The sequence below is a fragment of the Schistocerca serialis genome, chromosome 7 (assembly GCF_023864345.2).
Source record: "Schistocerca serialis cubense isolate TAMUIC-IGC-003099 chromosome 7, iqSchSeri2.2, whole genome shotgun sequence".
Taxonomy (NCBI): domain Eukaryota; kingdom Metazoa; phylum Arthropoda; class Insecta; order Orthoptera; family Acrididae; genus Schistocerca; species Schistocerca serialis.
Window position 1 is genome coordinate 184,907,814 of NC_064644.1, and position 72,089 is coordinate 184,979,902.

The following is a 72,089-nucleotide window of genomic DNA, read 5'->3' on the forward strand; positions in this document are numbered from 1 at the left end:
ACAAATATTCCACAATTAGATCAATAACAGCTGCCGACATGAGTAATATAGAAGCAGATATACTCGTTGTAGCGAAGCAGTTTAAAACACTTACTAAAGGTAAGTCTTCCTGTCCAGATAGCATAAAAATTATCTTCCTTTTAGAGTACGCTGATACAATAGCCGCATCATAGCAATCGTGTACAACCGCTTCCTCGACGAAAGACTAGTGCCTAAAGACTGGAAAGTTATGCAAGTCACACCGATATTCCCGAATGGAAATAGGAGTAATCCACAGAATTACAGACCCATATCACTGACGTCGATGTGGAGTGGGATCTTGGAACATATGCTGTGTTCGAGCATTGTGAATTATCTCAAAGGTAGCGGTTGACAGACACAGTCAGCACGAATTCAGAAAATGTGCTTCTTGTGAGACACAACTAGGTCGTTATTCGCAAGTAGTAATGAGTCCTACGGACAAGGGATGTCAAACTGATTCTATATTTTTAGATTTCTAGAAGGCTTTTGATACCGTTCCTCACAGAAGCTTCAAATTGCTTGCCTATGGAGCGTCGTTTAGTTACGCAGCTGGATTTCCTGACAGATAATGGTAGTCGCCGACGGAAAATCGCCGAGTGAAATGGATCTGGTGTTCTCCAAGGAAGTGTTATAGGTACTTTGTTGTCCCTTATCTTTATAAAAAAATATTAGGAGACGACCTCAGCAGCTCCTCTGAGAGCGTTTACAGATAATGCCGTCATTTGCCGTCAGGTAAAGTCATCAGAAAATCAAAACCAACATAATAATGACTTAGACTCGATATTTCCATGTAGTGAAACGTGGGAGTCACCTCCGAATAAGGAAGGGCGTAAGGTCATCCACAAGATGATAAAAAGATAACAGATAAATTTCGGTTACTCGATAAATCACACAAATTCAACTAAATAACTAGGAATTACAATTACGAACAACTTAAATTGAAACTATCTAACAGATATTGTTGTGGGGAAGGCAAACCAAAGATTGTGTTTTATTTGCGGAACACGCCACAGGTCTGATAAATTGTCTGCACTACGCTATTCTATCCTCTGCTAGAGAATTGCGGTATGTGTTCCTTACCACATAAATTTGTCGGAGGACATCGCAAAAGTCCAAAGAAGGGCAGCTCATTTTGTATTATCGCGAAATAAGCGGGAAACTGTCACGGATATGATGCCCGTGTTCGGGTGGCAATCATTAAAGCAAAACCGTTTCTCGTTGCGGCGAGATGCTTTCATGAAATTCCAGTCACCGTCTTTCTCATCTGAATGTGAACATATTTTATGGTCGCCAAACTACACTGAGAGAAATGATCGTCGTAATAAAATAAGAGAAATCAGAGCTAATACGGTAAGCCTTTAGTTAACGGTTGAGAAATAGCCGCAATGTGGTTCGATGAAACTTCTGCTAAGCACTTAAGTGTGAATTGCAGATTAGTGAAAAAAATGTAGATGTAGAATATTTTGAGGTAGATTGTTCCAATGTCAGGCTCCTGATACAGAAAATTATGTAGGGAACATTACGGTTTGTGCAGCGGTGCAGAAGAATTACGCAGTTGAATAAAGCTGTTAACGTTCACCTGCCCCAACACCATCCACCAATACTGCAAACTGAAATAAGTCTCATCGCCAGCCTCGATATAAGACGCTCACCCCAAAAGACATGGGCAACTTCCTAAGAGCTCCCCCTCCGACAGCTCAGGACCCGGCGTCTGTTAATGTAACCATCGTACTGCAAAACTACCACCGAGAGCATTCGGACAACGTCAGATGCACTTAAGCTGGCACAGTTAATAACCAACAATGATTGGTGAGCTAGATCTACCCAGAAACACATAAACATTCCTATCCACACTGGACACAGCAACAGCAAAAGAAATGTTCTGAAAACAGGAAATAAAGGAAAGAGTAAAGACTAAGAAGGACAGGTTAGTATAAACTAAATGAGACTCTATTTTATTAATGTCCAGTAATTGCTCACATTGAAATGTAAGGTTTATCTAAGATCAATAGCACCCGTAGAAAGTCAAGCCTCTTCTCGAAAGAAGTCACAGTACAATAAAACTATGGATCCTCCCATCTTCTACCGACAGAATTCCTTCCCCAACTTCCCTCTCCCCACCCTGCCTTCCTGTCTTTCCTGCCGGAAATTATATAGAGCGAGTGCCATTGGCCCTTTACCTTATAATTACGTCTATCAGGTTTTCTGGCGCTCCAGGTGGAACTGCCACCCCATCCTTCTTAGTGTTTACGCGCTGCCTCCACCTACTATAATTTGACAAAGAGTCCCTTTGCAACTGAACTAAATGGAGGTACCTTGTATTGATTACTGATATGGCAACAAGGGGTGCGGGGGCGGGGGGGGGGGGGGGGAGGGGTGGTCTTCACGTGAATCGCAACGTTACTGCTGCGTAAAATAAAGTCTGTGTATTGACCAGTTCATTGTTCATCATCCCACAATTGGTGAAGAACAGTGGCAGATACTATCCTTGATTAAAAAAACTTGACAGTGGCCGCTTGTCACTTTCTAATACGATGTTGCCACCTAGCTAACAGGGCGTGTCACTTCACAAATGTAATGTGGGACAGTTGGAAGCCGCCACCGCGAGGTACGAGGAAATGCGAGATGCTTTGTCCACATCCGATTTTAAGTGATCGATGACTGACCTGCGGCAGACGACGTGTATGGTAGCTCTGAATTTCAACTCCTGTCCCAGTCTAATCACAACATCGTGATGTCCAGCGTATACATGAAAACTAAAACCACAATTGGTTATTTCACGGAAATAAAGCTAAACTCTGTAAGTAAACTCAAGAAATAAAAATTTCAGTTCCAGCGCTGAAATCAAAGCCTAATTTCTCGCTATCATTGCCTACCTGAAACTATTCTCACACGGGTTACACTTGCTGCCACGTTACAAACAGACGAGCAGTTCTGATTGGCATTTGGTTGCACGTTATAGGCAACGCAGACCGATATTAAACGACAAAAGAATGATAGGAAAAGAAATAAGAGCAAGCAAAGAAGCTAACAGAATGATGAAAATGACGCGGCGAAATATTACAGATAAAAAGAAATACATTTAAACTTCATCATTGGGTGAAAATAATAATCAAAGTATTTTGATTAGATTTAAAAATAAAAATAAATTCATTTCATGTAATGAAATGGGATCCTACGACCTCCTACCTGTCAGGTTAATACGTTAGTGACTGCGCTTCTTCGCCAGTATACTACGTCGTTATTTTTATGACTCTGGTAACTGTAACACCCCAAATATGGAACGCCTAATGAAAGCCCTTTGGTAGCAAAATAAATAGCAAAATTAGTTATCCTGACACTGGCGGGAACTACTGACAACAAAATTAGCACTATTGCAAGTTTGACTAACAGGAATACTATGTAACTAATAACAGTTATTATAAAGAAAGGACTAAATGAAAGACTAGCAGATGATACGAAGCCTAAACCTTTAAATAAATAATTCAAAATATATTCTTTACAAAGGTTAACGCTTAGACCATAAATAGATCAGAGATAGTATTTATCCAAGAAGAGAGTTACAGCCGCATCGAGCTGAAGGTTCGCTGCGACTGCAATGTAACACTGCAATGGAGATGTTAATTCAGTTTCTTTTGTAGACGTCGCAGTAGTAGTACGTCTATTGAAAGCTACTAGATTGTTTCAACCGATTTGAAGTTTTAAAAAAAATTCCAGTATCGACTTGACGTACTAGTCAGAATTTCGAAATGAAGTAAAATAACATTTACGGTTTAGGCAGACAACGGAGCAGTTATTATATATGAAAGAAAAGTAAATCGTGTCATATCTGATTAACGCCTGGACTTAGCCTTCGTGATCTGTGATTGTCACGAACATCAAAGTATACAGCAACATACCAACCGCCGACATAAACTCTATTATTAGCCTTGAATAGGAAACAGATACACGCGATCACTGTGAACTTACAGTTACGTCGTGTAGTAGGAAGCTGTACTCAATGTCAGAATCGCTCATGCAAATAGATTCAAGACCCAGAATGACAGATCGGTGTGTTTTCAGTTCAGGTTTAAATAATTGCGAAGTTCAACAAACTCCAATATAACCTTAATGCTTCGTGTCGGCTACGTCATTCAATGGATATTTACTGTGTACTTGTGAAATCAACTATTTCTTGAGAGAACGCAGAAATTATAGGTGATTTAGTGATTTTGTTATCAGTGAACAGCAAGTTTACACCGATATACGACGCTTTCTGTACGTTGTCAGAAGAGTATTTTATTTCGAGAAGTACGTCGTATTAGTTGTTGAATTAAAACAAACGTAGCGACCCCTTGACGACGCTGTATTAATTAATAAATCAATATCCTCGCAAAACTATGATGTGGCATCGGCTTGAGTGATGGAATTTACAATTCAAAATATCCTATTATCTGAGTTTGAACACTCATTCCCAAACCGAGCATAAGAATTACAACTATCAAGTTCGCGTAAGCTTATCAGCCTGTCGCGAACATGCGAAGCAAATTTGGTTAATTGTTTCAGATCAAGGGAGTTGTAGCGGTACCGAGTGTTGCAGTCGCTGTGGTTCGAAGTAAAGAAGACCGGCAGACTTACTCCGGCCTGCAGCTACATCGATACACTGATATCAGTCTAAGTTAGATAGTGTCTGAAACTAATCAACCAAGCGAGGAGTTTGTTTTTAACAGTTACCTGTTCCAGGTCAACAAGATTGAGACAACGATCACCATCGAGCCGACACAAATAAAACGCCACTCAGTCCCAACAGTGCCCTGCAGCCTTCAAAAATTCGGCATCACGCAGTTTACTGAAAGCCGATCTCTGTGATTATAATAGCTGTATACGTGACATCGAATCGTATCTTGTTCGGAAGGATCCAGTAGTACTTGGTTTTCGCTGTCTCTGAGACTGTGTATTTCGTTAGCATCGTTGTGTCTGTGTGTGTGTGTGTGTGTGTGTGTGTGTGTGTGTGTGTGTGCGTGTCGGTTTTCATGGGCTTATCACAAGTGATGAAATCCGAAATAAAAGGACCAGACCGAGTATTCTGGATCCAAACATATCAAGGAGTAAAGCCAGGTAAGGATTGCGAAGTGAAATGACCAATTGTTTTGGCAGTTTGTTGGGGCGAACGGTTCAAGAGTAACAAAGAGGACTCTGATTGGGGGAAACCTGCTCCAGTCTGTCAAATGACAACTGTCAAGTGATTTTAATTGGATTACAGCCACTTCACTTTTTACGAGCGCTTAGTGACAAGTGTGTGACTCCATAAACGGAAACACAACAGAGAAAGTATTACACGGGTGATGGATAGGTTTCTTGAATGGTGCGGTAATATAAGGAACCAATAAGTCATCAGACTGACAGCGTGAGAGAAGAAGGTTTTTCACCTGGGAAGTGTTTTGGATAAACTCTCCCCCCTCCCCCCCTCCCCCACTCCCTTCGCCCCTTCTGCTGTGGTCGTCCATCAACCCGAAGGGAAACATATGCTAAAGTTAGTGCGTCAGTGATGCGTTGCCCCTCTAAGTCGATAAGATAACGTGCTGCAGACTAAAAGGGGCACAATGCAACTCCACAAGAAAATGGGCTCAGATCTGCAAGTATTTCTGCCAGTGTCCACCGATGAAGTAGCGGGCGATGAATTAAACCACCAGAGGCGTATCAGGCTGTGCAGGGATTACTGTGATGCACATACTGAGTTTTTTGACGATTAACTTGTTTGGTTGGTTGGTTTGTGGGATTAAAGGGACCAAACTGCTACGGTCATCGGTCCCTGACGGTTAACTATATGTTTTATTAATGTTACAATGAAATAATTACACATGTAAGGGGACTTTCTGGCCACCCTACGTATACCGCACTCAGCACTCGGGCCACCCACACTAGCCTAGCACACAAGGCCCTATTGTTCTGCTTGACTAGAAGAAGGGTTTTGTGTTGTCCTGTGTCCCAGCGTGTACTGTTATCTGTGTGCTATAGGTAAGAGGTGTGGCTGTAAAATAATGGAACAATTCCTGTAAAACACTTCAAAACCATACATATTTAGCCACCCTCAGACCTCTGACCCTACAACATTCCACTCGAATTCACCATTCGTGGAAACAGTGCTGAAAGTCTTCCTCCGTGAAATCCTTGACGAAATTTGCCGCTTTGTCTCTCACTGGTTCAAAATACTGAAATACTGTTCCTTTTAATACAGATTTGACCTTGAGGAATAGTTAAAAGTTGCATGGTGTTAGGTCAGGTAAATAAGATGGGTGGTCTAAGACATGGTTGCTGTATTTCACCAGAAGCCTCTTAATAGACAATGGAGTTTGAGCCGGTGCAGAGTCTTGATGCACTACTCATGACGTGTTCTTACTCTATTGCTGTAATGTTGATTAATAGCCTGCCCAGAAAGTCAGTGAAGATACACAATTCTAAGAATATCGAAAAAAAACCCACTCATCATCGCTTTGAATCTTGGTATGATCATTGGAGCTTCTTCCAGCCTCGATGAAGTGGGGCCCTTCCAGTGCGGATTGGCATTTAGTTTCTGAATCATAGGTAGAAATTCAAGATTCATAACATGTTATCACCTTTTCAAGATATTCGGATGATTTTCAATGTTATCAAAGCATCCGAACAGGCATTTTTAGAGTATCTTCCTGTTCGATGGTGAGAATTATGTAAAATTTTCCTTGCACATTCTGTGTCATTTCCTACAGTTTCAGAAATCGATAGAATACTCAGCCGACGGTCAGATCGATATTTCCATCCGTTTTTGAAGCTAAAGGGCATCTCTGGCGTGAGCCATCTTCAGCCTCTTTTCGGCCATCTTGGAAAGGCTGGAACCACTCATAAACTTGCGTACCTGAAAAACAGTTTTTACCCTACACTTGTTTTAGTAAAAGATTGGTTTCAGCAGCAGTTTTTTCCAATTTTTATGTGAAGCTTCATGACAATTCGTTCCACTGTTACTATACTTACAATTTTTCCAATAAAGCAAAACAACAGCTCTTACACAAACGAAGGCCACAGCGACACTGTTTCGTCTGCAGATAGCAGAGATGCAGCATTCGACTGAGACGGCTTAACGGTTCACAGCCATTGATCGTTCATCTTTGGTGTATGCCCATTCTCTCAGTAACATCATCAGTCCCGTGGTTTTATAGCCACACCTCGTATAAGTGAAAGGAAAAGGTCAGACATAACTAGAGGCGTAGCTCTTGGGCGGAGTAGAGTGGTTAAAAATGTATCTCTTTAAAGCAGCATCAAGGCGTAGTTTTTGTAACTTATAAATTACTCGACAAACTTATTAATTATTCGATTGAATTAGAAATCTCTCATGTCGAAATTTTTTGAAAAATGAGATAATGGCGTATTATGTATCGTTGAAGGTAGCGACTTTGGTTGTGATAGAAGTACCTTATATTTACTTAATGGTTTGCGTGTTTGCGTGTTACGAGATAGTAAATTTTAATGTTTTGTTCAGAAGCGCCTCATGTCGTTTCTACACTTAATGAGTGGAAATAACATTTTCATTGATTTCCCGTTGGTTTCCTTGGTAGTTTGTTTTCAAAGAGTCTTGTACCTGACTGCTAAAAAGCTGACAGTCAATAATATACATGAACGTTATGTGACTGTCGTACAACTAAATTGTACTCAGTTATCATTACATTATTACATTGTTTAAGTATTAGTTGTGCATTGTTAAAGCATATCTAATATGAATGATGTAGAACTCTCAAGAAATAGGAGGAAAGACGTTCACAGCAAACATAAATGTGATATTACAAAGGAAGCCAGGATGAAAAACAGAAAATACACAAACTACAAGAGGAAAGACGTTTTGCCCAAAACTAATAATTCACAGTGCAGCATATATTGTACACTGTTTTGTTACTGATACATTAATAAATTGCGCTAAAACGCCGTTTGTTGCAATGATTTCATCAATTCATATAGTGCTGTATGTGTGATAATAAATGGAGTCCACATTTTTGTGTGGTTTTTAAATAAATATAATATCCTAATAAATTTAATGAACACTAGTGACGGATTTGCTGATCAGCCTAACTTCAGCCATGGTAGTACCCACATCCTAGTGATGAATAAGCTAGGCCCATTTCTGTCTGTCAGGATATCTTAATTACAGACTGTCTTTAAGCAAATATTGAGTTAATGAAGGACATCAATACTTAAAACATAAAAATAAGAATAGTATCGGTTGCTAAATAGGAAGCTGAAGCAATATATGCAGGTAAGTTTAATGAAATTTTATATTTTCCACCTAGCACATATATCTAATTTTTTATTTCACTTTGAGATAGTAATAATTAATATGTTACACAACAATTTTACCAAAGAGCTTCTAGCAAAAGCTTTTAGTGGCCGATATATGAAGCATAATAAAAGAAAACATTTCAACATACTGATACCAAATGAAGGACATAATTCATAATTTCACTGGTCATTTTCACTGGTCAAAATAATTCTGTCCTCTGTCACCTCTCTCATCAGCTCATAAGCATGCCAATGACCATCATAAACACAGACTAATCATAAGCACTTCTTTAGACATACGTCAATAGAAGCTATAGTTTTTCTTATATTGAGGAAAGAACTTCAATGATTGTGTGTACATATGTGTTACAATATGTTTCCTGTTACTCGTCGAATTTGTATAGTCGATTTTTGCTACTCTATAAATTTGTTTACAATTTTTCACAACAAGCAACAGTTCTCAGTGTCGAACCTGTCCAAGATAATGCAAAACGTGCACTAGCATTTTTAGGTATTAAAGTGACAATAGGTGATGATTAAAGCGGCAAATGTGTTGTTTTTTCCAAACCTGTAGAATACGGTGGAAATCGTTGGTCTGAGACGTAAGGTCAGTTTTTGATGCCAGTATAGCCAACTGGGACATTATTTGTTACTTTGTAGCCCGTAAAGCATGTTGAACATCGCATATGATCCATTTAACACCTGCGAAAAATATTCACACAAAAATATTTTTAAATGTTTGGAATTTCTAACAAAGTTAATGCCAAGGTATGGAATAACAATAACTGAAGGAAGAAATCGTTAATTAAAAACACTGAACCAGAAAGACAAATAAATAACTGAAGCATATATTTCACGTAACTCTTTATTGTTGTTGATGAATATTTGATATACACCAGTAGTTACCAGCAGCTGCCCACTGATCTAAAGATGCATGCAGTTATTAGTTAGAAGCGCTCTATCTCATTGTTTGGGATGTCAAATAATGTGTTTCTTTGCAGGTGTGTAAAATCTCTTCAGCCGTGTCTCGCGAGGGCGTGCTGGAAAGTAGTGTTTCCGATTTTTTGTTCTGTTCTCAATGTCGTTTGAGGTATTACAGAATGCTTAGCCGATCTTCCCTCTTGGTTGACGCAAGTTGCATCCCTCTGCTGTTAGAGGGCTTCAAATTGTAACGTGTAACATGGTGGCGTGTAAGTTAACTATTTCGCTGTTTGAGAGACAGCTCAGACAACTGAAAGAACGATCTTGGAGTTCATCCATGCATGGAACACCCTCCCCTTCACCGTGAGACACTAGTGCTGTGACTTCTGCAACAATTCGAGTGCGGCAACATTCTCCACTTGGTCCTACCCGATTTTCATCTGTCTCAAAAATTTGAACAACATCTTCGGGGACTTCACTTTGATAATGATGAATCGGTACAAGCAGAGGTGAAGTTGTGGCTCCGTCAATAAAGTCAATCATTCCACAGTGACTATATCAACAAACCGGTCTCTCGTTGGCAGAAATGTGTTCTTCACCTTGTTGGCTATGTCGAGAAATAAATATGTACACATGAAGAATAAAGATGTGAAATGTTAATAAATATCTTTCTATTTAAAAACCTGTAAGAGCTTTCACATCAATACTAAGGAGGCTCTACTTTTCAGCATGCCCTCTTGTAGCCAGGAATCTCTTGTAGCCCGAAATTTGCTAATCTATACAATGTCACCATTTAATCTTTCTTACCTGTATGGTCTGCACTTGGATGCTTTGGCTTGTCTCGAGTCAGAGGCTTGCAATTATTACTGCTAAGACACGTAAGGAGAATTCACAGTGGGTTCAGATAACTAAATGGGATGCAGCCGGGTCACGTCATCGACATCCGCCGATATTTCGACAGGTATACACCGAATATCGCCCGACTGCTGTCGACGAAATCAACCGACTGCATTCCCGTAAGTTATTTGAACGTTGTGTAAGCCGGGAGAAACTCAGGTCTCATAAGCACAGTTTGTGTTCCACAAAGTTCAATCATGAATCATCTACTGATCTTAACAGTATGTGTGCCTCTTAGTAGACACCCGATCGATGTGCATTTTATTTAAAATTCGGGAAGAGATTTTTTTTTTTCAAACTGTGCCTTTTGATAATGGTACTAATATTCTTGTATTCAGCTAACTGCAGAAGTCTCAGCAATATAGAAGAAGGATATAAAATGTTTCTACTTTGCTTATTTTATTAAAATCCCCGAAGCTATTTGAACTCATTACGAATTCTGCTTATCGGTTTATCACTAATAACTGCAAGCCTCTGACTTAATACATGCCAAATCATCCCAGAAAGACACTGGATTCAAAATACAGACATTTCAGCCTTAAAGAGGGACATTTCTACCGATAGTGACCGTAGCAACCGTAAACTTCCGATTTAACACACGCCAAAGTATCCGAGAAAGAAACTGGATTCAAAGTGACAGGCATGTCACCCTTAAAGAGGATCATTCCCACCGGTAGTGACTCTCTCCCTTCGTGTCTGACAGGTAGATCCAATCTTAGTTCTGTTGTTCGTGGTTTAATTGCTGGAGCTAGCCCTTTAACTGCTCAAGATCATAGTGGATGGCCTATGCTGACAGTACCGATTCCTGCCATGTAAAATATTACATCTCGTGGCCAACTATGTCTTCCTACGCCTGAAGAAGTCAGGCCATTTGAGAAATCGTAACCAAGAAAAAAGAAAGCGAACAAAGGAGAAAGACCTTCAGCAATACTGCCAGACACTTCAGTCATGGCGTGTCACAACGTGGAAAACAGTCTACTAAGACAGAAAAGAATATACCATAAAGAAAAATGTGGGTTTTCTGTGCAAAAATCTATTTCCTTAAAGAAAGTAGCTGAGATTTTTCGAAACCACATGAAAAATTCCTCAAAAAAGTTCAGAAAGTTAAAATACTTCAAAAGGAAATCTTGCTCTGAAAAAATTATGAACTGGTAAAAGTTATAGAAAAATCATTTTCTGCTTAATAATGATAGTCTCATGTTCTAATGTTAGCCGTGGCACTAATTAATACTTAATGTTCACGAAAGATCCACTGCAAGGTTTGAGGTTCTTTAAGCATTGCATGCAGTAACTTCATTATTTTTGATAACAGAAATAATTTCAGAACATTTTTACGGTAGTTTTAGCACAGATGGATATGATGTGCATTCCACTGAGTTACAGTAACAAAATTATTCATTTGATAAGAAGCCAGTTCCAGTATAGTAATAATTAATCTCACTTGTTTGCAACATACAATTAACCAAAGTAAACCAGTGTACAGAAAAAATATTGAAGCGCGAAAAAGCGCTGCTCGATGTGACGATCGTGTGCATCCACGATAGCCTGGAACCACACTAGAGATTGCTCTGGTGCGGCCCGTAATTTCTAAGGTGGGATGTTAGCTACTACAGGTCTGCAAATAAGGAATTTCGCTTGCTCGTATTTGCTCGTGCCCACGGCACACGTGCATTCCTTGGGTGAATGGGAATGCTCGAAGCGGGCAGGCTGTGGCCGAACAGGCGCCATGATGAGGGCAGCACACGCCACGTTGTTGATACGACCGTTTTACTAATAGCTCTGTGTGTCTGCAGACTGCTGTCGCTCCTGACATACTCCCACCAGCTGATGGAACTACACTCACATCGTCCGCAGATCGTGGTCGTCCGGTAGTGTTCTCGCTTCCCGCGCCCGGGTTACCGCGTTCGATTCTCGGCGGTGTCAGGGATTTTCTCTGCCTCGTGATGACTGGGTGTTGCGTGATGTCCTTAGGTTAGTTAGTTTTAAGTAGTTCTAAGTTCTAGAGGAATGATGACCTTAGATGTTAAGTCCCATAGTGCTCAGAGCCATTTGAACCATTTTTACACTCACTTTAGTTAAGAGAAAATAGATCGCTTTATGCAATAATGATTATTAGGAAACTGGAGTTTCGCAGGGAAACAATGTTGCTACCAAGTTAAACTGTCCTGAAATTACCAAATTATTCCCTGGTATCGTAATTGCAATGAATCGACTCGTTTAAAATAGATTCTGTTTCGTCTGTCCCAAATAAGGTTCAATGGCGCTCTGAAACTTCTTTCTCTGCCCACATTAAAGGCTGGAACACAAAACATTCTTCTCGGTAAATTACACGGCATGGGAAAGAGTGCTGCTACGCTTCCACCTCTGAAGCGGATCACCGTCACTACTATACCGGGTGAACATTAATGAAACCGACAAACTGCAGGGAAGAATTCCTGTCTGGAAATGGAAAAAAAGGTCCTATGGACATGTGTTCGGGAATGGACGGTATGCTTGCGCCAACAACAAATCATTCCGGAACACCGTACAGAGCTGCATAGCATCCATGTCGCAATAGATGTTCAAAGTGGCCCCCATATGATGCGGCTGCAATGCAGGATACACATAATCGAACTTTGGGCTTCGCCATGTTGGCGGACCGCTTGCCTGGAGCTTGTACCACGGTTCACCTTGATATCCTGTAGAACCCTGTCCTCCATATCTGCTGTACACACAGTCCGCCATATCCCCGGAAGTTCGTCTGTCTGAAAGGACCCATGATCACACAAATGCCCAAAATGGGCTTGAAACGTTGTTTGATGTTGTTGGTGTCGGTGAGGATACATTTTTTGGTATAGACGCGCTGCCACTCGACCGTTTCAAACTTCTCGTTCGCACAAAAACACCATCTCGGCTTGGTCGCGACAAGCATACCGGACCATTCTACTGCTCACAGTACGCTGCGTCAGTCACACAGCCTGCAAGACACAAGGAACAAGCGACACGTTGTCAGAGGAACTTTCATTCGTCAGCGCCGTCTACCGTCCCAAGGATACATTTCCGGACACATGTTCCTAGGACCTTTTTCCTTCATTTCCAGTCAGGAATAAGTCCCTGCAGTTTGCCGGTTTTGTTAATGTTCCACAGTGTATTCGGGTTAAATACATACCAATCTCGTCTGCAGAAGGAGTATGGTATGGTATGGTATGGTCGCTCCGAAAACAGGTATTTTGGCTGCTGTGAGGCTGAAATTAGCTCCACAGCCATAAATGAATATTTACACGTATCACAAAAATAGGCGCGGTATTAGCCGAGCGGTCTGAGGCGCTGCAGTCATGGACTGTGCGGCTGGTCCCGGCGGAGGTTCGAGTCCTCCCTCGGGCATGGATGTGTGTGTTTGTCCTTTGGATAATTTAGGTGAAGTAGTGTGTAAGCTTAGGGACTGATTACTTTAGCAGTTAAGTCCCATCAGATTTCACATACATTTGAACATTTTTGAACAAAATTAGACTGAGATATTACTGCCACGTTATAGTTTTGTTCTAGCTTATCAGGCGCTGCCATTTCATCACACACTTGACAAGCAGTATTTAACGACTTGTCCCCATTAATGAACTAGTACAAAATAAGTGCCCAGTCTTTGGAAGCGGTAACATCCGTCAAGTATCTGTGTGTCACTATTCGAAGTGATCTCAAATGGAATGATCAGATTACACAAGTAACGGGCAAGGTGAACGTTAGATCGCGGTTTTTTGGTAGAATCCTGAAGCGATGCTTCCTTCAACAAAGGAAATTGCTTACAATACATTATTTCAACAAAATAAATTGCTTACAATACGTTAGTTCAACAAAGGAAATTGCTTGCAATACGTTAATTCAACAAAGGAAATTGCTTACAACACGTTAGTTCGTCCAGTCTTAGAATGTAGTTTGTCTGTATGGGATCCTTAACAGTTGGGTCTGATTCAAGAGATTGAGAGGATCCATAGAAGTGCGGCAAGATTCGTGACAGGTACATTTAGCCATCGCGATGGGTTACAAATCTCATAGAATGTTTGAAGTGGGACACACTTGCATATAGACGACGCGCTAAACAGAAGGGGCTGCTCACTAAATTCCGTGATCCGATATTCGATCTACACTCCTGGAAATTGAAATAAGAACACCGTGAATTCATTGTCCCAGGAAGGGGAAACTTTATTGACACATTCCTGGGGTCAGATACATCACATGATCACACTGACAGAACCACAGGCACATAGACACAGGCAACAGAGCATGCACAATGTCGGCACTAGTACAGTGTATATCCACCTTTCGCAGCAATGCAGGCTGCTATTCTCCCATGGAGACGATCGTAGAGATGCTGGATGTAGTCCTGTGGAACGGCTTGCCATGCCATTTCCACCTGGCGCCTCAGTTGGACCAGCGTTCGTGCTGGACGTGCAGACCGCGTGAGACGACGCTTCATCCAGTCCCAAACATGCTCAATGGGGGACAGATCCGGAGATCTTGCTGGCCAGGGTAGTTGACTTACACCTTCTAGAGCACGTTGGGTGGCACGGGATACATGCGGACGTGCATTGTCCTGTTGGAACAGCAAGTTCCCTTGCCGGTCTAGGAATGGTAGAACGATGGGTTCGATGACGGTTTGGATGTACCGTGCACTATTCAGTGTCCCCTCGACGATCACCAGTAGTGTACGGCCAGTGTAGGAGATCGCTCCCCACACCATGATGCCGGGTGTTGGCCCTGTGTGCCTCGGTCGTATGCAGTCCTGATTGTGGCGCTCACCTGCACGGCGCCAAACACGCATACGACCATAATTGGCACCAAGGCAGAAGCGACTCTCATCGCTGAAGACGACACGTCTCCATTCGTCCCTCCATTCACGCCTGTCGCGACACCACTGGAGGCGGGCTGCACGATGTTGGGGCGTGAGCGGAAGACGGCCTAACGGTGTGCGGGACCGTAGCCCAGCTTCATGGAGACGGTTGCGAATGGTCCTCGCCGATACCCCAGGAGCAACAGTGTCCCTAATTTGCTGGGAAGTGGCGGTGCGGTCCCCTACGGCACTGCGTAGGATCCTACGGTCTTGGCGTGCATCCGTGCGTCGCTGCGGTCCGGTCCCAGGTCGACGGGCACGTGCACCTTCCGCCGACCACTGGCGACAACATCGATGTACTGTGGAGACCTCACGCCCCACGTGTTGAGCAATTCGGCGGTACGTCCACCCGGCCTCCCGCATGCCCACTATACGCCCTCGCTCAAAGTCCGTCAACTGCACATACGGTTCACGTCCACGCTGTCGCGGCATACTACCAGTGATAAAGACTGCGATGGAGCTCCGTATGCCACGGCAAACTGGCTGACACTGACGGCGGCGGTGCACAAATGCTGCGCAGCTAGCGCCATTCGACGGCCAACACCGCGGTTCCTGGTGTGTCCGCTGTGCCGTGCGTGTGATCATTGCTTGTACAGCCCTCTCGCAGTGTCCGGAGCAAGTATGGTGGGTCTGACACACCGGTGTCAATGTGTTCTTTTTTCCATTTTGAGGAGTGTATATTATTACCACCAACTTTCAAATCGCGCAAAGATCACCATTCAAAGATAAGAGAAATTGGAGCTTGTACTGAGGCATTCAGACGGTCGTTTCTCTCTCGCGCGATCCACGAGTGGAACACCGGGGGGGAGGAAATGACTTTGTTGGCGCGAATTGTGCCCTCCGCCACATACCGATTGGTGGCTAGCTGAGTATATATGTAGATGAAGATGTAGCTCTGTATCAGGCACAAACAATTTTATTAATCGGAAGGGCGATCACAGAAATGTGACTGTTCTGGTGCAACGGCCGAATTTCGACTTTCTCCTCTATGAGATGGAGAGAGCGCACTTTCAGCGCTCATAGTGTCCACAGTTAATTGACGATATTACTACACTTGTACTGTACTGGCAGAATACACGTGAAGCTGAAACTGGCGTTCCACAATAAAGTGCAGTTTCCATTTGCTGGACACGCAGCACGTGTTAAACAAGAAAACTGAGTCTACAGCAATTTAAGCATACCTCTGTATCTTCGGGCCCTGTATTACAATGGCTTTCCAGTCTGTACACTCATACAAAAACAGCTGTTGGAAACTTCTCGCCTTACGGTACTCCTATTGCAACTATGAATAGCTCTAAAGATGGCATGAGTTCTTATGCAGTGTTGTTGCCGTAACTAGCAATCTTTTCAGAGACGCCTGTCTCCTGAAACATTCCCATGACTTTACCGCAATGCCTAACTACAGACTTACATTCTAAACAAACTGTTCCACCTACTCTTCCTTTTTGTTTCAAACTTGTCTGTATTAAGTTATCAATTTTCTTCATTAAATGGGCAGTTTGGCAGCATGCGTCGTATAATAGACCACTGTAACTCATTTTTCAAATAATGATCGTCGAAAATGTGTTTCAGGACTGTGTTCATAACGTGTGTAAGGCATGGAAAATGCCAAAAGGACGTGGTGCGTAGCATATATTATCGCCTCAGTCAGTGATAAATCGAATTTTGGTATCAACGTTCGATACAACACTTGTTAGGGGTTGCAGTTACCGACCGCGACCCGTATTAGTATCGTTGGACCAGCGAGTCGCGACTAGGGCCGCTAGCGCCGCTCCGCGACTTGCATTAAGTTTCTAGCGAGCTCTCACCCACTCTTGCTCGGGACGTCAAGTAGTAAAGTAGCATAGCCTTCAGCTGATAGGAAGCAACCTCTGACAAGGCGCTTAGTAACGTATGATCTAAATGAGGCCTCAATAGCTATCTGTTTATAGTTATATGTATGCAGCCAAGAAGAATCCTGTACAGCCAGTTAAGTACAATATATATATTTTTTACCAATGACTTCTAATCATTTTAGTCGTTGCAGATAGAGACTATGCAGTCAGCACCTTATCGATGCTACTGACAAACCTGCTGTGATTTATATAATTGACCACCAGTCAACATTGGCAACGAGTCGTTCGTCGTTATCATAACACATCTTATTAAAATGATCGAGATCAACCACCAACAATTTGAATAATATCTCATCAAATTTACTTCTTAATAAATTGCCTAGATTTTTTTCTACTCAGAAAACAGAGTTGTCGCCAACAACATATTTTGCAGTGGCTGCTCTTGATAAACAAATTATGCAGTAACTCATAAGTAGCACATTTTCTGACCTTATCGACTGGTCCATGCGCCTGCTGTGCATCCACACGTACTCAAGTCTAAGGCCTGGATAATGCTCGGCATCAATCTAGCCCATATTTCATCGGCTTGTCTTTCAGTGTTTCGTGCTACCGTCGAATCCCAATTATGAACTAACATTTAAAAGTTCCTGACACAAAGTGCGGACCCTACATCTAAATATTAATGTAATCTGACGAAGATCTATGGCACTCATTTCTACACACCTTTTTAATTGCCGTAGTTTTCAATGAAACTGTTAATGTATCACAACTTATACTTTGTCGTGTTCTGCAGATATGAACCTTCAGATGTGTCGTGGTCGATCCACAAGCAGGGCAGAGCACTTGCCACAGTACATGTAGCCGACATACTTATATGCCAATAATAAAAATCTTTCCCAAACTTTGCTACTATCACCCTCTTTTGCAGTGTGCATACATTCTTTCGAAGCATGTTCCTCTTTCGCACTATCCTTCTTCTCAAGCCGCGCGACAGGGTGGTGCCTGGGTGTCCGTAGTGGACGGACGGGCAATTCGAGCATTAGACACTCGAACGACCGTCAAGGAAGTCGAGTGGAGCTGCTCTTCCAGTCCAAAGCTGCTGTGTCTACATCTGCTGGACTTACGTGGAACTACAAGCATCAAGCAATGCGAGCTAGCATAAACGTCAACTGCAGGCCTTTATTGGCTCCCTCCTACACCATGCTCATCTCCAAAGTGCGTTAGTGATCCATAGGTAAATCCGTGCCCTTCAGGTAACCACACAGCCAGAAATTATACGGTTTCAAATTTGGTGACGTTGTGGCAACACAGTTTGAAACGATAAGCCAAGGATTCTATTTCCTCCAAATGTGGCCGGCCGCTGTGGCCAAGCGGTTCTAGGCGCTTCAGTCCGGAACCACGCGGTTGCTACGGTTGCAGGTTCGAATCCTGCCTCGCGCATGGATGTGTGTGATGTCCCTAGGTTAGTTTCGTTTAAGTACACTACTGGCCATTAAAACTGCTACACCACGAAGATGACGTGCTACAGACGCGAAATTTAACCGACAGGAAGAAGATGCTGTGATATGCAAATGATTAGCTTTTCAGAGCATTCACACAAGGTGGGCGCCGGTGGCGACACCTACAGGGTGCTGACATGAGGAAAATTTCAAACCGATTTCTCATACACAAAGAGCAGTTGGCCGGCGTTGCCTGGTGAAACGTTGTTGTGATGCCTCGTGTAAGGAGAAGAAATGGGTACCATGACGTTTCCGACTTTAATAAAGGGCGGATTGTAGCCTATCGCGATTGCGGTTTACCGTATCGCGACACTGCTGCTCGCGTTGGTCGAGATCCAAAGACTGTTAGCAGGATATGGAATCTGTGGGTTCAGGAGGGTAATACGGAACGCCGTGCTGGATCCCAACGGCCTTGTATCTCTAGCAGTCAAGATGACAGGCATCTTATCCATATGGATGTAACGGATCGTGTAGCCACGTCTCGATCCCTGAGTCAACAGATGGGGACGTTTGCAAGACAACAACCATCTGCACGAACAGTTCGACGACGTTTGCAGCAGTATGGACTATCAGCTCGGAGGCCATGGCTGCGGTTACCCTCGACGCTGCATCACAGACAGGAGCGCCTGCGATGGTGTACTCAACGACGAACGTGGGTGCGCGAATGGCAAAACGTCATTTTTTCGGATGAATCCAGGTTCTGTTTACAGCATCATGATGGTCGCATACGTGTTTGGCGACATCGCGGTGAACGCACATTGGAAGCGTGTATTCGTCATCGCCGGCGTGATGGTATGGGGTGCCATTGGTTATACGTCTTGGTCACCTCTTGTTCACATTGACGGCACTTTGAACAGTGGACGTTACATTTCAGATGTGTTAAGACCCGTTGCTCGACGCTTCATTCGATCCCTGCGAAACCACACATTTCAGCAGGATAATGCACGACCGCATGTTGCAGGCCCTGTACGGGCCTTTCTGAATACAGAAAACGTTCGACTGCTTCCCTGGCCAGCACATGCTCCAGATCTCTCACCAACTGAAACGTCTGGTCAATGGTGGCCAATCACAATACAACAGTCACCACTCTTGGTGAACTGTGGTATCGTGTTGAAGCTGCATGGGCAGCTGTACCTGTACACGCCATCCAAGCTCTGTTTGACTCAATGCCCAGGCGTGTCAAGGCCGTTATTACGGCTAGAGGTGGTTGTTCTGGGTACTGATTTCTCAGGATCTATGCACCCGAATTGCGTGAAAGTGTAATCACATGTCAGTTCTAGCATAATATATTTGTCCAACGAATACCCGTTTATCATCTGCATTTCTTCTTGGTGTAGCAATTTTAATGGGCAGTAGTGTAGTTCTAAGTCTAGAGGACTGATGACCTCGATATTAAGTCCCATAGTGCTTAGAGCCATTCAAACCACTTGAACCTCCAAATGTGTTGACGGAGTAACCGAATGAACTCAAGAGCAATGTGTCGATTCCTCGGAAGAGCAGCAGGTCTACTGAAGTTTTTTTTGTCAAAACACCGTTACGATTAAAGCCCTGCTTGCGTTTCCCACAACCATGTTGACTGTCTGCCACAGTAATGCAGCCTGCTGCTTGTGTTTCAGCCCTATGTTGGCGTACAGTACTGACAGAAAATCCTGACATTAACATTACTAACATCCTGAAGCATCAGGTCTGAACAGTATTTCTATAAAGTTCGTTATACGTTCGATAAATGGCTTTCCGTCTATACTAGCTCAAGTAGCGAAAGTTTAATTATAACCACTTTGCATTTTCCATATAGCTACTGAAAGACAAAGTGGCCGCGAACCAAGATGTAAGCCGGCCGGAGTGGCCGAGCGGTTCTAGGCACTACAGTCTGGAACCGCGCGACCACTACGGTCGCAGGTTCGAATCCTGCCTCGGGCATGGATGTGTGTGATGTCCTTAGGTTAGTTAGGTTTAAGTAGTTCTAAGTTCTAGGGGACTGATGACTAAAGAAGTTAAGTCCCGTAGTGCTCAGAGCCATTTGAACCATTTGAACCAAGATGTAACTAAAACCACTGCTACGCAGTGAGGTCTATCTACGGATACAGGCGGAATAGACCATACACTTTTGTCAGTTTATTTGCTTGATTTAAACATTGTTATTGCTTTCCAGAACATTAATCTTCCTCCTGGTAGACACTGTATAAAATTATTAAACTCATTTCAGCTCACCTGCAAAAACGTCTCTCTGTTCAACGTGTACATCTTTCCTACTTTGATCTCCAGCGGCTGTCCGACCGCCATTGTGAAGGTAAGCAGGCTGCGTCTGCACCGAGTGTCGAAGTCCACCCACGCATTGCTGTATGCTGAGAGCATCAGCCTCTCGCTCTGTAACTCACGCAATCGGTTAATGTTTTACTTTCAAATAATAATACATATCTAACAAGATTATCCGGCTCTTTACTGGACATTAGTTGCATTTACATACAGAAAGATAACTAAATGAAATCGCAAGAGTACTGTATTTCAGAGAGTTCATATCTTAGTGTAACGGGAGAGAGGGAGATTATAACAAAGATATGACGCAATATCAACAGCGCAGTACTGAGTTCAGTGCGTACTGTGACGAAATGTTCACTATCTGGAAACAATTTGATTTTCGCCCACTTGCATGACTGTTGATCCCAGAACTTTTCGCATAACCTTTCTCTTTGCTGGTGACAGCAGTATTATAACTACTGAAATAACAAGAGAACGCCTTGCAGAGAGAGAAAATTAAGCCCTCAATGAAGTTTACAACTGGCCAATATGCAATAAAAGGAAATTCTTCAGAAAGAAAATAAATGCCGTGAATTTCAGTTTCGAGAGGGAGAAGTGATGTAAAATAAAATGTAGATATGACCTCTACATACTGCATAAAAAACACCAAATAACTAGTAAAGAATACTGATTCTCGGTGGAAATGGCGTGAACATACATACTTGCAAATATATGTGATCAGCAAATTACGCTTTTAGAGTTCTGTTACCAGTGCGTAACAGTCTGTATCTTTTCGTTACATGCTACACATATGTACACTCAGTTGTTAGATATGGAATCCTTTTCTGGGGAACAATTACAAAAAATGTAGATACACTCTTCAGAATACATAAAAGGGCCATAGCAACAGTAAAAACAGAAATTGCAGTCGAGCCCATTGTAAAAACCTGTGAAAAACACTAAAGACTAAAACTGCACCATGAGAGCATATTTGTCAACCAGTTTTAACCATTAGTGAGTGTGTATTGTGATAAAAAGCAGTGAACTATTACAATAAGTAATGATAGTAACACCGGAACCTTTCAGCTATGCAATAAGCATGATTTTTATGTCACAGAGAACTAGAGTCGTAATGCTTCATAGAATTAGTCTCTCTCTCTCTCTCTCTCTCTCTCTATCTCTCTCTCTCTCTCACACCCACACCCACACACACACACACACACACCCACACACACACACACACACACACACATTCATAATACAGCAGATCTGAAAAATGGGCTTGCATAACTACTGTCTGAATACTAATCGGTGAACAATGATTCATTAAGAATGTGATTAAGAATTGAACAAGTGTTATCCATCTGATTACACTCATAGCGTCCAGTTGTGCTAGTGTTTACGTTTCCACTTTTGTAATAATGAAACAAATAATTTATAGCCACCTGATATCACAGTAATATATGTGATCACCTTGCAGCACATTGCACAAGCAGCGATTATCGAATCTTAACGCGTAGACCTACCTTCTCTGCTCACGTCACGTGACAGCATGCAAAGCGGAGCTACTTAACGCTAATTTGTGAGTACAACTCAGTATCTCAGTTCCAATATACTAGGATATTAGTTTTATAACCAACAATCGTCTAGTACGCTATCATAACAAACCAACTATGTGGTACACTTGTTCATATCACTTGAGTGCGATCATCGACCTAATGGCGTAGACTGGTTTATCAGTAACGTCATGACTGATGTCATAGTCCTAAACAGTTGCATCGTCCTTATCAGAAGGAAGACATGCCCCTTCTCCTCCCCAATCTCCAACGAATCAACAATTCTGGATGGTAGAACTAAACCTTTTTGTTAATGAAGCATTAAGAACCCTCTACCTCTTCCCTTCCTTCTACCCTATCACCAGCAAATCACAGGACAGTATTAAAAATGAAACAGCCACTCAAAATTATAACATGATGGCACTAACGTAACTGTATTAGTGGAAAATTAAAAAGCCTCTTCACCTCCCCTCTCCTCTCCCGACGTCCTATCACCACTTAATAATAACATCCAAGGTGGGGGAACTAGCTCAATTGTGCTCTACGCCCCAACCCCTCTCTTTATCGCCAAACAGTCAGAGGGAAGTTTTAAAAATGAAACATTCAGTCGAAAATCAAGATGGAGGGAACTAGCTCATTTCTGCTTTAAACCTCCACTACCCTCCCACTGTTCTTTCCAACCAATCAGGGTGAAGTATTAAAATACTGGATGAAAATGGCACCAAGCTGCACTGTTTCCTTGATATTTACGTAAAGTTCAGTAAAGCACACTGTGCAATGTACTATATCCCTTCCCCTTCCGCCCAATCAGAGTCTAATATTTCAGCAATTTCAATGAAGCGCCATCTGGTTTGTGCTCTATAGTATCGGAACTACCAGAAATGTTTAGCAGAAAATAAGCCACGCACCTTAAAAAGCACCTTAATTGGACAAAACAACGAAAATGTGGTGAAATACGTTTTCATTCCTGACATAAACAATTGTATGTGGACTAGCTAACCAGTTGCTGAGGTTCATTCCATTCGAAGCTATATACGATTCGCTATGGAACCGGTATACATATATCGCTATGGGACTAGAGTATAACATACTCTGTATAAATAATTAAAAACCACAATTTGCTTGTAAAATGTGACAACAGTGATACGCAGTTACTGAAGGCGAGATTTAAATGGAATACTATCCTGCGAGCCCTGAAATACGCGAAATAGAGCCAACTGTTAATTTATGCCCCAGTGGCTTGTGCCACAAACAGATGTTTGCAATGATCAAAAGGTTAAATGATCGATTTGTGGGTCCCACTTAGTACAAGACACTACACAACCTTGCATTAATTATTTTCCGAGTCTATGATGGTTTTCAAATATCACAATATCCTAAAATGTCCGTAAAATGCGTGAACGACACCAGCAAGTGTACCACTTACATTACAGCAGTATCTAACTACGTAAAGTGTATTTTGTGTAGCGTACTGTCATTACCTAACTTTTCCACCACCAATTTAGGAGGGGAGCAAGACAATACATCACCAGAAAAAATTCAGTCGATTACCAGAGATTATAAATGATTTAACAATCTCTCACAATGGGAACTATGGTTCTCTAAAACCTGCAATCCACCTCATCAAAATCTAATAAAACCACCATACACTCTCATGATCAAGGTTTTTTTGCAAAGGTAGAAGTTGTTTTTATTTCCTAGATTTTATGAAAAAAGGGGGTGTTTTATTGCGATATATTGTTTACACACACTCATAAGATGACCAAAGACGGTGATATAGACATCTCCAAATATGATTACAAAGACGAAATCTCGAAAATAACAAAATTGATAAAGTTATGGTTTATTTGCCGTATTATCTGCAACGTTTCGTACATTTTTCAAGCTCAACATGGCTTCAGATTAATTACTAAAGCATATAAATGGTCTGTATTACCTATTAAAATGCATGCAGTAGCTTGCATATTGACGCGGCTGACAAAAATCCTTAGGTTCAGCAGCACTTGTTTGGTCTAAAGTTTGATAGGCATACCACACTTTCCAGTTCTATGTAGCTTCAAGTAAAATATTCTCGCTTATAAACTGTTTGTGTAGCCTATTAAAATACACACAACCTGCCTGCCTATCATGTTATGGAAGATTTGTAAGAAAATTCGAGTAAAATACAATTTTATTATATGTCAGATTTCACACACTTTCCAAGCACAATGGACCTTTAAATTGAATAATCCGCATCTAAATTGTTTATATAGCATATTAAAATGCACACGGCTTGGATGCTTATCGTAGTATGCAAGACCTCTACGAAAATACGAGCAAAATAAAATCATGAAACTTGGAAGCACTGTAACAAATGTATATGAAAAGGTCTTGCACAGATAACGGTTTTGGGGTGTCTAAGTGTTCGGTTCCTGTTTGAACTGGGAACATGGGGGAAATTTTTTTTTTGTTTATTCCGGACGAGCCACCATTCGATTAGCCATTCGAACATCTGTCATACTGTAGCTGTGTTGCAGCATATTAAGCAAGGTGCAAACAACGAACAGGAGCTGCCAGCCAGGCATATTGTGTGAACCGATCAATTAAATTTGCAAAAGATTTTAATTGGGCTGAAACTAATGCTGTGCTAATGGCACGTTTTGTATAGGCACTGTTCGGATTTTACGTGCAAAAACACTAGCTCTTAAGCAATCACAGACTGGATCCAGACCAATGGTTCAAATCTAAACTTTGTCTAAGGTAATTGTTAACCGTTCGACAAAATTGCTTTAGTCGTGCAAAAACCACGTTCTTTGGTAGGTTTCTAAAGGGCTCCTTGTTCTTTAAACTTGTACGAGTCGGTTCAAACTTTGCACAAAGGTAAATAAATAGATAAAGTCGAAAAAAATGATATTATCCAACAATCTTTATCCGTTATTGAGCTACGATGATTTAAAGTCACGCTAAATATAGCACATAAAATTCGTTATTAACGTGAACTGAATGCGCCTCAACGATTTAGAGTGAACGAAATACGTAAAAAATGCATTATTACGGTAAAATTGTAGAGTCCCTCTCCAAATTTAGCTTCATACGGATTTTACGTGCAAAACCCCGTTTTGTTGTGAGGTTTTTTATGCATGCCACTTCCATGTTTCAAATTCGTGCTAATCGAATTTTGTAAGAAGGAAGACGAATACATACAATTGATTGTCGTCCTGTTATTCGTGAAATCTTTATTTGTTACCGCGAAAAGATGATAGTAAAAAATACATTCTTACGATAATTATAATAAGCGTTTGCAAAAAATCTTTCATCGCTCAGGTTCGAGTTGCGGAAAATCACTCGTTTGCACATGAAGCTGTGTTTTGTAAAAATGTGCTTCATTTTAATAGCTGCTTTTGGATATATTTTAAATCAAAGTTGGTTATTACAGTTGATTATCGTTCCGTTATTTATACTTTAAAGATTTTATTCGCCCATGGATTAAAATCATCGAAAAATCTTTGAACGTGTAAGAGGATGCACCAAACCGGAATTGCACACATGCCTGTACAAAATGATAAATTATACCGTTTGATCGAGCTTTTAAAGCCTTATCGATGACCATGCAGAAGAGAGGTCACCTAATTTCTAACCAATAGAAAACTTTTTACAGCGTTTTCTTCAGAAACTACTGTCTGTCTTGTAGAAAATTTGTTTTCAGACGAAATAAGCTTAAGTTCGTCAGTTGTTGTACAGGACTATGAAGTTGGTAGTATTTCCTCGTGTATACATTGTTTCTCAGTTGTTGTGCTTATTTCAGCCAGTCACACAGATACTTAATTCGGACTGGTTGTTGCAGCATTTCGTGCCAAAATTATTCAGGTGAGTTTTTCTAGCAGTGGTTTCTTAATATTGAATTCTTATTATTGCATTCTTTAAATAAACAATGAGAAGAGTGTTAAGAGATAATAACAAGATGTATGCTTCGCAATAGTTTATTACTTGTTGCTGTCTTTACGCAGACATCTTTTTCTCATTTTGTTTCAGAAGAAAGATTTCGTTCACAACATAATTAGATATATTTTCAAATATTTTGAAATGATACGTTCACGCACCTGATAGCTAAGTTAAATGTAACCATACATCGGAAAGGTTTCCAATAGTTGGACATATTTTGGTCCATAAGTTAACTGATCAGAGATTAAATCCTCAACTAGTTTAATAGTCACATGGATTGTCAGCAACATAAATTAATTAAATTGTTCGTTAGTTCTTCTTGTGATTTAAGATGTTTCTTTTCGGTGATCGTCAGGTCATTGGATGTCTAAGAGATAGCCTACCCTAGCGCATTGTTGTCCGCACTTTGTGATACATTGTAAAGATACTTCCACATTTTATAATGATCCATTGTAACTTCGTCTTTGTGTTATTTCGTACTGTTTCATCGCAGGGTTCGTCACATGGGATATTTTTCAACTAATTTTAAGCTCAATTATGTTCAGTCTCACGTTGCTGTTCGCGAAAACGCTTTGCCGTTTAGACCCCATTTGAGAAGCAACCTTTTTAACAGCAGTATGTGGACACCGAGAAATTCGCAAGATTTTCTAACTTTCGAAGCTGTTACTTTACATGAACTATAAGACCACGTCTTTTTTTTGAACAAGTATCCTACATTTTCGTTCGTATCGTAGGTGTGTGGTATCGATAGTTACGATGCCACAGCGGAAGATCTTCGCCTGCGACAGCGCCCTCTAGCCGACACTGTGCAGTTCTACGAACGCCACTCCGCTTTCGCCCAGTTCATGAAGAGCAGACGGCCGACAACCATCGCTTTAGCTTAGCTTGCTATTGAGACTTCCTTATCTGGACTTTGTCTTCGCACCTACGTGCTCAACTGTATCAAAGATACGTGTTAATTTGTATATGTATATGCACCAGAAAAAAACCTCTTTTACTTTACTTGCAGAACCGACTTGTGACTAGCCTTACCTCGCCTGCTCCTACTCGCTTCCTTTCATTCGGCCTCTTTGTCAGATTTCAGGAGCAGGCCCACGAACCGCCTTCCAGGCGGGATACAAAAACGTGTATGTGTTCCGGCGTAACGACAGGCACCGGCACGAAGATAAAGAACGCAAGAGGAGAGAAGCCTGTGAGACGACGTCAGGCAATAGTTCGCTGAGTAAGACGGCACCGCGGCAGGAGCGGCCTCTACCCGAAGAGAACATTTGCGCCGCTCCTGCCAGCCTCGGCTGGACAGTAGAAGACGGACACTGGTAGATCCGGACTAGAAGAAAGCACTAGAAGAGCTGTTACTTGTGATCCATATCCATTACTTGCATGGACATTCTGTACAGCGAAAGACAGTGATTATTTGCATGTCGTCAATAGCTTGCGATTCGACATTGTAAACCAAATTTAAGTATTGTCAATCTACTTTACTGTAATAAAAACCGTTAATGGATTTGCTTGAATTGTTGTGTAGCTATCCGAGAAAGCAACATACTTTATCTGCGTAATATAAACTATGTCCGCAGACTATTATTCATTTCATTCAGTATCGTATTTATTTTTGCTGTTATTTGGTGAACCTTGTTCGATATTTATGGTTATTTTTCATATGTTTCCACATACAGTCTTACGCATATTTGAATAAAATGTAAGTATAAAGCAAAAAATAAAAAAATGAAAAAAGTAACGAGGTTATAAATTAAAAGACTGAAAACAAAAACAAAAAACCTCCCACGGGGATGAGACATTGACGTGGAGACAAGGCTTTTGTGCTCTGAGGACACAGTAGGCTGTACCTGACAGATTCAACTATACCTGGCTGGTAATGGCAGAGAGCCAGATCTACGATGCCCCACTCAAGCAACATGGTTATAAAGACGATAAAAAACCTGAATCGGATCAGTTGTCGCCCGAATCAACAAAAATCTACGTCCATTACCCAGCTATGGCACTCTGTCATAATTATGGTGGAGTAAAAGTTGAGAACCAGAGTGAAACAATGCTAATATTAGCACAAAAAAGGTAATACGTTTTGGCCAGAGTTACGGGGTGTAAAAGAAGGGAAGCAGCTTTTCGACTTATCTGGCAGCCTTGAAGACACTCAAATCGAAACATCTTGACATTTTCGCGCTCTTTTACGAATTAACCCTGCTTCCACACTGCAGTTAACTCTCTTAGCTGCAAGATATTGCACGTGCATCTTGAACTGTACAGGATAAACTCCCTTATTCTGGGCCAAAATTCCAGAAGATTGACCAGCTATACTAAACATAGGCCTGAAGAGCACACAAGCAATAGCTAGAAATGTTTTTTCTGAGGGTATAAGATTTCTGAAGGTCGTTTTGTTCTGGAGAGGGTTGGGGGGGGGGGGAGGGGGAGTGCTAAGACAGTCTTTTTATATCTGTGTGGGGAAGGTGTGATTTTGAACCATTTTCCCCCAAACCCAATACCTGTTACAAGAATAGTGAAGGTTGTAAGAAGAAAGATACACAAACTTATGTGCTTCTAGAGAGTGGGATGCATCTACAATAGGAAGTATCCGAGAATGAGGATGCATCCCTTAGTGAGGATACATGCATCGTAAACTGTATTGAAACATTTAGTTACATTGAACCGATGTGACAAATGCCATGTTGAATGACATTGTGGCATGTCGCATGTTATACTACATGACATTGTTCTTCATGTTAGTTTACTTGACTCCATGCATTACATTACATGGCGTGCGTACAAATACTAACAAGTAAAAGAGTGCGAATTGTTGTGGATTGGCAAGACAGCCAACCCACTAATAGGAAGCCGAAAGGCACGCGTTTAAGCTCACGCAGGCTGGCGTGAGGTCTGGAACAAGACACGGAAATGAGAATAGCCAAAAACGTACGTAGCTGCTGGAATACTTAACTTTAATCCATAATTGGTGAACATCGTTCTTGACGGTACATGTTTTACAGCATCAATAGTGACTGGTAATGGCGCCTTGCAAGGTCGTAGCAAATGACGTAGCTGAAGGCTATGCTAACTATCGTCTCGGCAAATGAGAGCGTAATTTGTCAGTGAACCATCGCTAGCAAAGTCAGCTGTACAACTGGGGCGAGTGCTAGGAAGTCTCTCTAGACCTGCCGTGTGGCGGCGCTCGGTCTGCAATCACTGATAGTGGCGACACGTGGATCCGACGTATACTACCGGACCGCGGCCGATTTAAAGGCTACCACCTAGCAAGTGTGGTGTCTGGCGGTGACACCACACGAATATGTCAAAATATTTTGATTTAAATGTCTTTGAAACTGCAAGTCTAAAAGCTAGTTTCCTTATTTTTCATCCTTAACTCTGTCCAGAAAATATCCGCCTTTTCTATGCTAGGATAGGACCGTTTTTTTGTTCTGGTATTACTCACAGTTAATGGTGGCATTCAAATGTTGTATCTTAATTTATACAATTAGCAACAAAATGTTGGGCTTTTTGTGTAAGCACTCCAAAATCATCCTCTCTAAGTATGAGCCTGAAACTACTGTTTCAGAAAATCCGTCTCAAAATGCAATGTCTCTGTCGTCTTGGTAAGGTTAGCATGGAGGAAATACCCAAGCAGTTTCCTTTAAATGCGAGGAAGAGTGGCGCAGTGTTCCAGACACGACTTTTCACCCACGACCTGATCTACGACCAGCTGCTGTATGCACTTTGCCTTCGCCTCAGGCATACAATGTTTGTCTGCGTCCACAGAGAGCTGGGGAACACGATCCTCGTACTAAACATCATCTTTGCCTCGACATTATAGCGTGTGTGTGCTAGCTTGCGCGCCTGCATATGTGTGTGTGTGTGTGTGTGTGTGTGTGTGTGTGTTTGTTCTTCAAACAATTTTGTAAAAACTTTACCGATTTTCATCCAAATACCCAAGCTTCCCTCTGCGATAAACACATAAACAAATAGCCCGATATATTAAATATGGCGGAGCCACACTAATTTAGGCAGTATTCCGCTCGAAACACATCTTTATATGGTATTAGCAAATACGTCCGTTGCCTACTACAAGTCGTCTTGTCTAGTGCGTTGGTGAATTTTAATTATACGTCATATTTTCTACATAATGCTACTCCTAAAACATTCCACACTTTCCTTGGTGTACACATGCGGCTCTCTCTTCACATAAAACAGTCAGTCCTCTTTTTCGTTCGCGGGGATATATAACTGTTTTTTTTTTTTTTAATTCTGAGATTTATTCTCAGTTAAGAGGCAGTTAGAATGGTGCATAATCGTGTGAGCGGAAGTTGGCAATACACGAATGTGTAATACGCTGAAGCACCAAAGAAACTAGTATAGCCAAGCGTATTCAAATAGAGAATTATGTAAACAGGCAAAATACGGCGCAGCGGTTGGCTACGCCTCTATACTCGTAAGACAACAAGTGTCTGGCGCAGTTGTTAGATCGGTTACTGCTACAATAGCATGTTAACAAGATTTAAGTGAGTTTTAACGTGGTTTTATAGTCGGCGCACGAGCAATGGGACACAGCATCTCCGAGGTAGTGATGAAGTGGATATTTTCCCGTACGAACATTTCACTAGTATACAGTGACTATCAGGAATCAGGTAAAACATCAAATCTCCGACATCACTGCGGCCGGAAAAAGCTCCTGCAAGAAATGGACCAACGACGACTGAAGAGAACCGTTCAACGTGACAGAAGTGCAACCCTTTCGCAGACTCCTGCAGATTTCAATGCTGGTCCACCAAAAAGTGTCAGCGTGTCAATGATTCAACAAAACATCGTCAATTTGAGCTTTCGGAGTCGAATGCCCAATCGTGTACCCTTGAAGACTGCACGGCACAAAGCTTTACGCTTCGCCTGGGCCCGTCAGCACCGACACTGGACTGATGATGACTGGAAACATGTTGCCTGGTCGGACGAGTCTCGTTTCAAATTGCATCGAGCGGATGGACGTGTATGGTTATGGAGACAAGCTCATGAATCCATGGACCGTGCATGCCAACAGGGGACTCTTCAAGCTGCTGGAGTGGGGAGTGTGCAGTTGGAGTGATATGGGACCCCTGATTCGTCTAGATACCACTCTGACAAGTGACACGTACGTAAGCATCCTGTCTGACCACCTGCATCCATTCATGCCCACTGTGAGTTCCGACGGACTTGGTCAATTCCAGCAGGACAATGCGACAATCCAAACGTCCAGAATTGCTACAGAGTGACTCCAGGAACACTCTTCTGAGTTTAACTCTTCCGCTGGCCACCAAACTCCCCAGATATGAACATTGTTGAGCATATTTGGGGTGCCTTGCAATCTGCTGTTCAGAAGAGATCGGCACCCCGTCGTACTTTTACAGATTTATGGACAGCCCTGCAGGATTCATGGTGCCAGTTCCCTCCTGACCTACTTCAGACGTTAGTCCAGTCAATGCCACGTCGTGTTGCGGCACTTCTGGAAGCTCGCGGGGACCCTGCATGATATGAGGCAGGTGTACCAGTTTCTTTGGCTCTTCAATGTATTACGCAGTGAGCTCAGAGGAAGGCGCCGTGACATCAGACTGCACATGAGTGTATCTCAGAACAAGCTGAGATTTATGCTCACGAAGCTGCGCATCTGTATCATGACTTACCACGCCACGTATTCACATCGAGAAGCACACGTTAAAAGATGATGCAAACCCGAATGTTTTATCAATACCTTCCTGCGAGGAATAAGATGTTGTCTTTGTAACCCTACGCCATGATATCCATGTCGACAAACGCTCCCTGCCGCCGTTGGATAAGCAGCTGAGCAGCAAGTCGTATACTCCTAGCTCACTCATTTGTTACATAGTTTAATTCTTAATTTCTTTGCGTGTTTTTGGTACTTGCATTGTTTAATTCATAAATTTCGGGCGTATTATAGTATTTGAGAGTTGTAGCATCGCGTTTTAGTACCTGAATAGTGTAAATTCGCGTAGTCGTTTGTCTTCTGTTTTTGTTTTGAACGGCCAGTGTCGGTTGGTCACAGTCAGTGTGCTCCCTGCCGCCGTTGGATAAGCAGCTGCAGCAGCAAGTCGTATACTGCTAGCTCACTCATTTGTTACGTAGTTTAATTCTTAATTTCTTTGCGTGTTTTTGGTACTTGCATTGTTTAATTCATAAATTTCGGGCGTATTATAGTATGAGTTGTAGCATCGCTTTTTAGTACCTGAATAGTGTAAATTCGCGTAGTCGTTTGTCTTCTGTTTTTGTTTTGAACGGCCAGTGTCGGTTGGTCACAGTCAGTGTGCTCCCTGCCGCCGTTGGATAAGCAGCTGAGCAGCAAGTCGTATTCTCCTAGCTCACTCATTTGTTACATAGTTTAATTCTTAATTTCTTTGCGTGTTTTTGGTACTTGCATTGTTTAATTCATAAATTTCGGGTGTATTATAGTATTTGAAAGTGTAGCATCGCGTTTTAGTACCTGAATAGTGTAAATTCGCGTAGTCTCCTTCCGCCACCGAGCAGTGTCAGCAGTGCGCAAGGAGCAGCATTACTGAATTTACTAGGCAATCTTGTATTTTAATAACCGTTTAAATTTTGTCGATTTGTTTGCGCTCTCTGTAGATTAGTTCAGACGTTCTTTGCAAAACAGTTTTTAGCATGGATAGGGACTGCAACTGCTGTGTTCGGATGCAGGCTGAGTTGGCATCCCTTCGCTCCCAGCTTCAGGCAGTGTTGGCTTCGGTCACACAGCTTGAGGCTGTTGCCAATGGGCATCACTGTGGGGGTCCGGATGGGGGTTTGTCGGGGACGGCCAGCTCGTCCCACGCATCCCCTGATCGGACTACGACTGTGGTTGCCCGGGATACTGCCCGCATTGAGGGTGATCCCTCACCTGTGGTAGAGTGGGAGGTCGTCTCAAGGTGTGGCAGGGGGCGAGAGACATTCCGGAGGGCTGAACGGAAAGCCTCTCCAGTTTGTCTGACGAACCGGTTTCAGGCTCTGTCTCAGGCTGATACTGATCTTCGGCCTGACATGGCTGCTTGTCCTGTTCCAGAGGTTGCCCCTCAGTCTGAAAGATCCGGGCAGTCGCAGAGGGTGGGCTTACTGGTAGTTGGGAGCTCCAACGTCAGGCGCGTAATGGGGCCCCTTAGGGAAATGGCAGCAAGAGAGGGGAAGAAAACCAATGTGCACTCCGTGTGCATACCGGGGAGAGTCATTCTAGATGTGGAAAGGGTCCTTCCGGATGCCATGAAGGGTACAGGGTGCACCCATCTGCAGGTGGTCACTCATGTCGGCACCAATGATGTGTGTCGCTATGGATCGGAGGAAATCCTCTCTGGCTTCCGGCGGCTATCTGATTTGGTGAAGACTGCCAGTCTCGCTAGCGGGATGAAAGCAGAGCTCACCATCTGCAGCATCGTCGACAGGACTGACTGCGGACCTTTGGTACAGAGCCGAGTGGAGGGTCTGAATCAGAGGCTGAGACGGTTCTGCGACCGTGTGGGCTGCAGATTCCTCGACTTGCGCCATAGGGTGGTGGGGTTTCGGGTTCCGCTGGATAGGTCAGGAGTCCACTACACGCAACAAGCGGCTACACGGGTAGCAGGGGTTGTGTGGCGTGGGCTGGGCGGTTTTTTAGGTTAGATGGCCTTGGGCAAGTACAGAAAGGGCAACAGCCTCAACGGTTGCGGGGCAAAGTCAGGACATGCGGGGACCAAGCAGCAATCGGTATTGTAATTGTCAACTGTCGAAGCTGCGTTGGTAAAGTACCGGAACTTCAAGCGCTGATAGAAAGCACCGAAGCTGAAATCGTTATAGGTACAGAAAGCTGGCTTAAGCCAGAGATAAATTCTGCCGAAATTTTTACAAAGGTACAGACGATGTTTAGAAAGGATAGATTGCATGCAACCGGTGGTGGAGTGTTCGTCGCTGTTAGTAGTAGTTTATCCTGTAGTGAAGTAGAAGTGGATAGTTCCTGTGAATTATTATGGGTGGAGGTTACACTCAACAACCGAACTAGGTTAATAATTGGTTCCTTTTACCGACCTCCCGACTCAGCAGCATTGGTGGCAGAACAACTGAGAGAAAATTTGGAATACATTTCACATAAATTTTCTCAGCATGTTATAGTCTTAGGTGGAGATTTCAATCTACCAGATATAGACTGGGACACTCAGATGTTTAGGGCGGGTGGTAGGGACAGAGCGTCGAGTGACATTATACTGAGTGCACTATCCGAAAATTACCTCGAGCAATTAAACAGAGAACCGACTCGTGGAGATAACATCTTGGACCTACTAATAACAAACAGACCCGAACTTTTCGACTCTGTATGTACAGAACAGGGAATCAGTGATCATAAGGCCGTTGCAGCATCCCTGAATATGGAAGTTAACAGGAATATAAAAAAAGGGAGGAAGGTTTATCTGTTTAGCAAGAGTAATAGAAGGCAGATTTCAGACTACCTAACAGATCAAAACGAAAATTTCTGTTCCGACACTGACAATGTTGAGTGTTTATGGAAAAAGTTCAAGGCAATCGTAAAATGCGTTTTCGACAGGTACGTGCCGAGTAAAACTGTGAGGGACGGGAAAAACCCACCGTGGTACAACAACAAAGTTAGGAAACTACTGCGAAAGCAAAGAGAGCTCCACTCCAAGTTTAAACGCAGCCAAAACCTCTCAGACAAACAGAAGCTAAACGATGTCAAAGTTAGCGTAAGGAGGGCTATGCGTGAAGCGTTCAGTGAATTCGAAAGTAAAATTCTATGTACCGACTTGACAGAAAATCCTAGGAAGTTCTGGTCTTACGTTAAATCAGTAAGTGGCTCGAAATAGCATAACCAGACACTACGGGATGATGATGGCATTGAAACAGAGGATGACACGCGTAAAGCTAAAATACTAAACACCTTTTTCCAAAGCTGTTTCACAGAGGAAGACCGCACTGCAGTTCCTTCTCTAAATCCTCGCACAAACGAAAAAATGGCTGACATCGAAATAAGTGTCCAAGGAATAGACAGAGGAAAGTCCACTGGACCTGACGGGATACCAGTTCGAATCTACACAGAGTACGCGAAAGAACTTGCCCCCCTTCTAACAGCCGTGTACCGCAAGTCTCTAGAGGAACGGAGGGTTCCAAATGATTGGAAAAGAGCACAGATAGTCCCAGTCTTCAAGAAGGGTCGTCGAGCAGATGCGCAAAACTATAGACCTATATCTCTGACGTCGATCTGTTGTAGAATTTTAGAACATGTTTTTTGCTCGAGTATCATGTCGTTTTTGGAAACCCAGAATCTACTATGTAGGAATCAACATGGATTCCGGAAACAGCGATCGTGTGAGATCCAACTCACTTTATTTGTTCATGAGACCCAGAAAATATTAGATACAGGCTCCCAGGTAGATGCTATTTTTCTTGACTTCCGGAAGGCGTTCGATACAGTTCCGCACTGTCGCCTGATAAACAAAGTAAGAGCCTACGGAATATCAGACCAGCTGTGTGGCTGGATTGAAGAGTTTTTAGCAAACAGAACACAGCATGTTGTTATCAATGGAGAGACGTCTACAGACGTTAAAGTAACCTCTGGCGTGCCACAGGGGAGTGTTATGGGACCATTGCTTTTCACAATATATATAAATGACCTAGTAGATAGTGTCGGAAGTTCCATGCGCCTTTTCGCGGATGATGCTGTAGTATACAGAGAAGTTGCAGCATTAGAAAATTGTAGCGAAATGCAGGAAGATCTGCAGCGGATAGGCACTTGGTGCAGGGAGCGGCAACTGACCCTTAACATAGACAAATGTAATGTATTGCGAATACATAGAAAGAAGGATCCTTTATTGTATGATTATATGATAGCGGAACAAACACTGGTAGCAGTTACTTCTGTAAAATATCTGGGAGTATGCGTGCGGAACGATTTGAAGTGGAATGATCATATAAAATTAATTGTTGGTAAGGCGGGTACCAGGTTGAGATTCATTGGGAGAGTGCTTAGAAAATGTAGTCCATCAACAAAGGAGGTGGCTTACAAAACACTCGTTCGACCTATACTTGAGTATTGCTCATCAGTGTGGGATCCGTACCAGATCGGTCTGACGGAGGAGATAGAGAAGATCCAAAGAAGAGCGGCACGTTTCGTCACAGGGTTATTTGGTAACCGTGATAGCGTTACGGAGATGTTTAATAAACTCAAGTGGCAGACTCTGCAAGAGAGGCGCTCTGCATCGCGGTGTAGCTTGCTCGCCAGGTTTCGAGAGGGTGCGTTTCTGGATGAGGTATCGAATATATTGCTTCCTCCTACTTATACCTCCCGAGGAGATCACGAATGTAAAATTAGAGAGATTAGAGCGCGCACGGAGGCTTTCAGACAGTCGTTCTTCCCGCGAACCATACGCGACTGGAACAGGAAAGGGAGGTAATGACAGTGGCACGTAAAGTGCCCTCCGCCACACACCGTTGGGTGGCTTGCGGAGTATAAATGTAGATGTAGATGTAGATGTATTGCCTACCAGTTCTACGTTTTAGCGCGAAATTCATATCACCTTAATTTTCAAGTTTCTCGAAAAATAGAGTTAAGATCACTATATATATTACATGAACTTTTATAAATATTTTCCTTTAACTGGTTTCCAGAGTTTCCTTGATAAATTTTTCTCGATGTGCCTATTATGACGGAGTTTGATTAACTTGTATTGGAACAAATGGCTTTAAATGGCTCTGAGCACTATGGGACTCAACTGCTGTGGTCATAAGTCCCCTAGAACTCAGAACTACTTAAACCTAACTAACCTAAGGACAGCACACAACACCCAGCCATCACGAGGGAGAGAAAATCCCTGACCCCGCCGGGAATCGAACCCGAGAACCCGGGCGTGGGAAGCGAGAACGCTACCGCACGACCACGAGTTGCGGGCTGTATTGGAACATAGCAATTTTGTTTTGAGATCATGTCTCTCTAGTTTGCTTCACTTTTCCGCTATTGAAAACACATATATATGGTTTAACATCACGATGGTCACGAAGTCAATGAAGTTAAGCAATTCTGCTACCTAGGTAGTAAAATAACCAATGACGGACGGAGCAAGGAGGACATCAAAAGCAGACTCGCTATGGCAAAAAAAAAGGTATTTCTGGCCAAGAGAAGTCTACTTATATCAAATACCGGCCTTAATTTGAGAAAGAAATTTCTGAGGATGTACGTCTGGAGTACAGCATTGTATGGTAGTGAAACATGGACTGTGGGAAAACCGGAACAGAAGAGAATCGAAGCATTTGAGATGTGGTGATATAGACGAATGTTGAAAATTAGGAGGACTGATAAGGTAAGGAATAAGGAGGTTCTACGCAGAATCGGAGAGGAAAGGAATATGTGGAAAACACTGATAAGGAGAAGGGACAGGATGATAGGTCATCTGCTAAGACATGAGGGAATGACTTCCATGGTACTAGAGGGAGCTGCAGAGGGCAAAAACTGTAGAGGAAGACAGAGACTGGAATACGTCAAGCAAATAATTGCGGACGTAGGTTGCAAGTGCTACTCTGGGATGAAGAGGTTAGCACAGGAAAGGAATTCGTGGCGGGCCGCATCAAACCAGTCAGTAGACTGATGACCAAAAAAAAAAAAAAAAAAATATGGTGACATGTTTCCCCTATATCTGTCTGTTGGTTGCATTAATGTCGATAAATCTAGATTACTCTTTCTTTACAAATAATGAATATCTTAATTTTTCCATTTCCTACCCTTATTTTTACTCTATTCCTTTTTTCACGTTTTTCTATATGTTTCCATATTTACGACTTAAAAATAGGCAAAACATCGAGTAATAGGGTATCATGCCACTGACATGTTTTATACACACGTCATGAAATACTTCCCAAAAGATAATACAAACCTGAGTGTTTTACCATTAGCACACTGCAGGGAATGATAAATTAGCATTAAGAAGTTATGCCGGCCGGGGTGGCCGAGTGGTTCTAGGGGCTACAGTCTGGAACCGCACGACCGCTGCTGTCACAGGTTCGAATCCTGCCTCGGACGTGGATGTTTGTGATGTCCTTAGGTTAGTTAGGTTTAACTAGTTCTAAGTTCTAGGGGACTCATGACCTCAGCAGTTGAGTCCCATAGTGCTCAGAGCCATTTGAACATCTCAGAGTCGCGATACAGACATGCAGCTCTCTCAGTTGTTCAGTATTTCTAACGACCTTAATACTGCCTTCGAAAAACCAATGAATATTAAGGACTTTTGATTTTAGTGCCAAAACGTAGAACTGACGGACAATTCCAGCATCTGTTGACATGTATGCTATTCCGCTGGTTGAAATGACGTCATGTTATTGGTTACACATGACCACTGTTAAAACATTCGAGTTTGTATCACGTGATAACAATTACTTGACGATGTGTACATATGGCACATCAGAGGCGTGACACAGACTTGCAGCTTCCCATGAATCCAACAATGAATCTTCAGCGTGCATGAAATCTCAGTTTCTTCTGAGAGTAGCACACATGCATTTTGATGACACAGCACGTTCCGCCGGTCTGACGGCGTAATATTAGGCATTAGTGTCTCTCCAGCTTCCACTTATAAATTCTGCATTCTTTTAACTGTCTGAGATCTTTCGACTACTGTAAAGATGAGAAATCAAAGAATCGATTTGTGCTTCGACTTCATGACTGCTCTAACGACATACGAGGAAAGCAAGGAGAAGGATTCTAGGTACGTCTTCACGGCCAGCTCTTTAAACCTGATAGAAGTATCTAGGACATCTTTGCACAGGTGGTACGTCTGACAAAGAAATTAATCGGAAGAGAACAACATGCCATATTTACAATGCAAGACTGTTTCAGCTCTTGGCAACATCCAAATTATTTAATCCTGACAGCATGACGCCTACGCAAAATACATACTGCCAGGCCTGCCCTTTGTCTGATACATAACCACACCTTTAAAACACCTGTCAATTAAAGAATATGGGTGTCAAAGCGTTTCTCAGCCTCCAAGGTAAGAACACTTGCTTATGCTGTACACCACCTATATATACTACTGGTGTGATGAAGATTTGTGAGACTGGGCCTACCGGTTGACAGAGTTCCTTTTCGACTTAAATAAAACGTTTAGTGCACAGGAGACATATAATGTCAGCTGCTCTGACTAGACGAAAACCTGCTAGCCTCTGCTGTTTCCTGTCATGGAGCTCGAGTCAGACACTGAGGCAGTAGACTGAACACCGAACACTGCTGTTCCCTCCACAGTTGGACATTGTAGGACATACGTGTATGTGAGACATCAGTAGCTAGCACGCCCACTAGTGACTAGGCAATGACTTCCACGCCTGCCATCAGGTAAATCAAGTGTGAATAGTTTCCTGTAAGTTATCATCATCTTAAATTTGATTCATACAAGGTCCCTGCGTATCCTATTCCCATCCCACACTAGCGGTAGTAACTGCTTTTTACATTTAAAATTTTTCCCCTATCGTTTAGAGGATACTAGGACTAGTCTTATAGCAACATCACACACTGATAATGCATGTTAATGATTTTTTTATTGCAGCGTCTCATTTATTTAATGTAGTACAAGCACGTATTTGTTACAGACATTTTGCAGAATAAACTACGTAAAATTTACTGTCATTTTCAAGCATTCCTCATCTATCCTCACTGGGAATACTAAGGACTACAGGGGAGTATTACAGGATGAAATTGGGTTACAGATGGATGGCAGCAACTACCAGGTGGTTCTAATTAAAATTTCCCTATTTAACACGTTATAACACGGAAACTAATTACCGTACGAGTACCAAATATGGTAGCATTAATGTCCAGAGTATTGGGTGCATAATTTCCATGCGTCACAGCGCCACCGTCCAGTTCCAACTATGGCCACCAGGTGTCATGTTCAGTCATCGTGATTCGTAGTCTCACACTCCTGACCAGTCACTGTCCACTTGCTGACGTGTTAACATGAGCTTGGACGAAAGGAGCAGGGCATTATTGGTGAATTTCTATTATCAAAACAAGAGTTATGCTGGAATGAGATTTTCAGCGGAGTGTGCGCTGATATGAAACTTCCTGGCAGATTAAAACTGTGTGCTCGACCGAGACTCGAACCCGGGACCTTTACCTTTCGGGGGCAAGTGCTCTATCATCTGAGCTACTACCATCTGAGCTACCGAAGCACGACTCACGCCCGGTACTCACAGCTTTACTTCTGCCAGCGAAAGGCAAAGGTCCCGAGTTCGAGTCTCGATCGGGCACACAGTTTTAATCTGCCAGGAAGTTTCAAGAGTAATGCTGCAGCTGAACTTCGAGAATATCGCCGGCTGAAAGGATTACGGAAGGGCCCTGTTTCTCCACCTGCTGTGAGGAGTGTGATGAAGAAGTTAGTATCAACTGGAGAACAGGGCGTCGCTCCATGAACAGGCCGACGACCGGTTATACCACAGGTGCTTGATGAAATCGCTGTTGCTGTGGCAGACAACGTTGTGCGCAATTTCCGATCGTCAGGCAGTGTGCATGTTGTGTTACGACAGTTGAACATCCTGTGGTCCACTGTACGGAACGTGCTTCGAATCATACTCAAACGGCATCCATACAAGATCCATATCGCACAGCGGCTTGCACCACAGGAAACTCTCCACTTTCTCACCAGGACTGAAGTTGACGAAAGCTGGCCTTGGATCATCCTATGGACAGAGGAACGTAATTATTCTCTGACGCGTGAGGTGAACAAATAGAACTGCCGAGTGTCGGCGTTTTCACTTCCAGCCACTGTGCATGACGTTCCTCTGTACGGTATGATTTGGCTTCAATGGTACGTTTTTCATTGGCCCATTCTTTTTTGACCAGGTTGGAGCTCAAGAACATAAGCGTGCAGTGTGACTGATAAGCGTTACTACGATATGCTTCTCCCTGCAGGAGAGAGAGGCATTGAACTCAACAGTTTTTATGCAAGATGCGGCCCCACCGAACATCGCTCGTGAAGTTCCCCTTCTTCTCCGAAACACATTTGTAAATGACGAAATTATGAGGCGATCGCTTCCAAATGCGTGGTCGGCATCATCACCTGATCTCACTTCCTTTGATTTCTGGTTGTGGGGCTACATGAAGGACAATGTTTACCAGGAGAACACTCACACACACATTGATCTGAAGCACAGCATATCAAGAGAGGTAACCAGAATACCTACGTACATGCTTCGTTCTGCTGTTCAGAATGCAGTCGTGCGCTTTCTGGCTCTTCTGGACATTGATGGGCGCCATATTGAGCCCCGTTTGTAGCAATAATGATAACGGTATGTAACGGCATGATGTACCGTGGAAGAACATTAAAAGTATTTCGGCTGAATTGATTCTGCATTATTTCTCTTCCCCACGTCCTTGACATTAATGCTGACAAGATCCTATAGTAATTAGTTTCCGTTAAATACGGAAAGATTAATTGCAGCCACCCGGTATTACTCAAGCCTTACAAACAGCAACGTATGTGTCATAAGTTCATCACGTGATAATGATGTAACTTTTGATTATGAGTGGTAAAATCAAAATGTGTAATGACGCTGACAAAAATCGCACTACGTTACTGGAAAATATTTCTCTGTCATACATAATTCACCTCATCATCATCATCAGTTATCTACTATATCAGCAGGTCCTTTGCCTCTCCATTTTCTGCGATCCATTGCTTCCCTCTTAAGGCTGCTGTATGTTGTACCGTCCATCTAGAAAAGGCATTTGACAATGGAGTTTGGGACAAGCTGGCGACTATAATGAGGGAAAAGAGAGTGGACTGGAAAACCAGAAGACTTATAAACTCATTATATCTTAATCAAAAAGTTTCAGACACCTACAGAACTAATATTTTCCGATATTTTTGCAGAACACGTAGCAGCATTATATTTACTAGTACGTAGTCGTATGTCCTAGAATGGGAGCATTGGTATTTGGATGACAATCGGTCTAAAATTTGCAAAATAATACACTTTTGAAGAAACTGTTTGAGTGTTTCCTCCACGCTAGCCATACGAAGGTGATGGACACAGAGTACATTTGTGGGGACACGTTTGTTCGTTGCAGTCATTTCAGTTATGTACTTAGAGCGGATATCTGAGGAGTATTTTATTGAAAAATGCCCAATACTAATTGTCTTAATTAATATATAACACTCTGATGCTGTCATTAACCACATTAATATTGACTGTCCTCTTTAAGTACGATGCTTTATAGTATGTAAGTCTGCAGGCATTCTTGGCCATTGTCACTGACGTTAAAACATTCTGAGTTGTTAGACTGTGTCACATTTCTTCTAACAACCGACATTTCGACTCCTTTGTTGCGATTTTCTTCAGGATCTTGGGGAGTCCACTGTAGGCTGAACATTTTGCACAGTTTCCTATGTAACACCACTCACAAACGCGATTTATTGATGAATAAAACTTCATCCAGTGGTACTTCTACTTCTTATTGCACACATTTGTCCTTGAGGATAGGGCCAGCAACGGGCTCTACCAACAAAATGTAATAGGTCTGTGATTTCCCCAGCTCAACTGAAAGTCTTTGCTTGCCAGTGGGGTAGCTAATGAAGCCGTAGTCGCTGACAGTCAATCAGTTATAGACTTACCTGGTCGTTTACCATCTGGCCAAAGATGCAATACATTCCGATGTTATACAGGAGGGCTGGTATTGTGAGAATTGACTTCAGCGCTCTTGTCTCTTCTCCGGCAGTCTGTAAAAACTGTTTATCCAAAAATATTATAATGTGATTTTATGATTACTATTAAATATCTATTTATACATTATTCTAGAATATATACTGGTCAACCAGGATATTATGACCACCTGCGTAACAGGTGCGATATGTCCAACTCTGGCACGGATAACAGCAGCGACGGCTCGTAGCGTAAAAAACATTGAGGTCTCTAGTGAAAGTTGGCACTACATCCGCTCACATAAGTCACGTAATTCCTAGAAATTCCGTGGAGGGGGCGACAATCTCTGACGCAACATTCAATCACATCCCGGATGCGCTCTATCGTGTTCAGATCTGGTGAGTTGGGGAGCCAGCACGTCAATTGGAATTAGCCACTGTGTTCTTCAAACCACTCGATCACACTCTTGGCCTTGTGACATGGCGCATTATCTTGTTGAAAATTGCCATTTCCACTAGGAAACATGATTGTCATGAAAGGGTGTACGTAGTCTGCAACCAGTGTACGAAATTCTTTGCCTGGCATGGTACCTTGCACGGACTCCACTGGACCCACGGATGCCCACGTGAGTAATCCCCACAGGATAATGGAGCCTACGCCAGCTTGTCTCGACCCCGCTATACACCTCAAGCAGCTGATCCCTTGGAAGACGACGGATTAGCGCCCTCCCATCAGCATGATGAAGAAGGTATCAGACTATGCTACGCTCTGCCACTGCCCCAACGTCCAGTGCCGACGATCATGTTCCCGATTCAGTAGTAGTTGCCGACGTCGTGATGTTAACATTGGCACTTGCATGGATCGTCGGTTGCAGAGGCCCACCGTTAGGAGTGTTCGGTGTACTGTGCGCTCAGACACACTTGTACTGCGTTAAGGCACACTTTTACTCCATCCAGCACCAAAATATGGCGTTAGTTCAAGCACAGTTCGCCGCCTGTCCTGTTTTACAGTCTGCCGAGCCTGCGACATCTGACATCTGTTATGAGGGATGGCCGCCCAACCCCACGGCGTCTGGACGTGGTTTCACCCTGATTTCGCCACATGAAGAGGGTGATCACAGCAATCTTGAACACCCGAATAGTCGTGCAGTTTCTGAAATGCTCGTGCCAAGCCTTTGGGCCACCACAGTCTGCCCTCTGTCAATCTCTGATAGATCATGCGCCTTCCCCACTCTACACACGGACAGCACGCTCACTGATACTACATGCCCTGTGTGTGTCTCATTCCTTGCCACTGTGCCGCTGTTATTGTCTGAATGGGCTTATGTCGGTGGCAGGTAGGCGATCATATTGTTCTGACTGATCAGTGTATTTGTGACAGCAACAGACACAAAGACAGACACAATGACATACGTTAAGCACCGTGATGTCTGTTTCTGCCTGTTTCCTTACTTATGCCAATCAAATGTTATGCTTTATAAGCATGGTTAAAATTGCTCCAAGCATTACGGAGCTACTTCGCAACTCTTCCCAGCTCCATCTTCGTCCCCAGGGCCAAGATTTCCTCAGATCTGTCATAAATCATCCCTAGGGCAACCGAAATGACTAGATTCAATATTAATATGATTCATTTTCTGTTATTATTACCATGTGCCTCATATCACAGTCACACCCCATTATAAAGGTTCTATGGCTGTCTCATCCTCTCGGTATTTTCATTTACAAAGTAAATCTGATATGAACCAGTTTTGGTTTCCATTGCACTAGATGTTTAGAAGTTTACAGGTCACTAATTTCCCACCAACACAAATAATGCTCCGAATGTGTGTTACATTCATCGTCATCATCATTTTCTTCCAAGGATTATGTGTTATAGTCATCTGTTCCGGTCTCTATGATCCATCCACCTTGTTCTCTCTTTCGAGTCGGCCTATAATTCAAAGTTTTCTTTTAGCAGTCTGTTTTATATCACCCTGTCAACATGATCGTTACAATTCATTTTATTCTCCCTTATCTTTATTTACTGAAATCATTTTTAAATCCGTATTTATTAGTATTTATCAGAGCATGCAACAAAATCCTTGGTAAAGAAGGAAGTTTGCAAAGTTCAATGAAAGTGAGGAATCTGTTAATAGCCACTAATACTTCGCAAAACTCTTGAAGTAATGGATAACGTATATAAAACGCTAATAAGAGGAGGTATCTCGTATCTTATCTTAGTGGTCCCTTCGCGCATTGTATTTTGATGGCAGTAGAATCGTTCGGCAGTGAGCTTCAAACGCCAAGTGGCTTTGCTGGATTTTGTGAATGATACTGGGAGGATCTGGAACAGAGGTAATTTGTTTATGACATTTTAAAACTGGATATATAATCATGTTCTTTTGAATTTGTACACTGTCTGAATAACCGAGATGCGTAACACATCTCTATCTGAACAATAATAAATATATTTTGTTATCTAGATGGTGCATCTTAATGTGCAAGGTCATACCACAGCCTGCACCAGCAAACACTTAGTTGATTTCATTAGTGGTCCACAATAGCACCGCTAATGTGTAGAAACAATTTTGCTGCTGAAGCCAGTTGCGTTTGTTTCGACAGTGATCTTTGCGCAAGACTGTTTCCACCCATATAATTCTAACGATAGCGCTGTTACTGTTAGATACAGACCACATGAAACACAATCAACACTTTTACCGTGAGAATTGCGGCCAATACTTCATAGTATAATTGCCTAGTGAAGGAATCGTCCTGTAATACTAATGAAACCGTATAGGTTACAGTGGTTGACATCCATCAGCAGAAATATGTCATACTGAGTCAACCACTGAAAAGATGCAGTAACGATTTTGTCCTGGTGGCATCGCAAGGTTTTGGCGATTTACCTCTTTTTTAGTTCCTTATTTGGGCCTGAAAACATATTGGGAATGTCACCATTATACGGGGTGAACCTCAACGCGCGTTGATTTATTCGGTTTTGTTTCTGGGGTTATCTTCGTTTCGGTGAAAGTACTTTCACACTATTACCAAAACATAGCAACAAGTAAGAATCCGGTTATTTATGGGCGCCTCTGTACAGATGCAAGGCTGCTGTTACGTGGTTGCCGTCGCTATAGGAACAGCTGAACACGGAGTCGTTGTGTCGCTTCTCCGTTGCTTTCACTGAACCCACACCTGAAGTGCATATTGGTCAACTCCTCAGGAGCAACTTCCATCCTACTGTGTATCATCGTTAACGTACAAGTAACTCCCGAAACAGGATCGTGCGATGCTGAAAGCGAGCTTGATGGCCAAGAATAAAAGAGGCATTATTGTTGTCAACAAGAAGTACCGTGAGTGAGTGTAACAAACTTCTTTCCAATCAAGACACATAGTGTACTGTAGTCTTTTCACTGTTGTGAGGTTATTTTCAATCCAGTGGCGCTAAAAGTGGTATGAAATCAGACTAAATGTAATTACTCTGTACTGTGTTACCGGAGACAAAGAGTCCTTTACGCCAAAATACCCAGACGATATCCCTGAACCTCTGAAATTTTCTCAGTGGCTTTCTGGTTCACCCTTTGTAGGGTATAAGGGATCAGTCTGTTTAATCTAAAAAGCAGGAACTGGTTGTCATTGGTGTAAGTATTGGCATTTAGCGATTTGGGGACGATTCGCGAAATTCAATACAGCGTGGGCGGAAATGAATTACAAGGCGTCTTCTTGGTACCAGGTTGTTGTCTACAGTATTGCCACGGGCCCACAAGGTAACAGCCAACTTGCGGTGCGTCGGACGATGTGTCGAGCACATCCTGTGACTTTTATGTGCTACTTCCAGTATTTGATTTGTCCTGTACAAAATTCGATTTAACTGCCCTGTGCTCAAATGCAAACACCATTGCTTTATTTGTGTGTGTAATTTTCTATCTCATTGATAAGCCACACGATACCTCTACATTTGAAACTTACGTGTTGCATCCAAAATAGTAGTTTTAAATATGACCGCCCTGTTGGTGTATAGCCTGACACAGTCTACCGCCCCTGCGACCATATAGCATCTGACTAAAGTTCCGTTTATCCGTTTTATAAGGGTAGAGCCACGCATATAGATCACCCGGTACAATTTTGCTTCTTGATACAGTCTCCTAGTACGTTAATACGAAATTGGTGCTGATGTCTCATGTGCAGCCTGTGATTATTTCTACAATGTGTAGAAATAGGCAAAGATACAAATACAATTTATACAATAATTTCTAAAAGAAAAACATTCAGGAAAATTTGACACTGAGGTCGCGTATCCACACTAGAGCACACCTATATTCGAAATTTATATGTAACTTGTAGTTCGAGCCCCCATGATATATGCGATGTAACTGCCGTTTTTACGCGTTCAATTTCGTACTTTGACAACTTGCTCCACCACACTGCGAAGAACGGACGACCACAGCAGTCGTCAACAGAAGAAGGGACACATTAGTGGCTCATATGTTAAGGTGTTCAAGAGGAGGAGGAGCTGGAGATTAGTATTTAACTTCCCGTCGGTAAAGAGGTAGTTGGCGCTGGAAGTAACGGAATGTTGTATATTGTAAAATAAGTTGGTTTAGGAAAAAATTGGAAACTGCAGTACACATTTTCGGGGGTTTTAATTTTAGAATATACAAGCAGATGAAAAGATTTGCAACAGATGTTCATTGCCAGAGGGCTATTTTTTTTTTTTTTTCAACCTCCGATCGATCCCGAAATTTAAAACACACAGAAACGCCAAGTAAGCATTGTGCAGTGCCTGTAGTACGCCCGTCGATCGCATCACATTACACTTTTCAGTTCTGAATGCACAGCGAGTATGTAAAGATGATTAGAACAATAGAGTCTCCTGCCAAGTGTGAAGTGCCTGCTGAGGTTTGCCGCCTGATTTCATGCAGTCCACGTAACATAACTGTCATACGTTTACTTCTTCACGATACTGCAGTTGCAACAACGGCACTCCTACACCGTCTTTGATGGGAAGCGTTTGATAATTCAGCATACAGCCTAGACTTGGTTCCGTTTGATTTTCATCTCTCCGCTCACTTGAACCTCTGGCTATGAGGACACCATTTTGCCACAAACTGCGAGCTTCAATCAGGATAGAGAACTGGCAGTGAACACTAAGTTCTATGAAGAGGGCATTGAAATGTTAGTACCACGCTTCGACAAATGCTTAAGTCGGAGCAGAGAAGTAGCTGGAAGATGTAGCTGAAGGTAGCAAATTTAAGATTTTTGACTTTCACTGTGGTTTCCATTTCGAGACCGACCGGACGTTTGGGAAAAAATGCCCTCGTACTAATCGAAAGACTGATGACTCAAAATGTTCTGACTCTATTGGAAAAGTGAAACGAAATTACCACTGTAGCAGTGAAGATGTCGGTGCATATCCCGATGATCAAGGACAGGAATAGAATGAAGATCGCTGTACTCATTGCTTCCTCTAGCAGGGCGACGGACCTGGAATGAAGAAAACTACACTTGTCTAACTAGTCATCATAATAGGATGCTTACAGTTACCAGACTGTCGACTAATGTCAATTGAGAAACCATGGGCAACGATTTATGGGCCGTCGGAAGATTATCACTAGAGACGAAACGCATGAAAGGAGGCCTACTGTTCCGTTTATTAATTAGTTTCTGATAAACAACACATATTTTTCTACAATTTACGTTTAAGACTAAAAAGCTTATTTCAATCCTAAGATTAAAAGTAATGAAGTAAATAGAAAAGTCACAATTAATCTCACACAGTGTAACATCGTAATACAACCACAAATTTATGTAGTGTATATAATTATAATTATGGCATAGCCTACATTACTAAAACATTTTAGAGCACTGATAACCACTATGTCGGGTGTCCTAAACAACGTAACAGCGACAGATAAACTCTTAAGTAGAGCAGTGAAGAATGTGTTACAGCCAATTTCCTTTACGAAAGTATTGTGACGGTAATCCTGGAGGGCACCTCGGCCAAACAATTGGACTGCCGCACACGATGTTATCCTAATAACGGTGTAACACCGCCTCTAGCCTTAATAACGGCCTCAGTTCGACACCAAAAAGGATCCACAGGAATCTTGAAGTATGACATACACAGCTGAAGCCACCACTTCATGGTCAGTAGAGGTCCAAAACTACAGTGAAGTTCACCGCTCCGTTTCAACCGCCGTTTCAAATAGTCGCATCCATTCTGTAGGGGAGCCAAATGTTCGTATGGTCTCAAGGTTTCTTACTACTGCCTGAAGTCAGTTAAAACCTAAAAAGTCTCAGCTATTTGTTAGTGGGTCTATGAGCAAATCCCATTCTCAGCTTGTCGAAGGCCAAAGCCTTCCTACACTGTAGCTAGCAGAAAGGGATGAATGGCGAGACCTGGGCCCTCAGGACTGGAGCTTTTCGGCTACGAAAGAAAACGCTTACAGAAAATCTAACAGGTCAAATTGCTAAAGATGGCAGCCCGACCACTTGGTACCGTCTTAGGCTGGATTCACACGGGCGGAATGTTTTCTGAATGTCATCTGCGCGGTAAACGTGTGCACTGCTATGGTGCAAGGGGTAGATTCAGCAGCGCACACCGGACACAACGACTGCGGCTGCGGAATTTCACCACCTGCCGGCCGTATGGCCCATAGAGACACGGAAACTGAGTGGCGGCAGCCTCAGTGCCATGTTGTTGTTGTTGTGGTCTTCAGTACTGAGACTGGTTTGATGCAGCTCTCCATGCTACTCTATCCTGTGCAAGCTTCTTCATCTCCCAGTATGTACTGCAACCTACATCCTTCTGAATCCGCTTAGTGTATTCGTCTCTTGGTCTCCCTCTACAATTCTTACCCTCCACGCTGCCCTCCAATGCTAAATTTGTGATCCCTTGGTGCCTCAGAACATGTCCTACCAACCGATCCCTTCTTCTTGTCAAGTTGTGCCACAAACTCCTCTTCTCGTCCAAACTATTTATCGTCCATGTTTCACTTCCATACAAGGCTACACTCCATACAAATAGTTTCAGAATGGACTTCCTGAACCTTACATCTATACTAGATGTTAACAAATTTCTCTTCTTCAGAAACGCTTTCCTGGCCATTGTCAGTCTACATTTTAGATCCTCTCTACTTCGACCATCATCAGTTATTTTCCTCTCCAAATAGTAAAACTCATTTACTACTTTAAGCGTCTCATTTCCTATTCTAATACCCTCAGCATCACCTGGTTTAGTTACACTACATTCCATTATCCTCGTTTTTCTTTTGTTGGTGTTCATATTATATCCTCCTTTCAAGACACTGCCAATTCCGTTCAACTTCTCTTACACGTCCTTTACTGTCGCTGACAGAATTACAATGTCGTCGGCAAACCTCAAAGATTTTGGTTCTTTTCCATGGATTTTAATTCCTACTATGAATTTTTCTTTTGTTTTCTTTACTGCTTGCTCAATATACAGATCGAATAACATCGGAGATAGGCTACAATCCTGTCTCACTCCCTTCTCAACCACCGCTTCCCTTTCATGCCCCTCGATTCTTATAACTGCCATCTGGTTTCTGTACAAATTGTAAGTAGCCTTTCACTCCCTGTATTTGACCCAGAGTTTGAAAGTGAGTATACCAGTCAACATTGTAAAAAGCTTTCCCTAAGTCTAGAAATGCTAGAAACTTAGGTTTGCCCTTCCTTTGTCTTCTAAGGTAAGTCGTAGGGTCAGTATTGCTTCGCTAAAGAGGAAACCACTAAAGAAAAAAAATTCAAATTGTTCCCTTAATACCCTTATCATTATCTGTTTACAAAAATTTTAAACTGAAAGTCTTATTAAAATAGTAATAGACATTACTGAGTTCCTTTTTTCTTTTTGAGCTACGGTAAGTTTTTGTTGAGACGGAATTGTAATGTAATGTACTAGCATTTTCCTTACAGTCGTTGCGGAAATTTCCGATGAAGATATAGCTAGGGGCTTTCTAAGCATGTAATGCAATTCATCGAAGCCTGAGACAGTCTTTCTGAAGCAGCTGAAAAATTTCGATTCATCCTCTCATAGTTCGTTAAGCAAAGCGTAAAAAGCCATATGTAGTAACCAACTACTTCCAACTGGATACATCCGCTACTTGCAGTGTAATTTTCTCTATTTTAAAACTTGGTCCTACGTATGCCAGTATAGTACAGTATCGAATATTCATCATGACTACTAGCTGAAAAAAAGAAGGAAAAAAAAACCAATTCATTCTTTTGATGTAACTCTTCAGGCCACAGTGTGTACTGAAAACCAACACACACTGACATATCTGCAAGCCAGCAGCTGTCACCACCCGGCACAGAAGAATGGGGTTCTGAAGACTTTGGTCCACAGAGCACGTGCCCTGTCAGACCAAGAGAATCTACCTATAGAGATAGAACGTCTCAAACAGTTTTCTCCAAGAATGGATACACGGACAGACAAATTGAGAGGGCACTCCAACCAGCCACTATACCACAGGTTCCTGAACAAGACCAAGATGAAGCCAAGAAGGTGGCATATCTGCTCTATGCTGGCTCTATTTCTGCCAGAATCAGTAGGATCCTCCGTAAACACAATATCAAGTGTGTTTTCTGTCCATCCAACAAGATCGGGGGACTGCTGGGGAGTGTCAAAGACGACCTGGGGTTACGAAAACCAGGGATTTACAACATACCTTGTCAATGTGGCATGTCCTACATTGGCCAGACGACAAGAACTGTGGAGATCAGGTGCAAAGAACATCATAGGCACACTCGATTAAGACAGGTGACTAAGTCAGCCATTGCTGAACACTGTCTAGATCATGCCATGAAGTATGAGGATACCAAGATTCTAGCACAAACACCCAGATTTTGGGACAGTGTTGTAAGAGAATCGATAGAAATTAAAATGGCTGACGATCTTATGAACTGTGACACAGGGTACCAGCTAAGCAGAGTCTGGGATCCGGCTCTGGAATTGTTAAAGGAGCAACAGGGCCAGCTGCAACACTACACAAACAGAAGAACCAGAGACATGGAGATGGAAAACGAGCCCCTGACGGACTGACAAGCGCACCAGACCGAAGATGGAACACCCAGAAGTGGGACTGGTGGGCGCGGACCACAGAGGGAACATCCAGAGCCGCAGCGGACGAAAAACGGAGCGGCGACGCTCCAACAGGTCGTGGTGAGCGAGCGCGGACCGCAGGGGGAACCCTTGGTACCCCAGACCGGGCGCGGTGGGCGCGGACCGCAGAGAGAACACCTAGAACCGCAGCGGACGGAAAACGGAGCAGCAACGCTCCAGCAGGTCGCATGGAATGGGCGCGGACCACAGAGGAGGCGCCTGCAGCCGTTGGTGGAGGGGGAAGGCCATTGGCATAAATACTGGACCAGGTCCACTCGAGGAGCAGTCTCAGGTCGCACCTGATGAAGGTTACGAGCTACGTGACCGAAATATCGTGCAAGTACGACGCTGATATCCGGCAGAACAACCGACAACCCAAGATGTCAAATTCATTCTTCTTTCATGGACTGCTCATGGCTACGAAGCAAACCATCTCCATAACCATCTCCATTCTGGGAATATTCTCACTGTACTAGAATGACCAGTCAACTTTTTTGTTTCGTGTCTTCAGTTTCTACCATCACTTAGTTTCAGAATTAATTGTACCAGTTCTCCTTGCTTCCTTTTCTTAAAAAACAGAAACAATTACTAAACGTTTCTTGAATAAAACAGTGCAAAAAAGGAAAAGAATACAACATATAGATAACTCTGCTCTGGATATGCGAATGTCTGTCTCTAGTTTTAAAATGAAGATAATTCTACTGCAATGGTAACTTAATGTCTGACTGTAAAAGACCTCGTTAATCATATACGAAAGACAAACAAGAGGTACATCTTCACAAAACAAGTGGCCATAGCCCCAAGTGCAGCGCATCATAGTCCACAGAAGCGAACCGCCGATACGTGTAACTTACGTACTTGGGACTGAGAAGTGGAATGGATGTCCTTCCAGTGTTAAAAACAATTTCCATATGTGAGTTACATTTAGAACGCAGCATTGTATCTCCTAAAATGCACCTAACGTAAGATGACCAGTGACGACATTTCTTCAGCATACTTTTCAAAATAAGCGTTGTGTTTCATTTTACTTCGAAGTATCGCGATAAGTTTGCGCAATAAAGTAAATAAAGACTGCTCAATCAAGCTGACTACATAATCCGTAAAAATCCTTTTTTTTATTTTTGTTTAATTGAACAGTTTCCTCAAACTCAAAAGAGAAATATTGCACAGCACAGAACAGACGCAAATCTGAATTGCATTTTTTAATTTTTACCAGAAAAGTAAAAGTTTCAACGAGCAACTACTATATAGATGGATACTGCTTTGCTTCTTTTGCAAAAGCACTTTTTTAGAGGCACAGCATATAAATTGATATTTGGCACTTCGCATTTCGTTCTGTGGCTGGTCGCATGAATACAGGACTCTGCATCTCGCTGCAATCCGTCGTCCAATGCAGAAAAACTCCATTCCTGTGGCCCCAGACTTACCCATACAATGCATATATAGCATCTCGGTTCCCTTGAAGGTCTTAATTTCAAACTTTTCCTGTAATTCTTGATTTGTATTAAAAATCTTTTCAAATATTCTTCCGGTTACCCTTTTTGCATCCCTCTTATCAAGTCTGACCTAAATTGTTTTTCAGTTTCATTTTCTTTTTGCATAATTCAACATATTTGACAAGACACCATTAACGGCTATGGAGAACTTCAGAAGCCGTCTTCCAGTTATACATGATCTCTATTGTTTTGGAGTAGGTATTAATTCAATAATAACTGTAGGAGAGGCAATGTTGGTATCAGCCACAGCAGCAATAGTAGTAATTGTAATTGTAGTAGCAGTATAAGAGCAAAAACAACAGAAATTACCTTTATTTATTAGAGATGGCGGTACGGCTATGAGGTTTTTGAGATCACATGCTTTATTGCTGCATTGCATTCTTGTCTTGCGTTACTATTGTCATTGTCTTACCTTGTGTAGTTGCCCCAATGCCGGTATTGTTTCTGTCATGATTTGTTTAATTTTGTTTCAACTGTTGTTCCATTAACACGTATTTAGTTGTGATGTTAGGAAGTGTTCCGCTAAGAGCTAGTATACAATTTTGTTGATTAAAACACAACCGGTTTCACGGCCTACAGGCGTTTCATCAGGTGCAACCCACACTGTAGAAAGCAAAGTACAGTGTCACCACATTTTGCGGGATATTAAAAATAATAAAGGATTATCTATAATATACTCACAACGTTAAAAGATCATAAGCATACCTATGACTCCAAGTCAAAATTTACTATTTGGCGAATATTGTCAATATTGGGAAGGCAGCGGAACCAGATCTGTCACTGACTATATAATAACAGATCAGGAATTCAGGAAGGCTGTGAGGGACACACCTGTATTCAGGGGATTCTTTGATGACACTGATCAATATTTAATCTGCAGTGAAATTGGGATTGTGAGGCCGAAAGTGCAAGAGGTCAGGTCCATATGTAGGAGGATAAGAGTAGAGAAACTTCAGGATAAGGAAATCAGGCACAAGTACATAACAATGATCTCAGAAAGGTACCAGGTAGTTGAATGCAGTCAATTAGAGTCATTGGAAAAGGAATGGACAAGGTACAGGGACACAGTACTAGAAGTGGCTAAAGAATGTCTTGGTACAGTAGTATGTAAAGCTAGGATGAAGCAAACAGCTTGGTGGAATGACACAGTCAAGGCAGCCTGTAAAAGGAAAAAGAAGGCGGATCGAAAATGGAACATACTAGAACTCAGGTAGACAGAGAAAGTTATGTTGAAGAAAGAAACAAAGCCAAACAGATAATTGTAGCATCGATGAAGAAATCTTGGGAAGACTTTGGAAACAGGTTGGAGACTTTGGGTCAAGCTGCTGGAAAACCATTCTGGAGTGTAATTAGCAGTCTTTGAAAGGGAGGTAAGAAGGAAATGACAAGTATTTTGGACAGGTCAGGAAAACTACTGGTGAATCCTGTGGATTCCATGGGCAGATGGAGGGAATATTTTGAAGAGTTGCTCAATGTAGGTGAAAATACGACCAGTAATGTTTCAGATTTCGAGGTACAATGGGATAAAAATGATGATGGAAATAGGATAACATTTGAGGAATTGGAGAAAATGGTCAATAGATTGCAGTGCAATAAAGCAGCTGGGGTGGATGAAATTAATCACACAATCACACAAATCTTTAAACATGGAAACAGAAAATATTGTAACAACTACAGAGCTATCTCTCTAATCAGCGTTGTGGGTAAAATCTTCTCAGGTATTGTCGAAAGAAAAGTGCGAGTATTAGTTGAGGACCAATTGGATCAAAATCAGTGTGGGTTTAGGCCTCTTAGAGGTACTCAGGACCAGATCTGTAGCTTACAGCAAATAATGGAGAAGTGTTATGAGTGGAACAGGGAATTGTATCTATGCTTTATAGATCTAGAAAAGGCATATGACTGGGTTCCTAGGAGGAAGTTATTGTCTGTTCTACGAGATTATGGAATAGGAGGCAAACTTTTGCAAACAATTAAAGGTCTTTACATGGATAGTCAGGCAGCAGTTAGAGTTGACGGTAAATTGAGTTCATGGTTCAGAGTAGTTTCAGGGGTAAGACAAGGCTGCAACCGGTCTCCACTGTTGTTCTATTATTTATGGATCATATGTTGAAAACAATAGACTGGCTGGGTGAGATTAAGATATGTGAACACAAAATAAGCAGTCTTGCATTTGCGGATGACTTAGTTGTGATGGCAGATTCGATTGAAAGTTTGCAAAGTAATATTTCAGACTAGATCAGAAATGTAAGGACTATGGTATGACGATTAGCATCTCCAAAATTAAAGTAATGTCAGTGTGAAAGAGATATAAACGGATTGAGTGCCAAATAGGAGGAACAAAGTTAGACAGTCTCAAGTACTTGGGATGCATATTCTCACAGGCTGGCAACATAGTTAAAGAACTGGAAGCGAGGTGTAGCAAAGCTAATGCAGTGAGTGCTCAGCTACGAACTACTCTCTTTGGCAAGAAGGAAGTCAGTACCAAGACTAAGTTATCTGCGCACCGTTCAATCTTTCGACCAACTTTGTTGTATGGGAGCGAAAGCTGGGTGGATCCAGGTTACTTTATCAACAATATTGAGGTTAAGGATATGAAAGTAGCTAGGATGATTGCAGGTACTAGTAGATGGGAACAATGGCAGGAGGGTGTCCACAATGAGGAAATCAAACAAAAACTGGGAATGAACTCTATAGATGTAGCAGTCAGGGTGAACAGGCTTAGATGGTGGGGTCATGTCACACGCATGGGTGAAGCAAGGTTACCCAAGAGACTCATGGGTTCAGCAGTAGAGGGTAGGAGGAGTCGGGACAGACCAAGGAGAAGGTATCTGGATTCGTTTAACAATGATTTTTAAGTAATAGGCTTAACATCAGAAGAGGCACCAATTTTAGCACTGAATAGGGGGTCATGGAGGAATTTTATAAGGGGGACTATGCTTCAGACTGAACGCTGAAAGGCATAATCAGTCTTAAATGATGATGATGATGATGTCAATACTATTGCGAACCAAAGGTAAGGAAGACGCGCTCCATTCATTTAGGACAGATTGCTGGTAGGTGAAACACGCGCTTACAGAGCCATGTTTTAAAATTTGCCTGCATCTAAAAAGAGAAAAAACTATTATTTAGTAACTGCATGGTAGAGGTTTCTAAAGGGGCCGGATTGGCGATAAAAACCTTATAATACTCTCCTGGAAATGGAAAAAAGAACACATTGACATCGGTGTGTCAGACCCACCATACTTGCTCCGGACACTGCGAGAGGGCTGTACAAGCAATGATCACACGCACGGCACAGCGGACACACCAGGAACCGCGGTGTTGGCCGTCGAATGGCGCTAGCTGCGCAGCATTTGTGCACCGCCGCCGTCAGTGTCAGCCAGTTTGCCGTGGCATACGGAGCTCCATCGCAGTCTTTAACACCGGTAGCATGCCGCGACAGCGTGGACGTGAACCGTATGTGCAGTTGACGGACTTTGAGCGAGGGCGTATAGTGGGCATGCGGGAGGCCGGGTGGACGTACCGCCGAATTGCTCAACACGTGGGGCGTGAGGTCTCCACAGTACATCGATGTTGTCGCCAGTGGTCGACGGAAGGTGCACGTGGCCGTCGACCTGGGACCGGACCGCAGCGACGCACGGATGCACGCCAAGACCGTAGGATCCTACGCAGTGCCGTAGGGGACCGCACCGCCACTTCCCAGCAAATTAGGGACACTGTTGCTCCTGGCGTATCGGCGAGGACCATTCGCAACCGTCTCCATGAAGCTGGGCTACGGTCCCGCAGACCGTTAGGCCGTCTTCCGCTCACGCCCCAACATCGTGCAGCCCGCCTCCAGTGGTGTCGCGACAGGCGTGAATGGAGGGACGAATGGAGACGTGTCGTCTTCAGCGATGAGAGTCGCTTCTTCCTTGGTGCCAATGATGGTCGTATGCGTGTTTGGCGCCGTGCAGGTGAGCGCCACAATCAGGACTGCATACGACCGAGGCACACAGGGCCAACACCCGGCATCACGGTGTGGGGAGCGATCTCCTACACTGGCCGTACACCACTGGTGATCGTCGAGGGGACACTGAATAGTGCACGGTACATCCAAACCGTCATCGAACCCATCGTTCTACCATTCCTAGACCGGCAAGGGAACTTGCTGTTCCAACAGGACAATGCACGTCCGCATGTATCCCGTGCCACCCAACGTGCTCTAGAAGGTGTAAGTCAACTACCCTGGCCAGCAAGATCTCCGGATCTGTCCTCCATTGAGCATGTTTGGGACTGGATGAAGCGTCGTCTCACGCGGTCTGCACGTCCAGCACGAACGCTGGTCCAACTGAGGCGCCAGGTGGAAATGGCATGGCAAGCCGTTCCACAGGACTACATCCAGCATCTCTACGATCGTCTCCATGGGAGAATAGCAGCCTGCATTGCTGCGAAAGGTGGATATACACTGTACTAGTGCCGACATTGTGCATGCTCTGTTGCCTGTGTCTATGTGCCTGTGGTTCTGTCAGTGTGATCATGTGATGTATGTGACCCCAGGAATGTGTCAATGAAGTTTCCCCTTCCTGGGACAATGAATTCACGGTGTTCTTATTTCAATTTCCAGGAGTGTATGATTAATCGCTTCGCTATACAAATTACTAAGTGGAATGTATCAGGTTGCAAAGTGTTACCGCTGTGACAGCGGGCGATTTTGTGTTTGGACAAAGTAAAAGTGGCCCGAAAGAACGAAAAAGAGGCTAGCGTAACGGAAGCTGTCCATGTGACTAGGAACGCTGGGTCACTTCTTATATAAGAGTGCATAATACGAAAGTTTATTGTGTAATAATACTTAAGACATAAAAATGCACAGTTCATGATTAACCAATTATAATTAAAGGACTATAGCATTCTTGTTAATTTAGATTGTTTATACGATCAGACAACATTTCATCAAAACTACTTTTAGCGTTGTACGAGCCAACCATGACAAAACATTACCATCTGGTAAGTAAGATATGTGAGACAGGCGAAATACCCTAGGACTTCAAGAAGAATATAATAATTCCAATCCCAAAAAAGCAGGTTTTGACAGGTGTGAAAATTACCAAACTATCAGTTTCATAACTCACGGCAGCAAAATACTGACACGAATTATGTACAGACGAACGGAAAAACTGATAGAAGCCAACCTCGGGGAAGATCAATTTGGATTCCGTCGAAATGTTCGAACACGTGAGGCAATACTGACCCTACGACTTATTATAGAAGATAAAGGAAAGGCTAAGCTACTTTTCTAGCACTTAGAGAAAGCTTTTGACAATGTTGACTCGAATACTCTCTTTCAAATTCTGAAGGCGGCAGGGGTCAAATATAGAAAGCTAAAGGCTATTTTCAATTTGTACAGAAACCAGCAGTGGTTGGGAAGGGAGCGGGATAGGGTTGTAGCCTATCCCCGATGTTATTCAATCTGCATTTTGAGCAAGCAGTGAAGGAAACAAAAGAAAAATTCGGAGGAATTAAAATCCATGGAGAAGAAATAAAAACTGAGGTTTGCCGATGACTTTGTAATTCTGTGTAGACAACAAAGGACCTGGAGGAGCAGTTGAACGGAATAGACACTGCCATGAAAGGGGGATATAAGATGAACATCAACAAAAACAAACCCATAATAATGGAATATAGTCACATTAACTCATGTGATGCTGAGGGAATTAGATTACAAAATGAGACCCTTAAAGTAGTAAATGAGTTTTGCTATTTTGGGAGCAAAATAAATGATGATGGTCGAAGTAGAGAGGCTATAAAATGTTGACTGGCAATGCAAGGAAAGCGTTTCTAAGGTTGAGAAATTTGTTAACATCAAGTATAGATTTAAGAGTCAGGAAATTCTTTCTGAACGTATTTGTATGGCGTGCAGCCATGTATGCAAGTGAAACATAGACGATAAATAGACAAGAAGAGAATAGGAGCTTTTGAAATGTGGTGCTACAGAAGATTAGATGGGTAGATCACGTAACTAATGAGGAGGTACTGAACAGAACTGGGGAGAAGTGGAATATGTGGTACAACATGGCTAGAAGAAGGGATCGGATGGTAGGACACATTCTGAGGCATCGAGGGATCACCAATTTAGTATTGGAGGGAAGCGTGGAGGGTATAAACCGTAGAGGGGGACCAAGGGATGAATACACTAAACAGATTCATAAGGATGTAGGTTGCAGTAGTTACTCAACGATGAAGAACCTTGCACAGGTTAGGGTAGCATGCAGAGCTGCTTCGAACCAGTCTCTGGACTGAAGACCGTAACAGCAACAAGACATACGATTAGATATTAGTATGTAATAAAATTCTGTATTATACGCGCTTGTAAGTCTTGCGCCGCAACGCTCCTAGTCGTTAGTATATGACGTCACACTGTCCATATGGATAGCCTCCGTTACGCCAGCCAGCTGGTCTCTTCTAGTTCGTGAGGGCCCCTTTTACTTTCCTCAATATCGAGTTTCCCTGCCGTCAGAATGGAACGACGGTGCCATTTGCCACATTCCATGTGGTGTTGGCAGTTAGCCAACACTACGCACACTACTTGAGAGAGGAGGCCGAATGCACGCCTTAAACTCACGCAGGCTGGCGTGAGGTCTGAAACAGGATACGTAATGAATGCTATAAAGAAAAGTACGTAGCTGCTGGAATACTTAACTTTAATCCACAATTGGTGAACTTTGGCCTTGTTACTGTACATGCTTCATTAGATACATAGCAAAGGATAAATGGCGCCTTGCTAGGTCGTAGCAATTGACTTAGCTGAAGGCTATGCTAACTATCGTCTCGGCAAATGAGAGAGGCTTCTTCAGTGTTGCATCGCTTGCTAAGTCGTCTGTACAACTGGGGCGAGTGCCAGGACGTCTCTCTAGACCTGCCGTGTGGTGGCGCTCGGTCTGCAATTACTGACAGTGGCGATACGCGGGTCCGTCGTATACTAAGGGACCGCGGCCGATTTAAAACTACCACCTAGCAAGTGTGGTGTCTGGCGGTGACACCACAAACACTGCAAAAAACACGTGAAGATTTAACTACTGAGTTACATAACACCTAAACGAAATGTCAAAAAGTCTGTAATGACGTAAAAACACAAATTTGTGAGTATTTTCAACCTATTTTTTCGCGGCATGAAAATGCATTACAGAATCACGAAGCAGCCATAAATGAACTGCAAACTATTGTTCATGAAAATCACGAGACCTTGCTGGCTAAAACTAACTCAGTTGCATCTACCGATCTGGTTACGCAACTTGCAAAAACTCAGGAAAACTTAAAGGACACAGTATATACTCTGAAAATTGGTTCAGAAAGTCACATGGAGGAAATTAGTTCATTATCAGAAAAAGTAGTCGAACTTTCGGATCAGATAAATAATTTATCTATGAAGGTAGATGATAATCTGAATGACACAAGACCGGTAGTCTTTAATGACACAGAAAAGTGCGAACAAATTAGGAAATTGAAACAAAATCGGGATCAAATTAATACGCAACACAAAAGAGAAATCCAGGAAATACAAGATCAGTTGGCACAAGTAATACAAGAATTACATATTTCAGAGGAGACTCGCCCTCCAACACGGGAAGAGGGACTTAGAAATACGGAAAAGCCACAAAATAATAACATAGGGCAATTCGGAAATTATGAAAGAAATTGGCAAGGTGCACCGAATTTAAAATGGAACCGCCGACACGATGTAATAATGAACGATCTGCGACTCGCCGACACGATGACTTTGACTATAAGCTGTTCATTACTACACGTAAATTGAAAACATTTAAGAATTCTGGCAACGACATTCATCCACAAGCGTGGCTTCATCAATTCTCTCATTGTTTTCCTCCCAACTGGTCATTAGAGCATAGATTAGAATTTACGTGTGGCTACTTAGAGAATGAACCAGCTGTAAGAATGAGATCGGTCATTCACGATTGTCACAGTGAAGGAGAATTTTATCGTGCCTTCCTCTCAACATATTGGTCTCAAGCTACTCAAGACCGAGTAAAACATAGCATCATAATGATGAAACGTTTCGAACAATCTGAATTTTCCAGTCTTGTGAAATATTTTGAAGACATTTTGCATAAAAATCAGTGTCTGTCAAACCCATACAGCCCCTCAGAACTCATCCGCATTTGCTTAATCAAATTGCCTGAACATTTACGACATATTATTTTGGCAGGACGTTGCAAAGACGACATTGAGGCTTTTCAGGGACTCGTACAAGAATTGGAAATTGACACTGACAATTGCGGGACGCGAAAACAGGAACACAACAATTACAGGTCACAATTCCGCGATGACAAAAATAATAACTGGACACGACAAGGCTATTCTTACAACGCAAATAGTGACCAAAACAGACCCCACCCATATGACAACCATTGGCAGAGTAATAATAATCACAGGGAAAGATCACCTCTCTGTGGTAATGACTATGAAAGAGACAATCAGAGAAACAGACAATATGGGAACCAAAATACTTATTATCAAGGGAGACAGAACAATTTCAGACGCAACGGTCCACCGCGCACTTACGTTTCCAGGAGAAATTCTCCACCACATGACCGACAAAAAAGAAACTATGGAAACTACCAACATAACGACAGACCTGAATTTCATCAGAGCTGGCAGGATTCAAACAGGGCAGGACCCTCTCGGCAAGGTGAATTTATAGAAGTTAGGTCTCCTAATCATAATGACGACGCATGCCAACAAAGAGACAGACAATGACTCGCACCGCAGGCAGCCACATGCGCCAGCTGGCTCAGAGAAAAATAACATAGACGCTAACCTTGAGAAAAATTTTAGCATTCCTTACCGACTTATACAATGATAATTGCTTTGAAGTTGAAACTCTGCTCACTAGAAAGGGTAAAAGATTGCACCACATTTCATATGTAAAACCTTTTATTGAGAGATAATCTGCTTTTTAACTTAGTCTTTGCCATAAAACTTTTCACTTCACGTTACCAGTACGTTTTGTCAGACTCAGAAACTGTTAACATGCAACAATGTTTGAAGTTAACTATCCAGTCAAGAACCAAGAGAACTTATTTAAACAGTAATTATGAATGCATTGTTATAGTGAACAGGCGACACAGTGTTGTTATTTGTACATTCTTGCTTGTTAGTTGCACGATTACGTAACGATTATACGGCTTACATACTTAGAACATATACTGCTAATGAGATTTTAATGTAACATTTTGGTTTACTTGAAAAGACATTCTTCATTTAAAGTACTTCCTGTGAGATTAAAGATGACTTAGTATTTGGTTTCTTTGACAGCTACACGATTATATCATGACGCTACTAATGTGTGACACAATTTACATTGTTGCTTTTGCGGTGTATCTGTTTTATACTGCACAGTTTTTCTGTATTATTCTGGAAAGTAAAACATGTTTTAGTAGCAACTCTGTGGTATAGCTACAATGAGACAGCCTTTTCGTAACACAACAATACGTTACAGTATAGTACCTTCTTGATCATAGTACTGTACGAAATAACTATAATATCTATACACATAGCATTTATCTTTTGTTTATTACGAGGTAAGTACATTGACTTCTACAGAACTTTGCTTACGGACGACGATAATTACGACACTTGGCACATTTTTTACCCTTAAGTAATGACAGAGATTATCTTGCAACAAACCGAGCGGGGTGGCGCAGTGGTAAGACACTGGACTCGCATTCGGGAGGACGACGGTTCAATCCCGCGTCCGGCCATCCTGATTTAGGTTTTCCGTGATTTCCCTAAATCACTCCAGGCAAATGCCGGGATGGTTCCTCTGAAAGGGCACGGCCGACTTCCTTCCCCATCCTTCCCTAATCCGATGAGACCGATGACCACGCTGTCTGGTCTTCTTCCCCAAAAACCAACCAACCTATCTTGCAACAAGATGCACAGTTTAGCGCTACAGTACACGTATTTGAGTGATTAATTTTAGTACTTGAAACATTTATTTTTAAAGATTTTTGAATCACAAAGATACAAAGAAAGTTTTCGGTGATGTATTTCATTCCATACCTGAGGGTATTCTAACTGATACGGTATTTGCTTTTTACACACTGGTACCATACTTCTCTAACACATAATTACACAGCTATCTGATCATTTAACTGAGAGAGACAAACATTTTTTTAATATGTCAGTGACAAATGTTTATGCAATTACACAGCTGGATAACTTCACACTTATTAAATTGTATTTTGTCTGTACTTTGTGAACTCTTCATATTTTTTCGGGACCATTTGATACTTTCAGAGCTGCGAATGATGTATTTGGTATGGATCATGATTTTTAAAGTACATTTGAGGTAGATGACACTATTGAAATGAGCAGAGAATTTTTTTTTAGGTTTTGAACTTATTGCAGAAAGCTACGACGTTTTTGAGATTTAACTCAGGTGTTATGATGTTATTATTACGACGATGACGTGTATTGTGCTGTTGAGGTATGTTTATGTTCAATAAGCTGTTAGTATATGAGGGATTTGATTATGCTACATATTTATTATGATGAAATATTGAAGAAGTGTCGACGAATATGTATATGTGTAATAAGGTAAGGAGTAATGAGTAGTGGTTAGGGACGCTGATATGTGAAATAGGATGTTGGAAACCAAGAATCGTACTTTAAGAGTTATGAAACGTGTATACATGTGTGAATGTATCACAACACTGCTATTCATGAGATTTCGTTTCTACGCATTTCTACTGTAATTCTTCGATCTGTGAAAATTTTTTTTATGAGACTGTCACTGTAGCGGAAACTGGTGTCGTAAATTTTTGGGTAAGAAAGCTAAGTGACTTTGATGTAATGTGTTGTGGGCGCCCAGCCGTGCCAGTCACCTGGAGAACAAGGCATTAGGTCGAGAAAAAAGAGGCCATTAACCTCACTACTGACATACCTTTGTAGAAAGCATCGCAAATATGACACGCTATTGCTTGGAAACATATGATTATACTGTGGAGCTCATACTTTGTGCTACTTACTGAAATGCTTATGAATTGATAGGAAATATTTTTAGTGGGAAATATTCTTACAACTGCACACCTGATTGTGACATGTGTCTTCCTACGAGAGTTGAGAGAATTTCTACTGACTTACGTAATGGCACATGGCTATTGCAGGTTTTTTTATGCTTTGCTTTGTACATAGTTGTTTATTTCATTTGATATCTGGTTTCCAGCTGTGTTGAAGCATTGGTTTTATAAAAGAAAATTAAATGCATTTGCTAATGTGAACACTTGCTGTCAACACATCTATTAAGTAATAATTTTATGATCCACATTCTTCAAAAAAGGAGCACTTGGAAAGGAAAGAACAATAAGAAGGGACTAATAACAGTAACTGCATACATAATTTTCTTTTCAAGTACTTGGTAATTTTTTTTGTAGAATAAGTTGTTGTGGTGCACCACTTTAATGACATAGACATTAAGATGTGAATAGACATTTACCTTATCTGCATTGTTGTCTTTAGTGTATTATTTTTTCTGCTTGTGGGTTTGTCATGTTTAGATATAAGTTATTGCATTTGCTGCTGCTGTTTGCCAGGCATAGTGCTACTGAATTTTTCATTGTATTAAGCCAGTTTTACTACTGATTTATTTTTCTTGATGCCGTACATTGGCTCATATTAGTTGTAATGTTGCATTTGATTTGCTAATTTACATATACTGCTGCTTGCTTCCCCAATTTGCATTTTTTTGTCATTGCTGTTTGTGTTAACTGTATTGCACTGCTGCATTGCCTCGTCCCTTAGTATATACATCTGAGCTCAGTAGATTTTTAAGAGGGGGGTAGACTATACAAGAGAATGAGTTTCAGTGAACTGGAAGAAATGCATTGAGAAGTTGTACGAAAAAAGTTTGTAAAAAAGGGTACTGTACAATGAAGAATAATGATTTTGAAAGAGGATATGAATAGAATACAGAAAGCAGGTATAGGTAGAACTTTTTGGGAATAATGATGAACGAAGGGAGATCTCCAAGAAGTAAAGAAAGTTTTGTATAGAAAACACTGCAGTAAAACAAACCCTGTCCTTTTCTTTTGTGTTATTTCGCTGTGTGTTTGTGTACCCCTGTGTATTTGTGTTCTTCCTGTCTTTATGTGTTTATCTGATAAGAGTTATGTTTTAGAATTTTTCTAATAATATGTTATTCAATTTGTAAAGATGTTTAGACATTGTTTATTCTATTTTGTTCTAATGCTCATTTGTGAAATTAATGTTTCGAAAACTATTCTCATTATTTTATTTATTTACTTATGCCATAATTCCTGTAACACTGATGTATATGTTAAGTTCGAGTCTCGGTCCGGCACACAGTTTTAGTTTGCCAAGAAGTTTCATATCAGTGAACACTCCACTGCAGAGTGAAAATCTCATTCTGATGTATATGTTTATTTCTATTCTTTTGTAAAACCTGTATTACTACAAATGTTATCTGTGGTATTGTGTTCTTTAATGATGTATTTTGTACCTCTTGTAATTGTATTCTCATGTCGTAAATTTATAATTGTATAGACACCAGTTCTTCAAATTAAGTTTCATTTCACTGCACAAGTTTCTGTTGGTCATAGTATACGCACAATATGTGAAAAAAGGGATTGTTAGTGCTCGCACATGTGTTAATAATTCAGCAAGGGACTGGTTAACAGCATTGCTGGTTCTAAGGACAATTCCAAAAAGTTTGTGAGTGCACAAGTGGTGGTTTATGGACTTGCCATATCGTCCACAAGACTCTTTGATGGTGATTGTGCACCCGCACAGTCGCACCAGATGGCTGCTGGCCGTCTCTACAAGGACTGCAGTGGGTCTTCACCTTTGATGGCCCACCAATACCATACTCTCTACCAGGACTACAGTGGGTCTGCTCTGTGATGACCTACCTACCAATATTCTTCAAACTTCGACTGACTCTGCTGTGGGTTTGCTCTGTTGTGGCCCATTACCTGTCTGCATATGAAGAGTAAGCACTGTCTTTCCGTTGGAAGGACAACCCTACTTCTTCAAGACTGCATGGAAATCCACTACTTCCGTGCGCATTTTCTTTTACTTCTCAGACTTTGAGAAAAAAAACCTGTAATTACTGTTGTGATGAATGATCAGGACAGCCTTTATGAGAACAATTTTTGCTTTTGACCAACATTGCATCAATAAGTGTGTGCATTTGATATTTTTGTTATTGTAATTATGAAAAATTTTACAAATCATTATTGGCCACTGCCCAAAAAATTTTGTAAAATTTTTTGTGGGGAGCATGGGGGCTATTTAAGTAGGCTGTTTAGGATTTTATGTTGGTAATGCCACGTAGCGCTCTGTATGAAAACCAATGATTGTGCTGTGTGCAGTCTGTGGCTGGTTGGCATTGTTGGAATAATCGCTATATTAGTGTTGGTGCTACAGAAGAATGCTGAAGAGTAGATGGGTAGATCACATAACTAATGAGGAGGTATTGAATAGAATTGGGGAGGAGAGGAGCTTGTGGTACAACTTGACTAGAAGAAGGGATCGGTTGGTAGGACATGTTCTGAGATATCGAGGGATCACCAATTTAGTATTGGAGGGCATCGTGGGGGGTAAAAATCGTAGAGGGAGACCAAGAGATGAATACACTAAGCAGATTCAGAAGGATGTAGGCTGCAGTAGGCACTGGGAGATGAAGAAGCTTGCACAAGATAGAGTAACGTGGACAGCTGCATCAAACCAGTCTCAGGACTGAAGACCACAACAACAACAGTGTTGGGAAGTTGGATGTGAACAGCGCGTAGCTTTGCACAGTTGGAGATGAGCCGCCAGCAGTGGTGAATGTTGGGAGAGAGATGGCAGAATTTTGAGAGCGGACGATCTGGACGTGTGTCCATCAGAAAGAGTAAATTTGCAGTACTTTATATCATGAACTGATATATATATGATGACTTTTGAATATTATTAAGGTAAATACATTGTTTGTTCTCTATCAAAATCTTTCATTTGCTAACTGTGCCTATCAGTAGTTAGTGCCTTTAGTAGTTAGAATCTTTTATTTAGCTGGCAGTACTGGCGCTCGCTGTATTGCAGTAGTTCGAGTAACGAAGATTTTTATGAGGTAAGTGATTCATGAAAGGTATAGGTTATTGTTAGTCAGGGCCATTCTTTTGTAGAGATTATTGAAAGTCAGATTGCGTTGCGTTAAAAATATTGTGTGTCAGTTTAGTGTTGATCAGAATAAGTAGAGAGAAAAATGTCTGAGTACGTTCAGTTCTGCTCAGCTGTTTGAAAATCAAATAACGTAAGAGGTTTATCAGCGCAGCAATTCATTAATTTCTTTAAGGAGAGGTATCGCGCGAATCTGTCTAACATGCCGTTGACATGTAAACACCATTCGACGGTTTCGCGATACAACACTAATAGGAAAGGTAAGACTAGTAAGACTAGTATTATCGAATCCCTCGGAGAACAAGTCGATTTGCTTCTCATTTACCGAGAATGTCAACGAAATTCAGCGAGAGCTCGAGACTTATACGCTGAAAGATATCCTCAACGTACCCACCCTACACGTCGTATATTTAAATATGTGTATGATATCACGCATGGGAAATATATCCGGCAAAGCAAAGTTACTAACGAGGAAACGGAAATTGGTATTCTTGCCACTATGGTTCGAGATCCTTGTGTTAGTTCGCGTCAAATCGCAAGGGAATCTGGCATGAGCCAGAGTAGTGTTGTTCGTGTTCTGCATCGCTACAAGTATCATCTTCACCATATCAGTCTCCACCAAGAATTGACTGGTACGGATTGTATGCGTCGCACTGAATTCTGCCGATGGGTTCAACTTCAGAGAGACGATACATTTATTAATTTGATTTTATTTATTGACGAGGCTACATTCACGAACCACGGAAATGTTAATTTGCATAACATGCAGTATTGGGCAGCTGAAAATCCATGTTGGCTGCGGCAAGTTGCACACCAAAAACTGTGGTCGGCGAATGTATGGTGTGGGTTTCTGGAGGACAGAATTATAGTCCCCTACATCATCGAAGGAAATTTTTATGGTAGGAAGTACACCACATTCATGCAAGAAACATTAGGTCTGTTATTGGAAGAAATACCTTTGGGAACACGAAATTCAGCGAGAGCTCGAGACTTATACGCTGAAAGATATCCTCAACGTACCCATTCTACACGTCGTACATTTAAATATGTGTATGATATCACGCATGGGAAACATATCCGGCACTGCCTCCATCTGTGTAATATGCATATCGCTAACCCATGACTTTTGTCACCTCACATGCTAACAATGTCCGCCCCTGGTAGCTGAGTGGTCAGCGCAACTGAATGTCATACCTAACGGCCCGGGCTCGAATTTATCATTTCTTAAGGAAAATGAGGGGAATACATCCTAGCCATGGACTCCCCCCCCCCATACGTTAACACCACCTATTCTGTACTTCACTGTTGGCACTATACATGATGACACGTACTTTCTCCATGCATTTATCAAACCCTGATCCTCCCGTTGGATTTCTGCAGAGTATAGAATGACTTATAATTCCAAATCACTCGTTTTCAGTCATCCACGGTCCGGTGGTGTCGCGTTTTACACGACGTCAAGCATCACGTAGCACTGATTACAGAAATGTGTGGCCCACGTGGAGCTGCTCGACCATCGTACTCCACTCTTTTTTAGCTCGCTACACACAGTCACTGTGGTATCTGGACTGCTCGCAGCACTTTGGAGCTCACGGTTGGTTCCTTACGCTGATTTCGTGGAGTCTCTTAGAACATCCCTCCGCAATATTCGACGACACCGTCCGTCACTACGTGTGATCTGTGTGGCCGTGGTTTAGCTGTCGTTGTTGCAACGCGTTTCCATTACTGCTTTTCTACTTACAACTCAATACACCCTGCGAACTTTTATACTGGCAGCTCCGACTCTTCTGGCATCTAACTGTCAGTTCCATACTTCATAGGGATATTCGGATACTTTTGATCAGACAATGTGAGTAATGCAATATGTAATTATTTATCGACATGGTCATTCGTGATAATGATATATAATTGTTATAATTTTTTATCCTTCCCCTCCGTATTTATCGACTTTGACGATGTTTTACTCTGGATTTTAGTCATTTCCACAATCTGTTTGTCTTCTGTAAGCATTGCTAATGAAAATGGACTTCACCTGGTACCGGTCCAACAACGAAAGAAATTATTATACAAAGAAACAGCGGCCTTGGTCGGTATATTCCTTAGCTCCTTTATTGTTTTAAGGTTTGAAGGTTCGGAGTAGCGAGTACATTATACGTAAGTGACTTCCTTCTGTCATTTTCTTCTGGATGCGCACCACAGCCTCGATAAATGTGAAGAAACACATTATGTTATTGGGTTGTGTTTTAAAATAGTTTATTCCGCACTGCTCGTCTCGGGCACGGCCCGTTTTGAAGTGCATCTAGAGCCACAGATGTGGATATGTCGTCATTGTCTTTTTCTCCTCTTACGTCTAAGTTCGCGTGTCACTGAAGTTAGCGTTTATCAAGAGTTGCTCTTAAAATGGGTACCTGGATTTTTTTCCTGGTTTTGCAACAGCACTCCTCGTTTACGAGGGGCGTTTGAAAAGTCCGTGCAAAGTCCGAGAATGGCACCACCGGCGCGTATCCAGGTCATGTTTAGTTAGTATCATCTTTGGATAAAACACACGCCAAGTTTCAGTCATATTGGTCTATTTATTTGTGTTTGGCATTTGTGTGAACCAAGGAAGTTGAGTGATTGTCAAAAAATGGACGAAAAAGAATTTCGTGTGGTGATTAGATATTACTTTATGAAAGGCAAAACGCCTGAGGAGACTAAAGAGAAGCTTGATAAACATTACGGTGACTCTGCACCTTCGATTGGAACAGTTTATAAGTGATTTCAAAATTTTCTGTGTGGCCATATGGGCACAAGTGACCTGAACCATCTGGACGCCCTGTGAAGGTTACGACTCCAGAAATCATTGATAAAATCCATGATATGGTGATGGATGACAGAAGAGTTAAGGTGCGTGAGATTGCTAGTGCTGTGGGCATCTCAAATGAATAAACATTTTGTCATGAGAAAGCTATCCGCAAGTTGGGTTCCGCGATTGCTCACTCTTGACCAATGGCGCCACCTGCCCAGTCTTGGAGGGAGCAGCATGCACCGTGCACGGTACGATTTGCAGCCTGGCGTCAGTTCTCACCGGGACTCACCAGCTGAAGCAGCATTCTCCTGAAGATGACGAACAGTTGGCTCGCCGAAATATAGAATCGAGTTGATTTTATGATCCGGTAGCAAACCTGAAGAGACTTTCAAGACTTATTACGCCGGGAAGGCCTACGAAGTCGCATATAGAAGTACGTACTTATGGCTCCATAAGATACGAGAGTTATTCGAAGAATAACTGTTGTAAGTGTGAACGGGACGGTCGCGGGGTTGAAATGACGGAAAGCGCGGCGGAACCAGCGGAGAGGCCTGCGAACAACAACACAACGGGAGAGGACGGACACGAACAACGAAGGACAGAACGAACAACAACAAGACCGAACAACGGAGTCCAAGGAAACCTAACAACCACGTCCACTCGTACACAAAACAAGAAGTAAGTAAGCTGTCTAACTCGAGGCGATGTGTCCACAGATGTACGCGAGATTAGACTGGCTGGCTGAGCTTATTTTTGTTTTTTTCCTTTATTGAATTTCGATTCCCCCCCGAAGGGGGCGGGCTGGCAGCAGCTTAGTATGCCGCTCTTCAGCCTACAGATTTTGTTAAAAAGATGAAGCGAATAAATAATAAAAACCAGCGATAAAATCGGAGACTTAAATAGTAACATGGCGAAAAAAATCGTGGAACTTAAAACATAGAACATAGGGATGATGATGCTAATAAAATACATACGAAGCAGACAGGTAAAACAATAGACAGACAATTAAAAAACACGGCGACAGTCTGGTTTCTGTTCGCAAAAGACATAAAATTCACACTTAGCGACAGCATGGTTTCTGTTCGCAACACGAGAAAGACGAAAAACACTGAACATTCACTGGAGCACTGCACTAAATATTTGTCAAATGTGACATACCACAGCCGAGAGTAGGTGGGGTGAAACTGGACATGGGAAAATAAAAAAGGGGGGAAGGAGAAGAAAAGCGAAGGGGGGGAGGCGGGAAAGGAGCCGATTGAGGATGAGGACCCATAAGAGGGGTGGGGATGCTGGGCAGATGCGACAGGGAGTAGTGAAGGCAGAGGAGGGGAAGACAGGGGGGGGGAGAAGGGAGGTATGGAGAAGTTTGGTGGGGAGAAAACAGGATGGAAGGGGGGGAAGAGGGAGCCCAGGGAAAGGACAGAGGAAAGGAGGGGGGTGGGGATCAGAGTTGATAGGAGGGATAGATGGAGGGAGAGAGGGCATCATCCGGGAGGGGAGTTGATGGAAGCCACCTTGGGAAAGGAGATGAAGGGTGTAGAGATGGAGGGTAGGGGGGACACAACAGTGAAGGCGAGGCAGAGGGTGGGGACGGGAGACGAGAGGAGCAACCAGGGGTGTGGGGGATCACAGCGGCGCGAGGTGTAGAGTATGCAGATATGTTCAAGGAACAGGAGCAGATGGGGGAAAGGAATTAAGCCACAGAGGATTTGCGTGGGGGATGGGAGGCATATACGAAGGCAAGGCGGAGTGGATGACGCTCATGGATCTGGAAGGACTTATAGAATTTGGGGGGGGGGGGCAGATATCCAGGCAGGACTGGCATAATAGAGGATGGGACGGATTAAGGATT